Genomic DNA, 72,089 nt, shown 5'->3' on the forward strand with positions numbered 1-72,089 from the left:
CAAGCGACCTTGGATAAATTTTTTTCCACCAAATCCTTAATAAAATTACATTTCGGGATCAGGGAGGAAGACCTAGGGGGGGGGGCTGTCTGCTAGGGCGTCCCTTGTTAACCCACTGGATCTATCAAATGCAATTGGTACGGTCGAGGGGTTGCCAGCGATAGAGGCACAAGAGCTACCTGCTGTCTCTGCCAATGGGGGCGACCCGAACCATGGGCTGGCAACAGAAAATACCACCAAATACACTGATGTTCCAAGGGCTTCAATTATCGATTCTAAATAGCCCGCACGTTCTGAGGCTATTGGCAAAAAGGGCGCTGTCAACTTTAGAAACTCGGGAACCAGCAAGGCTCCTGAGCTAGCTCCATCTAGAAGAACTAGCTCCATTCCTCCCCCTATTATCCTCACTGATGCACCCCCCCCAAAGAGGCCTCTAGAATACCATCCATGAATTTGCCCCCTGATTGCCACCCTTACGTTGCTGTTCTTACCAACGTACCACCCTTGTTGGCTGGGCAGCCAGAATCCTACCAGATGTTAAAAAACAAAACTATGCACTGGCTAAGGATAAATAGACCACTGCCCCAGGAAATAGACGGGTTGATTCTGGGTGTTAAAAGGGTAGGGTGGGTGGGGCACAGGTATAAGCGATTTGATGGGGACTGTGTGGTGGTAAACTTCAAGGATGATAGGGTTGCCCAGCTAATTTGTAATCAGAACCTAGGGATTGGTGGTGCCGGCATTGGAGTGGTAGACTTGTCCTACTTTTACCCGAGACCAGTAGGCAATCATTATAGTATAAACCCGGTTGGTTGAGGGAAGTGCAATTTTACCCCCTCCGGGAATGCTTTTTTCCCCATGGCCTACCAGCCAGTTGCATGGCAGGGATCATATGGGAGGTTGCCAGGATACTGATATGAAACTCCCCACGGGTTGGTTCACCTGTCCCCGGATTCGGGCCCTTTGACGGAGTCTTACGTTTTGGAGACTACTAATACCAGCCTGATATCCCCCCTAGTTGTCTGTAGTCCTCACGTACGGGATATTAATCAGGGTGCTGGGTCTATGCAAGGAGCAAGTTCATCGCATTCGGGCCCTTTGACGGAGTCTTACGTTTTGGAGACTACTAATACCAGCCTGATATCACCCCTAGTTGTCTGTAGTCCCCAAGTACGGGATATTAATCAGGGTGCTGGGTCTACGCAAGGAGCAAGTTCATCGGATTCGGGCCCTTTGACGGAGTCTTACGCTTTGGTCACTACTAATACCAGTCTGTTATCCCCCCAAGTTGTCTGTAGTCCCCAAGTATGGGATATTAATCAGGGTGTTGGGTCTAAGCAAGGAGCAAGTTCATCTTGGATAACCCTCGATGGGGAGTGGGTCCCCAACCTTGCACTTTACAGCGAGCCAGCTGTGGCGGATCCAGTTTTAAGGATTCTCAGCTGGAACGTTGCGGGCATTTCGAGGAACCTGGCTGTACCAGAATGGAATACCTTTGTGGAGGGCTACCATATTTGTATTTTTCAAGAAACTTGGAGTAGGGAGCCTTGCCCCAAGGTAGGCTATTTGTCTTTTTTCTTACCAGCACTACCATCTCCTTTCGGGAAGGGCCGCCTCTCAGGAGGCCACCTCATATGGGTCGCCATCTCACTTGGCTGTCAAGCTACTCAGTTAGTGTCAAACTCTTTTGACCTTCTGAGTATATCACTTAAGGGACCCAGGAGAGGGCTGAACTTAGATATTCATAACATCTATGCTAGAAGTACGAAGGGAGGTTCGTGCTCGTCCACAGTTACAGACTTGGAATCCTTGCTTTGGCAGGGTACTGGTAGTTCTTGTCGGGTGCCCCACAAGTCTTACCTTTACTTGTGACGCAATTCCGCAGAGACGACAAGAGCACCCGTCCCTGCACCCACCTGACCCTCGTGGAAGGCAATACCCAGCAGGGATGAGATGGACGCAGGGATGGGAGCCAGGGTGTAGGGCTAAATGATAGCGTGGAGCTGGCGGGGCGACCCGGTGTCAACTAGAAACCAATAAAGAGCTAGATCAGAAAAGGAGTCAGACCAGAAAAAGAACCACCCCACACATGCACACACAGACCTAGTAACCCTCTGAGGACTCACCAATGCTTCCGGAAATAAGGTCCCCAGACAGGTTCAGCTCCGGATACGAATAGCTAAGGTAAGGCACTCCTGCGCGTTTCACCCAAGCCCAAACCAAAAGAAGCGCTCCTGCGTAGGGGAAAAACGAACTTAGTCAAAACAGGTAAGCAAGCGCTCCGGCGCGTGTAGCAGGATATAGTGCGTAGTCACTCAACCTGTGGCATCCCCAATAAGCAACACAAGCCAGTTGGCTGAGCTGTTTCCCTAGTAGCGCTCCTGCGCGGTGGGAAACCGAAATGTACAAAACCAAAACAAAACACTCCTGTGCAAGGTCTACAAACACCCTCAAGGCGCTCCTGTGCGGCAAGGGTTAAGGAAACAAAAACAGGCACATCCCTGGATCACCCAGGAGGAAGAACAAGCAAGCGCTCCTGAGCAGCGCAGACGTGAAGGCAGAACAGCGCTCCAGCGCGGCGTGACTCTATGGTGACAGGCGAGCCTCAGCAAGCGCTCCTGCGCGTGTAGCTGACGTGACAGCAGAGCAGCGCTCCAGCGCGGCTTGACTCTGTAAGAAACTGGCAGGTCTCGGCAAAGGCGAAAGAAGTCCGCCTCACAGGAATCTCCAGCAAGGAATTCGAAGCATAGAGCCGGCGGGAAACGCGCTGTTTAAGCGATTCCCCCAGAAGTGCTTCTGTGCTCCCAGGTTGCTGCCCGGGACTAGACCGGGACTCAACTTCCGGCCGGAAGTGAGTATTCCGGCGTTCTGTCTGTGAATGCAGGGATGGCCGGCCGCGGCATCGCCGCGAACTGTGACAGTTCTCATGTCCCCTAGAACAGAACCTTCCCAAAGCCCCCGGAAATCAGAAAAGAGAGACAGGGCGAGGGCTCAGGGGATAACTCAGATGGAAAGCACGAACCAGAACAGGAGCGTGGCGCACATGGGACAAGGGTTCCCAGGACCGCTCATCGGGACCGTACCCTTTCCGGTCAACCAGGTAGAAGAGCTTGCCCCTGGTACGACGGGACCCCAAGATAGCCCTGACCTCATACTCAACATGGCACTCCACCACCACCGGAGAAGGGAGAGACGGAATAGAGCCGCCAGACTGGACTGCACGCAGAAGGGAGACATGGAAGACCGGATGGATTTTCATGTGCGGAGGAAGCGACAGCCTCATGGCCACAGGGTTGACCACCTTCTCGATAACAAAGGGACCCACAAAACGAGGCAACAGCTTTTGGGCCCGTGCACGTTCAGGTGATGAATGGAAAGCCACACCCTATCACCCGTGCGATAAGCGGGTTCCTTTTGTCTGTGAGCGTCAGCATGCGCCTTGTAGGAGTCCTTCGCCTTGGCCAGCTCGAATCGTGCCTGTTGCCAGAGTCCACGCAGTGACTCATGATAAGACCGCACTGTGGGCAGTTGGCTATCCAGAGGCACCTCCCAGGCAGATGTGCGGGGATGACGTCCTTGGACTCAAAAGAACGGCGACATGCCAATGGCTGAATGCTTGCTGTTATTGTACGCATACTCCGCCATCCATAGCACTTCGGACCATTCCTTCTCCACCGTAAGCAGCAAAAAGCGGAGGAACTGCTCCATTGTGTGGTTTGTTCATTCGGCTTGACCATCGGTCTGGGGGTGGTACGATGAGGAGAGGCGTACGTCCATCTCTAGTATCCTGCATACCTCCTTCCAGAAGCGGGACACGAATTGCGATCCCCGATCCGTTATGACCACAGACGGGATGCCATGGAGGCGAACCACCTCTTGTACGAAGATCAAGGCCAGTTCGGCCGCCGTGGGCAATTTCGTCAAGGGTACGAAATGCGCCATCTTGGTGAGGTGGTCCACTATGGTGAGAACAGTGGTGTGACCAGTCTTGGTGAGCGGGAGCTCAACCACGAAATCCATGGAGATGGTATGCCATGGAAACGGCGGTACAGGAATGGAACGCAAAAGGCCAACCGATGGTTCAGATCTGTTCTTGCCTAGCAGGCAAACGGCGCAGTTCGTCACATGGTTTTTTGTGTCGTTCACCATCGTTGGCCACCAAAACCGCCTTCGCACGAGATCGAGCGTTTTGTGGTAACCAGGATGGCCGGAGAGGACATGATCGTGACACGAGTAAAGGGCCTTCTTCTGTTCAGGCACCCCTGGGAGGTGTTCCTGGTCTCCAATATGCCGTGAACCGTTCACACATGTCCCGCCTTCTTCATCTTCTGTCGGGACCACTGGATCGGACCGTTTCCTGTCTGGTTCCGCCTGGCAGACGGGATCCATAGAAGCGACTATGCCCTGGAAGTGTTTCTCCGGTAAGATGGAGACAGGCTCGTGGTCTTCGGCGTCTTCGGCGGATTCGGCCAGTCGCGAAAGCGCATCTGCTTTGGCGTTGTCTTTCCCTGGCCGGAACCTGATCACAAAGTCGTACTCATTGAAGAACAGGGTCCACCGAAGCTGTCGGGCTGTGAGGGCACGTGCTGATCGTAGGAACTGTAGGTTTCTGTCGTCTGTGTAGATGGTTACTGTGTGTTTTGAGTCTTTCAGGAAGTGGCGCCATTCCTCGAACGCGGTCTTGATGGCTAGGAGCTCCCGATCAGACACGGTGTAGTTGCGTTCAGCGGGTTGGAGCTTCTTGGAGTAAAAGGCCACAGGATGCAGCTGTCCTGTTCTGATGCTTCTTTGTGATAGCACTCCGCCTATGGCGTCCCTAGAGTCGTCTGCCTCCACTATTAAGGGTTGCTCGGTGTCGGGGTGCACCAGGACCGGGGCTACGGTAAACCGTCTCTTTAGTTCCTGGAAGGCGTTGTCAGCTTTTTGGTCCCAACCAAAACGTACCCCCTTGCGCACCAAGCGTGTGATGGGGGCCACCATCTCGGAGAATCCTGTGATGAATCGACGGCAATAGTTGGAAAAACCGAGGAACCTTTGGACCCCTTTCACGGACTCCGGGGTAGGCCAAGACAGGATGGCTTCTACTTTTTTGTTGTCCATTTGGATGCCTGCCGGAGTGATGATGTGCCCCAGGAACTCAAAAGATGTGACGTGAAACACGCTCTTCTCCAACTTCACGTACAGACGGTGTTTTTCCAACTGTTGTAGGACGGAGCGCACGTGTTGAACGTCCGGTGGTCTGAGAGTAAATCAAGATGTCGTCTATGTAGACGATACAAAAGACGTCGATGAAGTCCCTCAACACTTCATCAATGAAGAACCGGAACGCGGCGGGGGCGTTGCAGAGTCCGAAAGGCATGACCTGGTATTCGAACAGGCCGAATTTCGTCCGGAAGGCGGTCTTCCATTCGTCTCCCTTCCCCACTCTGACAAGATGGTAAGCACCCCGTAGGTCCAGTTTCGTGTAGATGGAGGCGTTTTTGACCTTGTCCAAGAGATTGGAGATCAACGGTAGCGGGTACCGGTTTTTCACGGTGATGGTGTTCATTGCACGAAAGTCTATGCAGGTCCTCAGATCCCCTTCCTTCTTCGACACGAAGAAAAGAGGAGAGGAAACCAGAGATCTGGAGTGACGAATAAACCCGTTGTCTAGGTATTCGTCTAGATAGGAGCGGAGGTGGATGTTCTCCTTTTCCGTGAGTGAGTAAATCCTGCTGCATGGCAACGTGGAGCCGGGGATCAGATCAATTCGGCAGTCGAATGACCGATGGGGTGGCAGAGTGTTGGCTCCCTTCTTGTCGAACACTTCTGCTAGGTCCAGATATTCCTTCGGTATGGTTCCTTGGAGAACCATTCCCATGCCTACTACTGGCAACGAGTGTGCTTGTATGAAACGAGTGCCTGGCAGGTCGTCCTTTGCGTAACAGGTGCTGCAGCATTGTTCCGACTCAAGGTGGATGGTTCTGGTCACCCAATCGATGCGGGGATTGTGCTTCACCAACCACGGCAAACCTAAAATCACCTTAAACTGAGGGGCGTCGATGACGTCGAAACTAATGGACTCGGTGTGGTTGTTAGAGAAGGACATCGTCATGTTCTCTGTTCGGGGTCTGATAGGGCCGGAAGTCAGGTCCGTTCCATCAACGGCCTTGACGGGTTCTGGTTGGGCCTTCGTCACTGTGTCAATGCCCAAGGCACCGGAAAACGCTGTATCAATAAAGCAGCCTGTCGCCCCGGAATCCAACATGGCGATCATCACCCAAGTTCTGCCCGCCAGATTCTGTAAGGACACGTCCATGCCGACGTGATGACTACCGTCGTATACTGCAGGGATCGCTGATGTTCAAGACGAAGAACCCAGAGGACGGATCCCCATGTCTACTGGGTTGTCTCGTTTCCCGTCTTGTCGCCCTTGCTGATGGGCAACGCATACGGCCTTCTGCCTCGCGGTTTAGATGGTTTCGCAGGGCATTCCCTCACGAAGTGTCCGCTTTTGCCACAATATAGGCACAGGTTCTGCTTCCTCCTTTTTTCCCTTTCTTGACTGGTCAAGGGTCCTCTTATGCCGCCGATCTGCATGGGTTCGGACGCTTCACCCTGGGGAGCTGATTCCTCTTTGGCTTTCTCGACGCCCTTGTCCCCAAAGGGCAAGAGACGGTTGTCGCTGCCTTTTCCCCTGTCGGTCTTTCTTTCTTGTAGTCGGAAATTCATTTTCACCACCATGTCTATGAAAGGACCTATAGCATCTGGCGGATCGGGATACTGCGAGATAAGATCCTTCAGGTCATCCCGTAACCCCCGATAGAACACCGATACCTTCTTATCCTCTGGCCAGTGGGCCTCGATGACAAGCCTGCTGAACATGGTGATGTAATGGAGCAAGTCCTGGTTGCCTTGTCTGAGGCTGAGCAACTCGTTGTCTGAGCTTGCACGAAGGTATGGCGAGCGAACATACGCCGCATGGCTTCCTTAAACGTTGGCAGGTGGTTAAGCATGGGATCATCGTTCTCTACCAAGGAAATGGATCACTGAGTGGCATCCCCGCCCATGTAAGACAGTATCTAGGCGACCTTGGAAGCATCATCGGGAAAGGCCGCGATCCTAGCCATGAAATGCAGTTGACATTGATGGATGAATATTCCATACTTAGTGCTATCACCGTAGAAGCGTTCGGGTGGTGCCAACTGCACAGGTTGGGGAGTGACGACCTGGATGGCTGTGTCTTGGTTGGTAGCGGCAGAGGGCCCCCCAAAGGTAAACGTAGGTTGTCTCAACAGGCCGTCTTGTCTGACTTTAGGGCTGGGAGTAGTACCCCAAGGACTGGTGACCCCGGCTGCCATTTGGCCCTGTAGGGCCGTTATGTCATGGCGCAAAGCAAGGTTCTCTGACTGCATGGCAGCCAGCATGACTGCGATATCTTGCAGAGTGACCTCGGGTCGCCCATGTCGTCTGGGCGGAATGGTTACCGTGGGCTTCGAATTCTGTTGGGTGCCCCACAAGTCTTACCTTTGCTTGTGACGCAATTCCGCAGAGACGACAAGAGCACCCGTCCCTGTACCCACATGACCCTCGTGGAAGGCAATTCCCAGCAGGGATGAGATGGACACAGGGATGGGAGCCAGGGTGTAGGGCTAAATGATAGCGCGGATCTGGCGGGGTGTCCCGGTGTCAACTAGAAACCAATTAAGAGCTAGATCAGAAAAGGAGTCAGACCAGAAAAAGAACCACCCCACACATGCACACACAGACCTAGTAACCCTCTGAAGACTCACCAATGCTTCCGGAAATAAGGTCCCCAGACAGGTTCAGCTCGGATACGAATAGCTAAGGTAAGGCGCTCCTGCGCGTTTCACCCAAGCCCAAACCAAAAGAAGCGCTCCTGCGCAGGGGAAAAACTAACTTAGTCAAAACAGGTAAGCAAGTGCTCCGGCGTGTGTAGCAGGAAATAGTGCGTAGTCACTCAACCTGTGGCATCCCCAATAAGCAACACAAGCCAGTTGGCTGAGCTGTTTCCCTAGTAGCGCTCCTGCGCGGTGGGAAACCGAAATGTACAAAACCAAAACAAAACACTCCTGTACAAGGTCTACAAACACCCTCAAGGCGCTCCTGCGCGGCAAGGGTTAAAGAAACAAAAACAGGCACATCCCTGGATCACCCAGGAGGAAGAACAAGCAAGCGCTCCTGAGCAGCGCAGACGTGAAGGCAGAACAGCGCTCCAGCGCGGCGTGACTCTATGGTGACAGGCGAGCCTCAGCAAACGCTCCTGCGCGTGTAGCTGACGTGACAGCAGAGCAGCGCTCCAGTGCGGCTTGACTCTGTAAGAAACTGGCAGGTCTCGGCAAAGGCGAAAGAAGTCCCCCTCACAGGAATCTCCAGCAAGGAATTCGAAGCACAGAGCCGGCGGGAAACGCGCTGTTTAAGCGATTCCCCCGGAAGTGCTTCTGTGCTCCCAGGTTTCTGCCCAGGACTAGACCGGGACTCAACTTCCGGCCGGAAGTGAGTATTCCGGCGTTCTGTGTGTGAATACGGGGATGGCCGGCCGCGGCATCGCCGCAAACCGTGACATTTCTCATGTCCTGGTGGCAGGGGATTTCCATTGTACGTTTGAACCCCTGGGATTGGAGGACACCGTGGGGACTGTCGATGAAGATATTAGGAGAGGAATACCTGCTCTAACCTTACCCCCTATTAGAAGGTGGTCTCAAGTGGCTGTCCAAATATACTCCCTAAATATAGAATTTGGTCTTAGGGCGGTGAATGGAAGGACGACCTCGGATGTATCTGGAGTGCATACTTACAATAGGGTGGATCACACATCCAGGATAGAATACATCCTACTTGACGTTAAACTTTGGGGTTATCTACAGGATATGGAGGTACTCCCCTCGGTCGAGAGCGACCATAATCCTTTATCTCTTGCCCTCCGCCCCTTGTGGAGGGGGTGTTTGGGGATGCCTAGGTCCCATTTGGCGCCTGCCCACCACGAAGTTTATCCTTCCAATTGTGGTAGACGACTAAAGTGGAGTAAGCTCAGTATGGATGAAAAGAAAGTGTCAGCTATTGCGGCTCTCTTAGACACTGCACTGACCCAACTGGACTTAATGATACCCCAGTCCGAGGGAGTCTCAGCGCTATTTTGTGACACCACCAAGGCTCTGAGTGAGTTTTTCTTCTCCCAAGTAAGGCATCTCGAGCCGATAAGTGTGAGAATATGCCGAATGCATATGGCTGGTACACTAAAAAATGGAGGGAGAAGAAGCACTCCTTGATAGGTGCTGTTAAAAGGAAATCCTTGGCTGCCATTAGATTGACAAGCAAAGAGTACTCGCAGATCACCTCTGCAGCCAAGAGAGAATGGGAGGATAGGTTTTGGTCGGATCTTAGGAAAGCAAGCTTAGACAGAGATGCTAGAACCTTCTGGAACCTTATAAGATCTAGAGATAGGCCTGATAGCACCTTGATGACGTGCAACATCCCTGCCCAGAGCTGGTTTAACCACTTCTCGTCTCTCTACACATCCACTGAGTCAATTACTCTCTCCACACTCTCTCTGGCTGTTTGCCCATTGGGCTCGGAGTTTGTTCCCTTCACGGCTAGAGAGGTGGAGGATGTATTCAAGACTTTGGTGCCCTTGAAAGCAGCTGGGCCCGATGGGATACCGGGTGACCTATTACGGGCAAATCCTAAGGTTTGGGGGAAGATTGTTTCTTCATTGCTAAATGCCATTAGCGAAGGTGCGCCAGTACCGGAATCATGGAAGGGGGCAGAGGTTGTCCCGATATTCAAAAAAGGGTGTCGGGACAACCCTGCCAACTACAGGCCTATAAGTCTGATTGACTCTTCCCAAAAAGTGGCAGGGAAGGTTATTTTGGGAAGGGTACTCCAGTGGGTGGACGACAACCACATTTTGTCGGACCTCCAAGACGGATTTAGTTCTGGCACCGGGACCATCGAGCAGGCCTACAGATTGGCTCTCTTACACTGGAAGGTGGTGGTGCTGGGCGGGGGCAGTCTTTATTTGGCCTTTATAGACCTTAAGACTGCCTTCGACCTGGTTCCCAGAGAGAAACTATGGAGGGTCCTGCTAGATTTGGGGTTGCCCGTGTATATTCTCTCCCTCTTGGTAAAATTACATTCCGGTAATTTTGAGCAGGTTCGTTGGGGTACGAAGGGCGAAAAAACGAATAGGATCCCTGTGGGTAGGGGCGTCCGTCAGGGATGTGTGTTAGCCCCCACTCTGTTTTCTCTTTATGTAAACGGCGTGGTTGAGCACTTGTTAAGAATTCCCTCGGACGCTCCATCCCTGGCGGGCAAACGGATTCCTACACTGCTTTTCGCAGATGACACTCTTCTTATCTCAAAGTCCCCTATGGGGCTTCAGAGCCTGCTGAACATTTTTCAGGAGTTTTGCATGCTGAGGGGGCTGGTAATCAATGCTGACAAAACTACGTTCTTGGTTATGAATCCCCCAAAGAAACTCGGACATCCCCTGGCTTTGAATTCCGATCCATTGGAGAGGGTGTCCGAATTCGACTACCTGGGCATTCGCCTCAATGATTCCTTTACTTGGAATCCGCACATTCAAAAAATGCTTCTGGGCCACAAAAGGGTGGGAGGCACCTTACTTAAGGAACAACGATCCTCCACAAGTAAACCCATAGCCCCTGTAGTGGAAATCTATAGAGCTAGAGGGGTTAGTGCTGCACTTTATGGGGCGGAGCTGTGGGGCACCTGCAACCTGGATGTACTAGCAAGATCGGAGAGCAAATTCTTGAAAGATCTGATGGCTCTCCCTTGGAGTACACCTACTGTACCAGTGTTACTGGATCTAGGTTGCAGATCCATTAAAGACCAAGCACAGCTCCGCCCTTTGCTCCTTTGGGCCCGGCTGTGGCGAGTGCCCGAACTAGCCTCCTACGCGGAAGCACTATCAGAGGTTATGGCCATGATAGGTTGGTCCAGGATTAAATGGTTGAGAGATGTTAAATGGTTATTAGCGGAGATAGGGTTAGCAGACGCTTGGGCAGCGAGATCCGCCCCACCCAAAGTTATGATCAAAAATCTGTACTGGAATTGGGTCTCATCTAAACTACATTCAGACCCACGACAGTGTAATTCCACTGTAGCTTTTGTGAGGATAAAAGACGTGGTGGCCTAGGAACCCTACCTAGATATTATCTCCATTCCTCTTGACCGCACTTTGTACTTTAAGTTCAGAGTAGGGACTCTCCCAGTAGGCGAAGTAGTTGCCCGCTGGAAACTGCCCTATCAATCCTCTCCTTTCTGTGCGTTTTGTCCCTCCCGTGTAGAGTCGGTAGCCCACATTCTTTTTGAATGTCCGGACTACCGTGCTCCGAGGAGCCGGTGGCTCAAACCTCTATGCAGACTCCTAGGCACCCGCCAGCATTTAGTGACGTTGCGTATTTTAATGTCTGACACTTCTACTGTGATTGTATGTGCTGTGTCAAAATTTTTAAAATGGTCTTGGTTGATCCGTGCAAGAAGGCTTTCTTTATCAATTTAATCCTGTGTTAACTGTTTTTTACACTTTTTAGGTTTTTAATTCTCTGTATGTAATTAGAATGTGATTGCTTTTCATGTTGTATTTTGTATTCCCTGTACACGCTTTTATGGTATTTTTCATATCGAAATAAAGCCTATCAATCAATCAATATAACATAGCATGTAAATGTAGTAGTCCCCGAATCGACCCCCGAAGGGCGCTATACAACTTGTACGCATACCACTGTGGAACCCTTTCGGGCTTTTCCATGTGAAGTGCCCACTCCTGGGCACGCACAAGGTGAAGCCAGGCACCCTAGCATTGTTGGGGCCGTTGTGGCGATTAAGCAAGCTATTGCCCAGAGTTGCATGATTAGATAGGCACCGAGGCGATAAATATCAGGTATTGAGCCCAAGACACAGCCGAGGCGGGAATTGACCCCTGGTCCCGGGCTAGACCTCTGCATCAGGGTCTGCCGCTCTAACCATTGAGCCACACTTCCCCACAGCATGTTACCTTTATCCTCTCACTGCATCTTGAAGCATCTTAATGGTGGCACTTGTGATCACATTCATTAAATAGATAAATAAGTAACTGAAAAGTATCATGAATAAATATATTGTGTCTAGACTTTGCATGTTTTACGTTGGCCTGACGAATCCGGTTTCTTTTTTGACCTTGTGCATGCTCAAGAGAAATGGCATTATTGAATCATGCTGTTAATTAATTAAGCAACGTAACCTTAGACAAACTTTCTGATATTTAGCAGGTAGGTTTGAGCCCTATCGGCTTCCGTAGGCAATTAGCTCGACAAGCATGATCTGCTTTGAAGAACCCATTGTTATGGAATTCAAAACTATTCGTCGTGTGTGTTTTTTATTGCCACGATGCGAAAGCAGCCGTTTTGTTTGCATTCTGTTAAGTTTTTGAGCTTCTTTAGAGCGCTGGCATCGGAATCACTGCTTATATGACACCTTCGTGGAGAGTAAAACAAACAGTAGGTCGGTAATAACTTAGAGGGCAGCTATACTTTGCGGTTTTCCCGCCCAGTCGGAGGTAAACCTTCAGCGCTGAAACCTCAAGTGTCCGAGCTCCAGAGGTGGTGGGCCGAGGGGGCCTGGGCCTACCTGAGAGCGCGAGGGGGCGGCGGCCGCAGCACGGGTGACATCCCTCTGGAAGACAAACAGGCCCGCTCTCAGGGGACAGGGGGGTCATTTTTCATGGCTGTCTCCGCCTCGGCGTCGCCCTCACCCAGGTATGAGGGGCAATCCTTCTTACCGTGCTTCCGTCAGAAGCTTCAGGCTTTTTAAATGGTGTGAGGCCTATCCCTCTACCCCATTAATCATCCGGCTACAAGGCAACGCTCACTGCTTGGCTGCATTTAATTCCATCTTTCTACCATTTTTTCTGTCTATTTCAGTTTTTTTTGCGGTGTTGTCATGCCATGGGACCTTCCTGCGCGAAAAGTAGCTTCAACATTCCTTTCCCTCACATGTGGCGGATGAAACATTCGACTCCGTTGTTCCTGTGATCCCCAGCGCAGACCCTTGCCTTTCTGTTGTCTCCTCGCCGCAGGGGCTCAAATGTGGTTTTGTAAAGTAATTAAATTAATGATTTTCCCTCCGAGCGCAGTGGAGTTCAATGATGGACTTCAAGGTGGCCGGAGCTAATAGGAAACATGCGCTGCTGGAGGCAAACTCTCGCTGATGTCTTTGGTGCAAAGGGAACCGACAGCAAAGGCTCCGGTGTTTGGTGCAGAGGGCTCGGGTAATTACTGCGCCAGGCTAAAAAAGGCGGCTCTCTGTCCTAGTCTGACACGGATTGTCTGGACGTGCCTTGGGTCGGCAACGGAGGAGCAAAAGGGCTTCAAACGCTTTTTGTTTTTTTGTGGAGTTTTATATAGGGTGAACTAGACCCGAAGGTATCACAGCGCTTTACACGAGCACCAGTTACGTTACAGACGGACACATTTATTTTTTGGTAGGCAATGGCATGAGAGATTAAGTTATTCGTCCAGGATCAGAATGATGAGGTCCCTGCCGCGACTCTAACCCGGTTCCCCAGCTACGAGGTCGAGCGCCCTAGCCGTTAGGCCACATTCTCTCCGACTTTCTTTCGATAGGAAACTCGCAAATATTTTAATTTCTTTGCTGGAGAGGATTTTCAGGCAGAACTAGGTACATGGTGCGAAAATAAGAAAGATTGGCAAAGTCAATGGGTTTGACCTTGGTGTTGTGTGGGGGTCAAGCATGCACACACTGTACAAACGCAAAACCTAATCTACTGGAGAGAAGACAAAAGCATCAGAGAATTGGATGCTGCAGGAAGGGTTACTTTCTTTTTTGTAGTATTATAGTGCGAAAGTTCTGAATCTGTTGCTTTCTCTTTTCTTAGGTCAGTGAACCTTTTGTTAGTTGCTAGATAGGTAATAGTTGCTAGAGAGGTAAGAGGGAGTTATTATCACTTCAATTACCATAACACATGAACAAAGTTAGTCATACAATAAAGCCAGGACTACTGGATGAAGTTAAAGGGTTGTATTACAATCTCAGACACAAACTGATATAGATGAGTCTCAGAAGCATATTATAAAAATATAGTATCACAAGAATAAATCCGAATCTCCTGATGAGATTCAGCCTAAACAATTAAAAAGCACACCAGAAACTTGGTGGCAGCTATGCCAAAGATGAGGAAGAGGATCAGAAGATTAAAGTGCAAGAGCAGATCCTTCTGCCTAGTCTAAAGAAATCCAAATTATCCTAATGGATAATAAAATAGGAAAATCCTGATTAATCTAGGGTAAACTAGGAACAGGTTCCAGTATAAATGAGACTTTCGTAAAGAACCCCAAATATATAGAATGTACAGCATGAAGCCACACAATTAGAGGAATAGCAAAAGAGTTCTGCACCACATGAAATCCTAAGAGTCTCTGCTCTCTATCAGTACAACACCTATTAACACACAAAGTGTTCAAGGTAACCGGTGTCATCATCTCCAGTACATTTCCTTGCTCCTTGTAAGAATTGGCAACATTCAGCTCTTCTCCCACACCTTTAATTGCGTACATTTGATCAACCCTGAGCATCCTTTCTGCGACATCAGAACTCGTCTCCAACTTAATTAGCGCGCCTTCTTCTTGCCAAAAATGTCCTTCCGTACCTTAGTATCGCTGAAAATAAACAATGCCTTTCACTAAACTAATGAAACCGTGTATTTGTGCCAGCAGAGGAGAGAACATGCAAACAAAATGATTCATGAGAAAGTTAAACATTGAAACTCATAAAAATAAGGCCTCTAATTATACCAAGTTAGCACAGCAATAATAGTGCACTTGACATTTGAATATAGGTGCACGCCCCTTCACAGTTATCTCATATAATGAATGTTATGTGGAATAAAAGCATGATTACAAATAACTGTGTGTTACATCTTAAAACAGCTTAGGTACAAGCAAGAACTACATGTTTATGAGAAATCTTCAACATTAGTATGCACACATTAAATAATTGCATTATGGGTATATCATGGCATATTTCAATAATTCATTTGAAACGTCATTGTTTATTAAAATGTTAGACCATGCAAAATATAGAAAGTGCCAATCTACACAAATCAACGTAAATATGTGACATGTAAGGGTTGAGCCAAAATTAATCTGCTCCAATAGTTCAGATGTTTTGCGCTGCACTTTCGCCCCAGTGCTGCCTGGACAATTGCAGAATGATTTTAAATGTCCAGTAGTCACTCATGCATTTCAATGGAGGGGGAAGAACACACCAATACAATTAAAATGTCCCTGCTGTCTCATCTAAAAGGCAATTCATAATGTCTCAAGTCAATGGCTGAAGGTTCTAGAGAACACGGAACAAATGGCTGAAGATGGCTGATCTAAAGCCACTCAATGTGAATGTAGCCTACGTTATGTTTGCCATGAAGGGTGCAAGCCTCTTGTATATCAAACCTAAATAAAGAGACTAATAGGGTACCTGAAATGGGAGTTCAAATTAGCAGAAATTTACATAGATAAAATGTATTAAGATTACTGTGTTTTGTGCCATTACACAACGTGAAAAATAGGAATACAGTGTACAGCAAAGTCAAGCTTAGTAGAAAACGTGCCTATCGTTTGTATAGTACTTATTGCTAAAATTTGTCCTGCTTCATTGTGCACCCAACCTTAGCAGACAAGAAAAGGTTAACATAGGGAAGCCAGCTGAGCCTACAAGGGTCATACAAATTGATCTTGGGTGAAAGGGGACGACTTACACATCTAGCCTGTTGATTTCACAGTCAATATTTAACCCACTAGGATAAAATGTGCCTACATAAACAAAGCTAAAAGAATTTGTAACAATATTGACAAGTTTTGCCCTTAGTTTCAGACTCACTCTTGTCTCAGAAAACAGAGCACAGAAGTAAATGATCATTTTTAGTAAGGGTACCACATTCGATAAACAGAAAATAATGCTATGATAATGTTTACAATAACCATTACAAGTCTAAGAGTAATTTGCCTCACACTTATAATGTAAAGAGATCCATACCCAACAACACACGGAACTTCTGCATTGATCTATACTTCAAGCCTTGTCAGAAATATTCCAAAAATCAAAAAAGTGTTGCACAAATAAACCCTTCAAAATTTTTAAAATAGGCACTAAAAGATGAAACCGGGTCTTGTTTGAACCATGGATAAACTGAGGCTTGGTGGTATTCTTCTATAATGTATATAGAGCCCAGCATTAACTTAGTTAAAAAAAGAAAATATCTATAAATCAGGAAAGAACCCAATAATCATCTTCTTCCTAATAGAGAATCATACATTTCACATCTCTTTTGGATGTGCAACTGCCCATCATCACATCTGCCTCTAACAGTGCACTACTGCTGTTGCCTCATGGTTCACCATCAATTAGCACGTCTTTGACATTATCTCCATAGTCAACCATTTCTGGCTCGCTACCTCCTTTTGCTTTTTGTGGAACCAATGCTGATGGGTTGCTCATCTGCACCTAATCGGATGCCTTGCTTAATGTAAGCATATTCAATTACAAGCCTCGGTCATCATTTGCCAAATTCAGTGCTTATTGCATAGTCTACTCCACAGACTGCCAGATCCTTCCATGAGGATTCTTGCCTCTCACCATCATTCCTTATAACTGAATCTACACTTGATGCTTTAGACATGGAAGTTCTAGTAATATTCATATCACAGAACTCAGTTGGAAAAAGACAAGAGTGTCCATCTACTGCTGCTGTTCCCCTTGCCCCCAGCCTTGCATCAATTTTTTTATTGAATTTTCGAACCTTGCTACTTCGTCGAACCAAATATGAGCATAATGACATACAACCAGTTTAAATTTGCTTATATATGAGCAACATTTCTACTCTCGATATCAGAACCCCATCTGGAAAAACCTCACTTGAGATTTTGATGCAATATCCTCAATGTAAAATAAATTTAAATAATATATTCGACATATGGCGTATATTAAAGTTAGATGCCACTAGGACTCCCATACAAAAATCTCTGTCAGAAGCCACCTTCATGGAAGAAGCCCTGCCACAAAAGATGTGAGTTTCCTCCACCACACCATCAGTCTAGAGCAAAGGTCTTCAAACTTTTGGATGCCGAGACCCCCCTGTCAACATTTTGAGGTGTAAGGACCCCCTCCTGACAAAAATGTCCAAACCTGTAGTCAGGGCTAGTGGAATTATGAGGCAGGTGAGGACCAAATTAGGCGACAGGCTTAACTAAATTGTGTGGGAAGAAAATGTAAAAGATGTTATGTGATGCCGCCTATCTTAGGATAGCATTGCTTCATTATTTTGACATTTTTTACACACAGTAACACCGAGGAAAGCTTTCACCCCATCAGTACCAGTTTATAACCAAAATACAACAATTACCATCAGAAAGATTTCTAGTCAACCTTTGTGAAGGGCCTTCCACTCCGTAGGAATACGTGCTGCCACATTAGAAGCTCACCTGGTCCTGGCCGGAAGAAGCAGGGGTCCCTTAAAACCCTGGCGGTTTTGTGCAGAATTAAACAGTTTACCCATGCAGCTTTCCTCTCACCACCTCCCTTCCATCCCTCTCTCCTCTCCTAACCCCGGATCCCTCTCTCACTTTGCAGGTCATTTTCTTTCACCCCTTTTTACAACTTCTGAACTCTCCCCATTCAACCTCTCACTTCACCTTAATCACCTCTTGCCATTCTGTCTTTTCATTGCCCTCATTTCTAACAGTCTCTCGAATTTATCTCATGGCCTCTCTGGCTTGTCACCTCCTGTGCTCCTCAGCACTTTGCATTCACCTCGTCTCTCCATTCAAAATTTTGTCTATTTGTATCTTACACCCCTCCAGTCCTCCCATTCATCTTTCACATCTCCCCTTTGGGACCTCCAGGGTATCTCTGCCTGACTCTTGCAGATCTCTACCTCCAGTGCAGCAGACCGGCTGAGACACAGGACGGGGGAAGAGGGAGGGCTGAAGTCCTTGGGCCTGGGCAGAAGTGTGACTGGGAAGGCGCGACCTCCTTTGCATCGCTTCACGGCCCCCCTGGGGGCCGTGCCCCACAGTTTGAAGAACCCTGCTTTAGTGCCTCATTTGAAAATCGTGGTTAACATTGATAGCTATACATTTCTATAAGCTAGACCTAATGGGCAAATTCAGTTAGCATTCAAGCTTTTGTTACTGTCATAATTCATTCTGTAATGGGGGTACATAATACGAAATGCAATCAATAAGGGCAATTAACAATTTTAAGTATGATTAAATGGGAATGTTCCATCATCAAAGGTGGAAGATGTAGAGAACGTAATCTATACAGAGTATGTTGCTATTCACAGGGCCCATGAACAAATGCAGGAGACATGCTTTTATTTATTTAGAAGTTTTCTATATGTATGGATAAGCACTAGAGAATGATCAGGGTCATCCAAATGATCAATTACTGGAGAATAGGGGGAACGAGGAAGGGAAGAAGCATTTCTTCAAGAGAACATATTTTAAAAATGTGCTGGAGGAGAAAGGCTTTAAAGAATTTCCTTAACAGGGTGAGAGGAGTTGCCAGACTAGGCTAGGTCAGGACAGATTTCCAGATGGTGGAGAGGTCTTCATAAAACATAGAAATAGTGTCTGTGTATTTTTGGATTTCGAGTATTATACTGTCCTGACTCCTTAGAACTCTGGTGTCGCTGAGAATTTTTGCCTTTATGTACCAACTTATTTCCCTATAGACAAAAAATATGCAAACCCCTTACATACATCATTCCCTTTCTTCTAATCTGTAAAATGCAATGTGTAAATTGACGGGTTAGTAAGTTTGTCAGTAGTGGACCTGGGAAGAACCAACCAGATATTGGGTGAATTGAGCACAAGGTTGGTACCTGTTAATAACAAAGCCCTGGCAAATGATGAAAACACAGTAACAAATACATATGCAGTTATGTGGCCCAAGTTTAGATGAAATGATTAATTTGGGGATTTGAAAAAAAGATGTCAAAATATTCCTAAAACTCCATCTTGCTTGTGAAATGAGGTAGTTATTTTGTCTTGTGGAACTCAATCCTATATTTGTAGATTGCTGTTAGCTCTGTTGGGTGGCTTCTTTCTTTCTGGGAGGTTCTAGGCCTAGCTTGGCACCAGACATTATGTGATTAAACTTAATAAACAGAAAAAAGACAAGAGGACTTTAGGAAAAACTACCAGGAGAGCGGCTTTGGCCACCAGCCACATATTGGTAGCTAGGAGTATGATTAGGAAGAAGTTTTGCTTCCACATTAAAGTGCTTATTTTGCTTATTTATTCAGCTCCCTAAACTGTGAACTTGAACTTTTAGTGGGGCACACATGACACTGTAATGTTTAAGTGTCTCAGATAACTAGATAAATTATGGTGTTTGTTTTTCGCTGACAGATGCACAAATCGGAGAAAAGAAGTCATGAACTTCAGAGAGTAGAGTTCTGTGTTTGAGGCCCAAGGCTACACTAATCTACATGGCTTTAGGGGCGGTGGGGTGTCCTGTTCAGCCTGAGGAGGTGGGGAGGGGTTAAGTGTCATCATTTTTGTCAGGATGGGGAAGCAGTACGTGCGGACTTGCACCTCGCCCAGTACTCAGCCACCTCGAGGCGCACCGGCATTAGCATGAGAATGCAGCCGTTTTGGGTTTCTGGTGGCCGAGCATTCACTGGACTGTGCTGAGGGGGCCCCCTGGAACCTGCTCCCCCCCTCACAACGCGGGGGCTGCGGGAGGCCTGCGTTACGCCACTGGCTGAGCCCCCAGCAGCTCGAGTTACACTGCAGCAGCCTGGGCTGAGACACAGGGCGGGGGAAGAGGGAAGACTGAAGCCCTTGGGCCTGGGCAGAAGTGTGACTGGGGAGGTGCGACCCCCTTTGCATCGCTCCACGGCTCCCCTGGGGGTCGCACCCCACAGTTTGAAGACCCCTGGTCTAGAGAGTTCTTTATTTAATATAATGGTTTTATTTGCTGAGCACACTCCACAAAGTCACTTGTCTTCAGGCACAAAGTTATGCCACCCAAAGTGGAAGGTTTTTTATTGCCTTATATTTTCTGGCAATGAGTTCCAAATTTGACACGCCAAACAGAAAATCTGTGGTCCCCTCTTCCAGAGAATTTGGCTCTATGGACCTTAAACAACAATTAAATAACTAACTGAAATGCTTGTGTGGGAAGAAATCATGATAGATTTTCCTGAAGGCACAGATAGAAAATTCCTTTGAGGCATTTATATACCAGACAAGCCTATTCAAAATGGATCCATTTGAAAACTAGAAGCTAATGGAGGGACACAAAGGCTTTCCTTATATTTTAAAACCTGAGAGCTACATATGATTCAAATTGGAACAGCCAAACCCAGTACTTTGGAGGGCCAATATGGACTTGGCATAATCAAGTTTTGAATTACAAGAGAGTCAGATACATTTCTGATTGCCCCTTATGGGCTTCTATGGGCTAGAGCTGTACCTGCCGGGCAAAGCCACACCCCAAACATGCCCATACACGCACGCAGCGTGGACACACTTCAGGGCAGACAATGACGAGGAACCACCCGATTGATGGTTCCCTGATCGTACGCAATGCGGAATCCCGGCGGCCATCTTAGGGCCACGCTTTGCGTGACTATCAGCTGTGGCATCTGAATAGGCAGAATCCACTTTCCTCAAGTCCCACTTCACAGCAGAACTTCCTTCCAGTACGCATCACCACAGCATCGGCCTCCTTCCTGATGAACAGCCGCTCATCGGTGCTGAATACTATCCTGCAAAAACAAATGAAATGCTATGTAGAACTTATAACCAAGCGTGCATGGGGGGCATAAATTAACATGAAAGACTTGCATTTAAAGTGCAGCTACATGACTTTTAAGTGACAAAGCTAGCACTTGGGAACTCCTTATACCATTCAGCTCTGCATTGGGTGTCGCTTACCAGCACTGATGTTGGTGTTTGGGAGAAAGAGCCTTATTACCAAGAGTCTTTATAGTTTAGCAATATTTTTCCTGAGTATATCAGACCGCAAGAGTCTATAAGGCCATACTATACTGAGCAGTGAATCATTCTGCAATGTGGCCTTGCATTTATTTAAATATTGGATGTGTGCAGTAGCGTGTGTGGCAAAGGCTATAGTGTGAGTGAGTGAAAGTTCCCCCCTTCCCAGAAACCTACTTATCCTGTGCTGGGCTCTGACTTAAGGAGTTTCAGCCTTCTCTCATACACTCTGATTTTAAGAGCTTCTGCTGTGTCCTGAGCTCTACTTATCTGCCTACACCTTTGATTACGCTGGGTCTTGTCTGGGATTCCTCAACAAGGCATCACAAAGCAGCCATTTCCACTAAGTTCCAGAACATTGAATTATTTACATTGTTCCAGATATAGAATATACTTACTATAGGTTATTATACAGAACACCAATACTAGTATTGTGCATGTTTTCACGTATCTCTCTTTTCCAGGACCACATGAATTCCAGAACTATTGATCCTTCCATTTCTATAAGACACAGCATTCAGAGAACCAGCATTTCAGAGGGCAGACAGTGGAAGATCCAGGGGGACACCAGAGCAGGTTTTCTTCCCCACTTACCTGGTTTTCTTCCCCCTTTCCCTTCAGTGCTTTCTCCTGGTGGGTCATTCGTTCATTCGTACATTCATCAGGGTTATTGCAGTTGCACATTGGAGTATTGTACATTGGAACATCACTCTTGCTGGGAACGACATATGTGCTGTTTTAATTTCCTATATAGCACTGAGCTGTCGGTCATATTAGTAGGGGAAGATGGTGCGAAAGTATTTACATGATAAAGCATTGATTTTTATTTTAAAATAGTTTTAATGATAATTAAAAATTTCATTGGTGATTAGTTAATTATGTCCAGTATTTAATTGATTAATTGCTATTTTATATCTGTTAGTGTATTTTGTGATTTGTAATATATAATTTAATTTTCGTATAGTTTATTACCGATTTATTGTATAGTAGTGGGCTGTCGGGTTTGTTGAGGAATTGGGAGGGAAGTTATTTAAATGATAAATTATTGTTTTTTAATAATTATTATGGCAATTAAATATTTAATTGAAAATAAATTATGTAAATTATTTAACTGATTGATTGTTAGTTGAATTATTTGTTTCATTTTAATTAATTGCTAATTCATTGATAAGTGCATTTAATAATAAACATTTTAAATTATTTTTTTATTTTCTATTTGTTTTAATTTTATGTGTTTCAATGCATTACTATTTTAAAGTTATTATTATTTAATTCATAATTAATGTATTTTGTTTGTTTTTTGTTTTGCGGGATTGATGTGCATTTATTTCAAATGTATTAATTTTATTCTACATATGTTAAATTATGTTTGTATTATTAAATTTATTATGTTGTAATATTTGTATGTTGTTAAGTACCTAAATGCTAAATAAAATCTTAGGAAATGCAATGGTGTTGGAACTGGCATGTTCTGGGTGGATGAGGTGGGGCCCTAGCAAGGCAGAACCTACCTCTCATGATAGAGGTGGGTGATTACACTCACTGAATAACCTGCGCTCACCCTTGGGTAGCTTGGCACTGAGCAGTCAGACTTATCACAGAGGCAATGTGTAAAGCATTGGCACAACACTCTCACACAATACATACACTGAGCTTCACAAAAGAGACTTCACAGGTGGTGGCTGTAAATAAGGTTTGTATTCAACACAAACATTAGATAACACAACATGAACAACATGTATTTCTGTGCATAACTCGTGTTTGGAAATATCACTAGCAGTAATATGCACACTTGCGAAAGATCCTTTATTACCCCCCCAGTATCCTTATGCGTTGTGAAACATTGTCAGAATGTAGCCCACCCTGGCAAATAATACAATTCAATATCACACAGTTATAGGATGCACCCCAGATCACGATTACAGAAATGTGTACACACAGATAATGCCAATACCTTTAAGCAGCACTGTGAGTCAAAGCAGCACAGATAAAAACAGTGTCGAATGTAGTATTCTTTTGACAAATAATCAATGTGTAAAGCAACACGGCTGTGTGTTGTAATTATTCACAGGCAGTCACTCCCACACACTGGCTCAGCACTATACGCTGTGCCACGGATATCAGGCAGGTCCATATGGAGCGCACTTTCACACACTCACACACAGCACCGTAATGCGGTGCAAGTGATATCTGGCAGGTCAGTTTATAATTGACATGCAGATCCCATGGCCCCAAACCCTCCTCCACCCTCCAGCTAACACCTTCTACCCTATACCCATGGGCTAGAGGTAAAGAAAACCTTCCCTCTGATACTAGGCTGAATACGGTCGCAGTCACACTTAGTCAAGGTCCCAGGGAAGAAGGTGGGAGTAGGCAGTAGGACTAATTAGGCGGCAGTCGACAAAGGGGTTTGGCCACCCTTGTTAAGTTCGCCCACGGTATGCAGCGCAAAAGCAGGCTGAGGTCAATAGTCGTTCAACCAAAGGATTCCACATTGTGCCTACCGGCACCTGCCCGCTTCTGTGTAGTACTGGGGAGATTATGCAGTTTCTTAACCTGCTTCCGATCTCTCTCAGAAGTGTTCCTTAGCCCAATCAATTACTCTTACCACCCAGGCCAGATACAGACTGTACTACCTAGCAACACAAAGTCATCAGGCCAGGTGAGGAGAGGGCAGTTGGCTTGCCACACTGAGGGCACAAAAAGGAGCATTCAGTGAATAGGGGATGAAGCAGGGGAGCCTCTCAAAAGAAGGGGGCACTCCGTAAGACGTACATTGATCAAAGTAGCACCCAAGCAATCCGGGCACCCTGGAACATGAATCTGCTCCTCCATTCCTCCCTGGAAATGAGGCACAATGTGTAGTGCTCATTGGTATGAGTCACACCAGACAGATCCGGATACATACAATGCAGGGGCACAAACTCAGTACTTCCCTATAAAAGAGGCACCATGTCTGGTGTGATACCACACACACTCCGGTTTTGGCTTAGACCTTGCCTGCACACAGTTTATCCCTATTGTTACAGAATGTGCTCATCTCTTTGGGTCAACCGAAAAAACCCAAGCTTTAAACATACATAAACAAAGGTCTGAGGAGCACAATAGGATCTCTACATTAATTAAAGGATTACTTTTTCTATTTTACAACTTCTAAAAGGACAGGAGAAGACACCATACATCACAAAAGTCAATCTCTGAAACATATTATTTTTCATCTTCTTTTAATTTTTAATTTCATAGAAATATAGATGGACAATTCCAAAAATGTGCAACAGCCAAATGTTCAACAGCCTACGCGTTTCGTCCCTTTTTATTTTCTGATGGGACTTCTCCAGGGCAACATTTGCTCTTGTGGGAGTTTGTCTCTTCAACAACACTTAAAATAATTCTTCATGGCCCTTTCTTTTCAGAAGCTTGACATCATCTCTTCCAGTGATCAGGTGATTCCAGCGTACCTCCGCACCTCAGTTTCCCACTCCTTTTCTTACTCTCTCCGCAACCTTCTTAATAAATAATCTCAAATTCAGGGTATTCTTGTACGTGTTCTCTCCAATCCTCTTTCACCATTATACACCAGTTATTGACAATCTCCTTCCATTTCTATTTTGAACCACCTGGGCGTGTAGTACCCTCTAGTTACCGGTGCAGTCTGCTGTCACCCGATTCCACGAACTGACCATGTCTGGTGTGGGTTGAGCTGAGTTGCACAAGACAATTCCGGTCACACACAGCGAAGAGTTACAAATTCCTTAATACCCTGGAAATGAGGCACACCGTCTGGTGTGTGTTGAGTGGAGTCGTACCAGACAATTCCAGTATTCAGTATTCCCTGGAAATGGGACACGTCTGGTGCTCCTTGAGTGGATTTGCACCAGAAAATTCTGGTTACACACAAACAAAGAGTTGCACATTCCGCACCTCCCTGGAAATTAACCCTGGGCGGAGTACGCAGAGTGCCACTGCGCATAGTTCCACAGAGTTTAAAAAAAACTTTGTGGAAGTCTGCTCAACTCCACCAACCCACACTTAAAAATAGTTTTAAAGAAACACTTATCTGCTCTGGCGTCTCCAGGCTGCTCTCCTCTTGGCCGTGATCTCTCTTCCTCGCTGTCCTCGTCCTCGCCGATCGCAAACCTGACTTTGTACGTCTTGCAAGGACTGCGCAGTCCTTGCAAGACATACAATGTAGTGGGTTTGCGACTGGCGAGGATGAGGACAACAAAGAGGAGAGACCACGGCCAGGAGGAGGGCAGCCAGAGATGCCAGAGCAGGTAAGTGGTGGGTTTGTTTTACCCTTTTTTGTGCATGGGCATGGGCAGGGGCTAACTCCGCTCCACTGCGAAGTCGGAGTTTTGCCTGAACTCTGTGTTTTCAACGGAACACGGAGTTGGCAAAACTCTGCAAACTCCTGGTGGAGCGGAGTTCGCCACCCGAGCTTATTGGGAATGAGGCACAACATCTGGTGTGTGATGATCTGAGTCACACCAGAAAATTGCGGTCACACATAATGAAAACCTGCAAATTTCGTGCCTCCCTGAAAATGAGTGCTACGCAAACATATGATGGACGGAATGCTAAATAAATTATACATTCACCCCCAGTCAAAAGATCTGGGTTAAATCCATAATTCTTTGCTCACAATGCCACCCCAGTTTAGACCCAGCCATATGCAAATGAGTCTTGACCCTATAACTTATGGGAATAGTCCACCCCGAACTGCCAAGCCAGGTCCTCCCCTATGCATAGGGCTGGGTCTGAACTGGAAAGGCATGGGGAGCAAAAAAACAATAGTTTTAGGCCCAGATCTCTGTATTGAGAAGAATGTTTGACATTATGCAGCACTGTATCCATCAATTGTTCTTTTTGCATTTGTCACCCTGAGTGGGTCGGATATGCCCAGACGTGGGTCCCATGCTCTCCAAGCCGCTGTAGTCAGGTTAGCCTGGCTGATGAGGGGTGATGCCCCCAAACCGGTTCCAGGATGCTTGTTTCCAGTCTGGGAGGACCTGGTCTGGCAGTTTGGGCTGGACTGTTCCCATGAAGTACAGCGTCAAGACTGATTTCCATATGGCTGGGTCTGAACTGGAAAGGCATGGGGAGCAAAAAAACAAGGGATTTAGGCCCAGGTCTCTGTACTGGGTGAATGTTTGACATTGTGCAGAATTCTGTCCATCAATTGTTCTTTTTGTATTTGTCACCCTGAGTGGGATGGGTATGCCCAGACGTGGGTCCCATGCTCTCCATCCCACTGGAGTCAAGATAGCCTGGTTGATGAAGGGTGATGACCCGAAACCAGTCCCAGAATGCTTGTTTCCAGCTTGGGAAGGACCTGACCTGGCAGTTAGGGCTGGACTGTTACCATGAGGAAAAGGGTCAAGACTGATTTGCATATTGCTGGTTCTGAACTGGAAAGGAATGGAGGCAAAATAACAATGGATTTAGGCCCAGATCTCTGTACTGAGCTGAATGTTTGACATTGTGCAGCATTCTGTCCATCAATTGTTCTTTTTGCATTTTCCTGGAAACGAGGCACAACATCTGGAATGCATTGATCTGATTCACACCAGACAATTCCAGTCACACACACAGGCGCAAGTTCAGCAGTGCCACACGAGGTAGAATGAGGCACTACTACGGGTCCGCCCACAATTTCGATGGCCGAAACCTGTGACTCGGACACTGCATGCAATGAGCATGCAGTTGCCGTGCTGCACAAGAGAGATGCTGGACCATCGATGAAGCGGACCCCACAACCAGGGAATCCGCTCACCCCCAAGATGCTTATACGTATCGGGCCCCACAATGCAGGGACCAAACTCCTGAGATGTGGGCAGTACTTTTGGGGCTCCACATCAGGCAATCCGGTCCTTAGGCACAATACTTAAGTTTCACGCTCACACTGCACTACCAGTTGGGATCCAGTAGATGATGTGGGTACTTAAAAGGGCACTGCTCTCCAGGTGTCACAGATAGATGTTGTGGGTCACTCTTTGATGTCCATGAGATCTCCAGAAGAGAAGAGGGGGCAAGCCAACAAACCCTTGAAGAGCAAACTTCAGGGTGCCACCCAGCAGCAGGTGGTCAGCCCAGGCCAGCCACTATTCAGGAAAGGTGCATGGTCCCTTCCAATAGCAGAACTCCTACTTGTGCACAACATATTCCTCTGGTAGTGTGCACCATGCAGTTCCAGGATTTACGGTCCCACATGCCCACAAATATATCTCTCCCCTGCTGAGGTATGGCCCCAGCAGTTATACTGTAGTGTGCCTTTGAAGTTGGGAGTGGTTCAGAGTGTTTCCCTTTGAACCACAGATGTTTCCCCTACATTTCAGTCCTCTCTGCCATGGGGCTCTGGAATGCTGATCCTAATCTTAAGTAGGGCCTTGATTTGTCTTCTAGAGGTCAAGTGTCAAAACCTTACCTCCAGTCTATCCAGCCAGGCTCTCAAATGGCAGAGGTCTATCGTTCCAATTGCATGCCCAATAATAATAATCTTTATTTAGATATAACACAGAGATCTTTAAAAGAGAATTGCAAAATTCACGTTGTATACAAACTGTTAAAATAAAAAAAAGAAAACAAGGCGATCAATTAGACAACCGTAATAAAAATAGAGATCTTCCGCATCCTGGACCTCCTAATTCCATCACATATTAAAAAAAAAAAATAATAATAATAATAATTTATTTATTTTTTTGTATATATTTTTATTGATTATAACACAAGAGTAAAAATGTACATACCGGGCGTCATTTGGTGGTACATAGTACAGCGGTGAACGGGCGAATGAATTGAGGAAATACAGTACAATTATAGGCATCCGAAAAATATCAATACCAGCTTAGAGCTGAGGCAAAACAATACGATACAGATAACCATAAGCAAACCTCATCGGAACCCGCCCACCAGGGATAAAGGATATGCAGATTGGACATTCGACACCCGGATATGAGAGGCAAAAAGATCAGGAGAAGATGCCGCATCTCTTGCGAAGAAGGGAAAAGGGAAATAGAAAGGTCATAGAACACAATAAAGGAAAAAAAAAAAAAAAAACTCAACCCCCCCACCCTGCACCCCTGCGGATGGCTACGACCTAACCCCACTAGCAGCGTGCCTGTCGCCCCCTAAACTACACCCCAGGGAAGGGAAAAGGTGGAGGAGGAGATGTATTACAAAACGATACGGGCTCCTGGACTCCCCTCCCCCCTGCCAAAAGCAGACATCCCCTACCGCGGTATTAAGCAAGGTATAACAGACTAATAAGCAAACCAATAGGGGAGACACCGACAGAGAAAAGACCGTCCCGCCCAGCCCCCGGCACCACAGAGACAGCAAATCCCTTTTCGATCATAGCAGTCATACCAAACCCAGACAATAAGAATTCCATCTGGCCCTCACTCCCACAGAAACAACCCAGCTGAGCCAAAAAAAAGGCATCGTACCGAATTCAAGTCAAATTCAGCCCTGGCCCTTACGATCCATCGCACAAACCCCATCCAGTAGAACCAATATAGTAGCAAAAGAGTCAAAGTGGTGTTGAAAAAGGAGATCAATATAGCCAAAAAGAGTCAAAAAGTCCATCAGATACACGAAAGTCAATCCAAAAAATAGAAGTGGTGGTCTGCAGAAGAGAAGGAAGAAGTGAGTCCCGTGCGGGCGACGACTTTGCCGATCTTGCTAGGTGTTCAGGGGCTCCAGTAACGTAGCGCTGTAATCGTGCGGGCACAATCGGCACCAGGTTCAGGTCATAGTCGGGGTTCTCCTCTCGAGGTAGATCAAGCGTCGCGGGGGAAAGCGTATGTTTCAGGTCTAACACAAGGCCGGGGTCCGGTCTCAAACAAACAGTCTCGAGGCGTGCAGTCAAATTGTGGAGAGCAGCCTCCATTTGCAGGTGAAGAGCTCCGATGGCGGCCATTACGGTCCCCAGGTTCGGTCCACACATCGTCCGATCCACCTCCGCGTGGGCGATAGAAAAGCAGATCTTCAGCCCCGGATGCCGGCTACTCCGGGGAAACCAACAGGCGCGGAGCGGACGGAAGCGACTGGCGACTCACAGGCGTGGTGACCTTTACACCACTGCCGAGAGCGGGGGCCCCACCCGCGGACCCCGCGGGTGCAGCAGGGTCCCGGGACCTGGCCCCCACCCACCGCGGCAACCACGTCTCGTCGCTGTTCGTCCAGTATTCGCAGGGACCGAAAACCACCACCGGGATAGAGAATATGTTCCACTCCGATGAGACGGGACTCTGCCGGGCACCCGCGGCCGATGTTGTTCAACTGAAACCCGGCTGGGTCAGTACTCGAGGTCCCAGCTTACACACTGGAGGAGGCCCAAAAATGAAAGACGGTGTAACCTCGTCAATAAAGGCGATAAAAACTCCGGGATTGCCCCTCTGGGCTCAGCAACGATTCAGACACCCGGGAGTCTGGCGGGAGGTCAGGATGGAGTTCAGGATAAGTCCGCCAGCGAGGGAGGTCGACGGAGCCGGGAGCTTATGCGGCCATCTTGGATGCTTGCATAGCTCCTCCCCCCAATAATAATAATTTAAAACGTAATGAACAAAATTACTCACCCCATTTTTTGTTACACTGACAGTCAGTCGTATCGTACATGTGAAAGACAGACCAGTGTTTTTAGAAGTACCACTCGATGTGTTGGCCAGTCAAATTAAAAAACATGATGTTCTTTTCGTTGCATCTTCCCTTTTTTTCTTTTGGGGATGTGGAGGAAATATATTAGATGATTTAAACAATAAAATAAGGGGAAAGCATTAGCAGGACCTCCTTTGCATAAAGTTACGATATGCTTGCTGAATAAAGATTATTAATCCTATGTTTAAATCTGTATTTTCGGGGTTCAGAGCCGCAATGATGGCTTGCCTACAGGTCCGAACACCCAGCCTGTTCCATTCAGCTTTGAGTTTGCACCTGCGTTGGGAATTAAGGGCTGGGCAAAGGCAGACCACGTGCAACAGAGTTTCAGCTGTTTTGCCGCACCCTCTACAGGTTAGGTTTTCCACCGTACGTCACCAAGGGAGAAGATCTTGCAAAAATCGCCAGTCACCCATTCTAATGGCCATAAGGCTGCGTTTTAAATACAGTGAGTATGTGCAAGACAGGTAGGTGGCGGGGGCTAACCGTCTGTAAGAATTTACAAGAGCCCAAGCATGACTGCGTTTGGAAAGGAGGGCTTTGTCCGTAATGAGTGAACTCATTCTCACACATTTTTTAATACCGGTTTTAAATGCTGTCTGGCTGGGGTTAAGGGCCCATAAATCACTCGCCGACATTTGATGAATAGAGTCCTTAAAAAGGCGCCCAAACGCACCTCCTGGATTTTTATGGGTGATTTCTAGCCAGACTAGGGATTCTAGTGTGCCTAAGTCCGCTTGTCTCAGTTTATGACAGAGGTTTAAGTATGCGCCGATGTTAGAGGCCTCATAATTTAATAAGCCCAGCTGTAATCTTATCTGGGCTGCAGAAGCGGAATTTGGCAGATGGAGGACTGTTTTGTAGATTTTAGTCGTGTGTTGATTTAAGACAGTGTTCAGTTTGCCCCTACATATCTCTATGCCGTATGATAGGGTAGGGCCAATTTTTGCTCTCAGGACTTCCAAAAGTGGCGAGAGAGTTGGGCCAGAGAGATTTTTCGTGAGCTTGGCTAGTGACACCCCAAGGGTCATAGCTTTAACTGCGATCTCGTTGCGCTGTTTAATTGAGATTACCCCTAGAGTCCAGGTGAACACCTAGATATTTGTACGAGTGACCTGTAACAAGGCTTGTGTTGTTATATGACCACCCACCACCGACATGACGTTTCCTTCCAAAGGGGACAACTTGGGTTTTCTTTAAATTAACCTCTACTTGGTTCGTGATCGTGTAACTAAGTAGTTTGTCAAGGAGCCTTGGCAGCCCGACCCTTGTGAGGCTAAAAAGAAGCAGGTCATCGGCATATAATAATAATAATAATAATAGGGGTATTTATAGAGCGCTGAGTTATGCACACCGGCGTGTCCCCGCGCTAGGGTGAGAGAGGCAGAGGCCGAAAGTTTAGCTGGAGGGCAGGCCGTCTATCTGACATAAAGGTGTGTTTTTAATTTAGCACGGAACCTACTTTCTGTTGGTTCTAAACGTAGCTCCGTCGGAAGTTTATTTCAATGTTTTGCCGCTAGGTGCCTGAACGATCTGCCTCCCATGCGGGCTTTCTTCACCTTGGGGATTCTCAGCAGTCCCCCACCCGCAGATCTTAACGCACGGGTGGGTTCGTAGGATTCAATCAAGCTCTGCAGTGGTCGCGGTGCTCTGCCATTCAAAATCCGATGGCAAATGCAGAGAGCCTTGTACTCTACTCTGCTCCTCACTGGGAGCCAGTGCAGCTTCTGCAAGGCCTCCCTCGAGGACGCCCTTTTGGGCAGCCTGAGAATCAGACGAGCTGCCGCATTCTGCAGCACTTGAAGGCGACCAAAACTCTTCCCAGGTGCCCCCAGGTACAGCAGGTTCGCATAATCTAGTCTTGCGGTCACCAATGCATGTACCAGGGTTTTTCGAGCCCCCATGGGCAATAGTTCCAGGACTTTCCTCAGTTTTTTCAAAACTCCGAAGCACAGGCCCACCACACGGTTGATTTGGGGGCCGAAGGTAAGGCCCGCATCGAACCACACCCCCAGGCTTTTTACCTCCTGACAGGGAGCGGGGGTCGGCCCTAAACAGGATGGCCACCAAGCCGACGACCAAGCAGACTGGTCTCTCCCCACCACAAGCACCTCTGTCTTGCTGCCGTTCAATTTTAGACAATTCATAGCCATCCAGTCGGCCAGATCTTTCATGCACGACCGGAAGTCATCTGCAGCAAGACAGGGCGCATGCGACAGGGAGATGACCAGCTGCGTATCATCGGCATATGATACCATTTGGAGGCCATAGCTCTCAACAATGGAGGCAACGGGCGCTACGTACAAATTAAAAAGGGTCGGGCTCAGAGATGAGCCCTGAGGCACGCCCTGGCCCAGAAGTACCCCTTTGGAGTAGCAATCTCCTTGCCTCACTTGGAAGCTTCTGCCCGTTAAGAAGGCCTGGATCCACCTCAGCATCGTGTTAGCGATGCCGCTTCTGCTCAGACACTGTAGCAAGGTGGAATGTGCTACAGTGTCGAACGCCGCGCTGAGGTCCAACAGGATCAAGGCCATCGTATGCCCCTCATCTACACCCTGTCGCAGATGTTCTGATGCCATCAATAGGGCAGACTCTGTCGAATGGCGAGGTCTAAAACCGAACTGCGTAGTGTGGAGCAACCCTGTCTCCTCCACATATTCCATGATTTGGATGTTTACCACCTTCTCAGCCACTTTGGACATAAAAGGTAGGAGAGAAATGGGCCTCAGATTTTCTAACACGTCAAAACTAATGTTAGATTTCTTCCGGAGGGGGAGCACCACTGCCTGTTTCCACCCCCTGGGCAGCATGCCCGACTCAAAAGAGACATCCAGGACATGCCTTATATAAGGCTCCAGGACCTCCAGGCTGTCCCCCAAACGTTTAGGGGACACCGGGTCCAAAGGGGAGCCGGATTTTACAGAAAGACATATCCTGACCAACTCCTCAGGAGGGGGGGTGGAAAACATTGTAAGTAACCCCAGGTTCTTCGTGCCCTCGGATGATGCGCCAGGCTCAAACCCTGTGGAGAGAGGATTGGGGAAAGTCGAATAGATCTTTGCAATCTTGGCAGAAAAATAGTCCGCAATACGATCGCATGTTTCCGTCGAACAATTCTCCGGGTCTGCAGAGGAGTCTATAATAGTCAAGGACTTATAGATGCAAAAGAGCTCCTTGGCCGAGTTCTTTGCCCCCAGAATTTTATCTGCGTAATAGGCCGCCTTCGATTTCTTTATCAGCCTATGATGTATCCTCCTTTTTTCTAAAAACAATTCCCTGGCCTGACTGTCATAAGCTGCCCTCCATGATCGTTCCGCTCGCTTGCACTCTGCCTTGGTCCGCCGTAGTTCTCCATTGAACCAAGGGGCTGTTCTCTTCATGCGGCTACCCGTAGATGTGCGGCTAAGTGGAGCAGTAAGATCTAGCGCCTCTTTAATGCGCATATTCAGATTATAATCAGCCGATTCTATGTCTTCTCCTCCTGGTTGACCTTCCCACGTCAATGCTTCATTAAAATCTTCCAAGGAGAATTTAGCCCACTTCCTCCTCAAATAGTTCAGGGGTGCCTGAGTATGTTTTATGGCCTCTATGATGTTTATGGAAAATACCACCAAGAAATGGTCTCTCCAGGGAATCGGCTCAACTGTAGAGACCTCGACCCCTCCCCAGTTTGCAAAAATTGGGTCTAGAAGATGGCCCTGGCGATGAGTGGGGCTAGAGCTCTTAAGTTCCAACTGAAGGGCTTGAATGTCCCTACAGAACTCCTCCACTCCTTTATCTACTGTGTTTATAAAAGGTTACTTTGTGCCGTGCCTCCCACCTTTGGGGGATGACTATTTCTTTCATCCAGTGTCATCGACAAATCCGCTATAAACAGGTTAAAAAGGAGGGGGGCCAGCACGCATCCCTGCTTCACACCTCTAGTTGCCTTGATTTTCCGCAAGAGATGCGTGCCGGACCCCAACTTCACCCTGACCCAGGTACAAGAGTGAAGTTGAATGATTGCCTCCAGTAGTTTATCAGGGATCCCCCATTTTCTTAGCTTTTCCCATAAAGCCGTCCTTGGGACCCGGTCAAACGCGGCTTTGAAGTCGACAAAGCAGCAAAGCACTGACCTAGATGTTGAAAGTGCTTTGTCGACAATAGTTGACAATGCTAATAGGTTGGTCCTAGTCCCGGTGTTGGCAATAAAACCTGTTTGGTTCATCGGTATCAGTTTGTGTACCTTTGCCCATAGCCTCAACTCCTCCAAGAGGAGACCTGCATAATGATTAGCCTCAATGTCCAAAAGAGCAATGAGTCTATAATTGTTGGGGTAGGCGTGGGAACCTGATTTATAGATTGGGGGATTATTGCGCCCCGCCATGAGTCCGGTATTGTTGCAGTTCTTAAAGCATAATTAAAAAGATTTGTTAGCGGCCCTGACCAGAGAGCTATGTCAGATTTAGACAGGCTCTGTGGCAAGCCATTTGGGCCCGGTGCTCCATCTGATCTTGCTTTTGACACAGCTGAGGCAACCCTTTCTTGCGGCATCTGAAGATCCTCGCTGACGGAGTGTAAGCACTCAGTGGATATGCTCCGCATGTTGCCAAAATCAGTCTCAATCTCTCTTGGGGGGCTGTTTCCTGTGGCTCCTGTATTTTCTGGTGACCCAAAGTGGTCAGTGAGGAAAGTTGCCCAGTCTGATTCTTGGATGTTTGCCGATCCGAAGCTCGATGTGCTCGGATGGAGTGGTTAATTAGGGCCCAGAATTTTCTTGAATTTGGGCTCTTGCTCTCCCACACTAATTTACACCAGAATTGATTTTCGTGCGTCTGTTAGTCTTTGGTAATCGCCAGCCTGAATGACTTTTGGGCTGCTTGATAAAGTTTTAGGAGCTCACTATTCCCCGGAGATTTTGCAAGTAGCCGCAGGGCATTGTTTCTGGCTATCTTAAGTGACTTTGACTGTTTTGAAAGTGTGAACTGGCGGGGCAGGATTGCCCTTTGGACCTGCTGTTTTGCTGGGAAAAGATTGATCAGGTGTGAGCAAAGCATCGTCCATGCCGCAATCGGAGAGGCATCCTGATCGATTCCACCTCTTATAAGGTCCATGCTTACATGTAGAATATTCGGACTAATATCCTCACTCCATCTGAGGCGCTTTATATTTTCAGCGTATGTTCCCCTGCATGTTAGAGGCGCAGGTTTATGGTTCATTGGGTTTGTATTGAGGGATATGAACTGGGGCCGAAGGCCGCTTTCTGTTCGCGGGTGGATACCAAAACTGACAAGACAGTGGAGCAGGGCTGAATTACAGATGGTGTAATCCAAATAGGATTGTTTATTGCCATTTGTCCAGGACCAGTTTGGAGGGGTATCGCCCACCGACCTTCCATTCATTACCAGATAGCCTGCACTATAAAATCGCATAACACAGAGTTCACCCAGACCGCAGTGGGCTTGGTTGGGCGGTTTGGTTTGTATCGCGGCCTCAGTCAAAGAAAATAAGAAAGGCCCTTCAGTTTCCGGTGGTTTTCCTTGGAATAGGTTGGTGTTGAAATCCTCCGTGACAATACAATATGAATTGGGTTGTTCCGCGGCTGGTCACTCATAATTTCCATTAGACGTACCAGGTGATCTTTTTTTGTACGTGTGCTTGGATTGATGTACACGTTTAGGAGAAAAAGTGAACGATGTTTCCTCCATGAATTGATTTTGACCCCAAGTAGCCAGTCTTCATCAAGATTTAGTCGTGTGATTCGGCCTTTTAAGTTGTTTGATATGTATATTGACAGGCCACCTTTAGGATGACCATAACGGCTGTCCCTGAGTGCTGGTTTCCATAGTACAATAAAGCCGATGACAGGGCAGCCTTGTGTGGCCCATGTTTCCTGCAGGGCTATTACTGCATGCTCGCATATAAAGGAATGGGTGTCTGGATTCCTAATTTTCTGCTGTAGGCCGCTGATGTTCCAAGAACACATTAAAAAGGTAGGATCTGCTTGTGGATTAAGCACAGTTGCTGATGAGGCTACTTGAGGGCTTATCTTTGCCAGTGATTTGCGGTTTTGGTCCGCAAACTCTACTCCGTGTGGTCATTCTGATCTTTTGGTTGACAGGATTGCTGGGAGCCAACCCCAGCCTTGACTTATGTCGGCATTAGAGACCACTATTGGAGAGATTACATTCTGTTCTTCAGATCCTGACACATTTTTTAAAATTGAGTACGGTCTAGTGTAGGGCAGGGGTCTGAAAGTTCCGGCTTTTGTGGGTGGTGTTGGCTGGTTTAGTAATGCTGTGGGATAGCCTGGGGTGGAATATGGGTAAACTCGAATGCCCCAATCCCGCAGAGTAGCCTTGTGATCCAAAAATACTCCTGCCCAATAGGCCGACTTGAATGACACCAGGGTTACCTCAGATGGTTGTGTGCCTCTTGGTGGGAGGAATACGATAGATTCTATATCGTCCGATGCCAGACCTGCAAACCCCGGGGTACCGTCCACTAGTTTTATTATATTCGATCTGTTGAGGATATCATGCCGACCTTTAGATTTGTAAACAGGTGCTAGTAGAATATAGGAGTATTGCAAATCGCTTTTGATCTCTTTGCTACGTAAACTTGGAACAGTCTTATGGGTGTTGTTGGGTGACAGGCCTGCATCGGGTTCCTGCTCCTGTTGTGGCGGATGTTGGGGGGCTTCCACAAAGACTGACTATTTTTAGGCAAGGTTGTTTTATGATTGTAAATTGTTTTTGTGAGGTTTGTTCTAGTTATTGGGATGTCCGACCGAGGTGAAGTTGAAACTAAGGCTGGTTTGGGTTTTACTGAAGTCGCTGTGGACCCTAATAGGCTTGGTTCGTTAGTTTTGATCCTTGGCTTTTCTATGACAGTGCTGGGCTTTTCTATCGCTATTCCCGCAACTGGCTCAGTTGGATCTTGGTTACTGCCCGGGGTCAGTTGAATGACAGTTGCGGATGAGTCCCCTTTTGAGTGGATGGCACTGGGGTTTACTAAGGGCGATGGTGCATCAGTCTCACTTAAGGCTTTTTTGTTAGTTGCCATTGCAAAGAGGGGGAAGAATTTCGGGGGGACAGCTGATGCTTTTGCCCTTGTTTTGTTTCTTTGTTTGCGCTGACGTTTGCGCTCTCTCTTGCTACGAGGTGGTAAAGGAACTGACAGAACTTCCAAGTTAGAGGGTGCCAAGGCCACTGAACTAGCCAACGGCCCTGCCTCGATGTGGTCAGTACAAATTGTGCGCCCACTTGGAGACCGGACATTTTTTTGTGGTAGTCCAGGGGTTAGCTGGGTCTTGGGTCAAGTTTGGAGATTTTTGCGGTTGCGGATGGAGAATTGTAAGTGAGTTGCCTCCCTTCAGCAACTTGACTTCATTTATAATGTTGGATAGAAAATCTGGAAGCAAAGAAAGTGAGTCGATGATAGGGGAGCAGCAGCAAACCTACTGTATGAGCTTTGCGGAGTATTGCGCTCCTAGTATTAAGTTGTTCAGTTTGTCCAGTTTGTTGTCGATCCCTGATGTAAACAACGCTAAGGTGTTCAAAAGGTCAACCTGCGCATCCAGTTTGTCCGAGTGGTAATTTAAAGCGTTAACTGTTTGTTGAAAGGTTTGAAGAAGTTAAGGCCAAACGCCAGTTGCTATGGGCTCTTCTTGGTTAGACTTTGCGTTTGACATATGGTTAGGAGAATTTTGAGTGTTTTTGAAGAAATACGACAAGTCCGCTAAAAGCTGGGCATTTGGGTCTGGTTTTTTGGGCGATTTTTGTGATGATGTCGTTATTACTGCTGGTGGTGAAAATGCGATATGCTGGAGACTTGACGCATCCAAATGATCCTTGGGTGTACTTATGGTTTGAGATGAAAGAGAAGTATGTGAGATATTGTTGCCAAAGTAAGTATTTTGCACGTGGATTTGTGGAAAGGTTAGTTGACGATGGGGGACCGTTGTAGACTCCTTTGGCATAGCGAGATCTTGTCGTAACAATGTTGCTGGTGTTTCTAATTTCTGAGTTTGCTCTGTGAAGGAGCTTGAGTTATGCGAAGGACTCACCGGAAAGGTTTGCATCAAACATGCTTCTTGCTTGTACGCAGCTGTGGGTGAAAAGTGCTGACCTGATTGCGGCTGTGGTTGATGGTTAAATAAAGGGTTTTGTTGGAAGCTTACGCCCCCGACCGGGTTGGGGTCGGGTCGTTGAGTGCAGATCCAAAAATGTAAACTTCCGGGAGTTGAGCCAAGTTTTTAGTTTTCGTTGACAACTGTTGTGGAGATAGCGGTTGTGGAGGAAGCATACTTGTTTCGGCTAGTTGGTCAGAGGAGCCAAGCCTGGTTGCCTCTGGGGGCTGAGAATGTGGGAGAGTGTTAGTCATAGTTGGGACTTTTTTGAAGTAGTCCAACAGATTCGAGGGTTTTAGGGTATTTGACGTATCCATGCTCTTGCCATTGTAGCTGGGATTGCGATAACCATTTAGCGTCGATTTTGCCGCATTCGCTGTGCCCTGGCAGGCCCGGGGACTCCTATAGCTACCCAGATGGAACTCCTCGTCGGGTGCCAACTGTTTTAATTTCCCCCGTTTTGGTACCGCTGTGGTTTTTCTTACTTTCCCGGATCTCATGGCTTCTATTAATTGGAGTAATTGTTCGGGCCAGCTGGTACGGACGCCCTCTACAGGGGCTGCGCTGGGGTAGCTCTACCAGATCTGGTATTAAGTCTGGGAAGGATTGCAATAGGCCTTGGAACTCTGATGGTTCTGATGATTCTAATGATTCTGATGTCTCTGGCTGGCTAATATTGTGCAGGTTTTATGTTCTGCGCTGTCTTGGGATTTTGGTTTATCTTCGCGAAGCTGCCAGGTCTGTTGATGGGTGGCGTTTTGAGTGGCTCTTTGGCACTTCGGTAACTTTGTGCTGGTGCTTTATCGGTATCTTAAGTGATGGCACCCCCCGCTCTTTTGCTTTTCCAACCCCAATCCTCCTGCTCGCGCCCGCCCGCTCGCCGCACCGCTCGAGCCAGAGGCTGGGAGTCAAGATCTCACCTCTGTGTCACCCCCCCTAAGGTGTGGTGCCCCCACCAGGAGTCACACGAGTACTGGGGTGGTGGGGTGATGGGGTGAAATCGCCTCAACCAGTCAGCAGCCCGAGCAGGCAGCGAGGCCAGCAGTCGCTAAACAGATTCGGGGGGGCGGGGGGAGCAGCCCCAAAGCTGGGTAGAGTGGCCGGGTGCCCCACGTGGCCGACCAGTTATGCAGGTAGCTGGAAACCAGCGGGGGAGAGTGGACGAGCCTCGGGAACCGGAGCAAAGGAGAGCAAGCCCTGGTATGAAACAGAACTCTATCCTGCATAAGCAGTAAGAGTCCTTTTTTTTTTTTTAGGGCCCTGCCAGGCTTATGAGGGAAAACGCCGGGAGTACAGGAGGGTTTAGGCAAGCAGCATCATGCGACACCGTGCGACTCAGGGGGAGGGGGCTGGGCAGGAGGGCAAGACCTTGCACGTTTTCTCCCAGCCAACCGAATGCGCCAGCCCACTACCACTACCAACAGTGGCAGAGACGGCCCCTTACGCCGCCCCTCACGCCTCACACCTCTCCTCACCCTCGCACCCGTTTGCCGACTCACCGGTACGCCGCTACTGCCGCCGCCGAGGTCCCGATCCTGGTCCCAAATGGCGACAATGCCCGGGGGAGGAAACCGGCTCTAATGCTCTCCCGTCACGGCTCCAAGCCCCCTGCTCCCAGATACTCTGTCCATCACCACCCCCTTTTTGAAATATTTTGGCCACCACAAGTGTGGAAGGGTATGCTCAGACATGATTCCCTTGCTCACTGCACCATCAGGATTCAAGCAAGCCGGGCCGAAGACGGCTGTAATGCCAGAAACCGGTCCCCGGAAGCTTGTTTCCTTTCCAGTGAAGAATTGGCTTGGTAGTTTGGTCTGCCCTGTTCCCATGATGCACTGGGCCAGGGACAGACTAATTTGCATATAGCCAGGTTCTGAACTGGGATGGTGCAGTGAGCTAAAAAATGGTGATGGATCAAGCCCTGATCTGTTGACTGGGTAGGAGTGTTCTGATTAACTCAGATACTCTGTCCATCACCACCCCCTTTTTGAAATATTTTGGCGACCACAGGTGTGGAAGGGTATGCTCAGACATGAGTCCCTTGCTCACTGCACCATCAGGATTCAAGCAAGCCGGGCCGAAGACGGCTGTAATGCCAGAAACCGGTCCCCGGAAGCTTGTTTCCTTTCCAGTGAAGAATTGGCTTGGTAGTTTGGTCTGCCCTGTTCCCATGATGCACTGGGCCAGGGACAGACTAATTTGCATATAGCCAGGTTCTGAACTGGGATGGTGCAGTGAGCTAAAAAACGGTGATGGATCAAGCCCTGATCTGTTGACTGGGTAGGAGTGTTCTAATTAACTCAGATACTCTGTCCATCACCACCCCCTTTTTGAAATATTTTGGCCACCACAAGTGTGGAAGGGTATGCTCAGACATGAGTCCCTTGCTCACTGCACCATCAGGATTCAAGCAAGCCGGGCCGAAGACGGCTGTAATGCCAGAAACCGGTCCCAGGAAGCTTGTTTCCTTTCCAGTGAAGAATTGGCTTGGTAGTTTGGTCTGCCCTGTTCCCATGATGCACTGGGCCAGGGACATACTAATTTGCATATAGCCAGGTTCTGAACTGGGATGGTGCAGTGAGCTAAAAAACGGTGATGGATCAAGCCCTGATCTGTTGACTGGGTAGGAGTGTTCTGATTAACTCAGATACTCTGTCCATCACCACCCCCTTTTTTAAATATTTTGGCCACCACAAGTGTGGAAGGGTATGCTCAGACATGAGTCCCTTGCTCACTGCACCATCAGGATTCAAGCAAGCCGGGCCGAAGACGGCTGTAATGCCAGAAACCGGTCCCCGGAAGCTTGTTTCCTTTCCAGTGAAGAATTGGCTTGGTAGTTTGGTCTGCCCTGTTCCCATGATGCACTGGGCCAGGGACAGACTAATTTGCATATAGCCAGGTTCTGAACTGGGATGGTGCAGTGAGCTAAAAAACGGTGATGGATCAAGCCCTGATATGTTGACTGGGTAGGAGTGTTCTGATTAACTCAGATACTCTGTCCATCACCACCCCCTTTTTGAAATATCCTGCTCCCTGCACGGCTCGGCTCAACCCTGCCGCGTGGCCTCCGTCCAACTCCGCCCACCTCTCCAAACCACACCTCGCCTCACCTGTCGGCACGTCCGGACGCACAGCGACTCTTCCGTCGGGCGCGGCCAAAAGGAAAATGTTTATAGCTGTCTCTGGGGCATGCACAGATGTGCTCCCAAGCCTCAAGTGTAGACTGGAGTCAAAGTAAAAGGCACAGACAGAGTTTTAGAGTAGAGAAAGATCCACTTTCTAGAAGTTGCATTTCTAAGCTATTGAGGACAAATCCCTCTTTACTACAGGGGAGGGTTTGCCATTGTGAATCAAATAATAGGAAACATTAGGAGGCTGCTCCACTCTAAGCCACTATGCAGCTTGCAGTAGTTCCAACCCTTCCCCCGTGTTAACCCATGGGAAGTGCAAACATCATTGGTAGTGAACACACATGGGTATTCTTAACTACCTGTGTACCTGCCCTCCCTTACACCTACCACTTGCTTCACGCCGTATGTCTTCTACCAGGGTGCCCTAGTTGTAGTGAAAGGTCCCCTCAGGATTGGCCAGTATTTTTGAAAGGCCAACCTGAGCATAAAGTGTGATTGCACACATACAGGTATGCAATGGCAGGCTTGACATATGTTTTAAAACCTCAAAGATGCAAGTGTGCACCAACATGCCTGCAATGGCAGGCTTGAGGAATGTTTAAAAACATCAGGTAAGTACCACTTCCTAATGTGTGTAGGAAGGGCGCACCTCTTTTACACTGCATTTGCAGTGGGGAGGGCACAGGGCCCTAAGGCCATTAAGAGAGAATCAGCAAAAGCCTATTAGAAAAAGGCAAAAGGTTTAGGGAAACACAACCAAAAGTTTTCAGGTCTAACAAATGGTATATCTAACCCTTCCAAAGTGCAGCTCTTTGCCTACTTTTGCTTATGTTGTAGTGAGAATAGTAAATCTAACCCCTCCAAAGTCCAACATTTCCTCTTCTGTTGCTTAGATTGGAGTGGGAATAGCAAATCTAACACCTCCAAAGTCCACACTTTCCCTGAGTTCACTTTCGTTGGAGTATAGTAAATTGAACCCATCCAAAGTCCAACACCTTTCCTGATTTTGCGTAAATTGGAGTGAGAATAGTAAATTAACGCTCTCCAAAATGTAACGCTGTCACAACTTTAATATTTACCTATAAGAAATATGTTTGTAACTGTATTATGATGTTATGGGTTATTTTTCTAAAAGAATGTGTCCCTATTTTCAAAGACAATATGTTTTTTAAATTACATTATATTTTATTAAAGTCTATTCATTGGTAGGTAGTGTTTTTCTGCACAATATTGTTGATTTTCCAATGTTTCTTTAAATATTGTTTCTGTTGTTGATATTTTGAGTATTACATAGTGAACATACAAAAACAATAGTTTTGTATGCAATATTTAGGGAATGATAAATCTGTACAATATCGACAGCAATGATAAAACACCACAGCGCCACAAGCCATTTTGCTGCCTCGATCTGCGTCATTTTAAAAGCATAGGGATGCATCATATTCACAACAATATGACGCATCCCTGTGCTTTCCCCTGCACTGACACACAATTGACTGCCATGCACCAATTCAGTCACCCTTGCACTATGGTGCAAGGGAGCCTGCGCTGTGGGGATGATTGTTTTTGTGCAGAAAGGGAAATCTTCCTGCACAAAAGCAATAATTGATGGTGCTTACCACTTTCTATGAGTGCTGCAGAATGCAGCACGTATTGCAAGAGGAAAACACAAGGAGAAATAAAAGTACTTCTCCTTGTCGCGCCTCCTTACACCTCCACTGGGGAGGCTCAAGATTCTGACGAATTTCCAGGTTTAAGAGATTTTGTAAATCTGGGAATGCATCAGGTTAAGTGGATGTTACGTGTGAACACCCACAGCAACACCCATGGTACGCCCCTTTCACACAAAGTGATGCATGAAAGAGGGACATATTTACAAGGCCATGAAAAGTCATGCCGGGTGGCTTTCCATGGCCTAGTAAATATGGGTCAGCACACTGCCCCACCGGTGTGTAAAAAAAGTGAAGCACCGGTGGCGCAAGGGGCTTGTAAATAAGCTCCTACCTGTTTTAGGATCAGTGACTATATGTTCTCTGAATAAGCAGAGGAGACATTGGCCCTCGCTAACCTGATGATGTCCTGAAGTTTGGTCTTATGGCAATAATCTTAAAGGCGCATGGTTAATTTGAGGGATTTGATGTCTGCAAAACTATCTAAAGATGACCCAATATCACCAGTTGTAAGGCAGTACTGCGCAATTACTTTGAGGTACCTTCTGCTTCAGAGAAGTGTGGCTCAGGGGTTAGAGGAGAAGTGTGGCTCAGGGGTTAGAGGCAGCAGACCTGGAAGCTGAGATCGGTCCTGGACCAGGGTTCAATTCCCCGCCTCGGCGGGTCTTGGGCTAAAAATTCCACGGACTCGATAATTCTCGCCCCGGTGCCTCCTCGACTCTCGGGTTCACACTCTGCGACTCTGGGCAATAGCTTGCTTAATCTCCACAACGGCCCCTCGCGGCGGGATGCCTGACTTTCACCTTGTGGATACCCTGATATCTCACAGGGGAATACCAGGACGGGTTCCCTAAGCAAGCGCTGGGAAACCCACTGCGGGTAGCTGTGCGCTATATAAGCTCAACTACATTTACATTTACAACCTGTTTGGAAAAGACACAACCTTTCCAGCTTTTTAATCCTCTTGATATATCTTCATTTCCACATGGCTTCTTCAACTTTAATTCCCATGTTGCCCATTCTACTACATTCTACTCATGAATTCACATTTGAGCCTCAATTCTGAGAAACTCATGAAAACACTGAGGGCCAGATGTACCACCCGTTTTTGCATGTGCAAACGGGTTTGCGAACCCGTTTGCGCATGCAAAAACATATAGGGCCATGTACATAGCCTATTTAGCGAGTCGCAATTTTTTTGTGGCTTGCTAAATAGATTCTTTGACTCGCTATTTGGAAGGGGTGTTCCATTCCAAATTGCGAGTCTCAAAACACTCGCAAATTACCACTTACTTCAAGTAGGTGGTAATGCATTTGAAAAGGGGAAGGGGTCAGGGCCGGACTGGCTACCGGGCAGTTTGGAATGCTGCTGAGCTGGGGGCTGATTTTGTTAATGGGGACCTGCGTGAGCTAAACGAAATTCGTTTTGCTTTCAGTATTTAGATGGACACGCAGGTCTCCATGGACGAAATCAGCCCCCACTGCAGTAAAATCAGGCAGCAGCTCGGCAGCATTCCAAACTGCCCGGTAGCCAGTCCGGCCCTGGAAGGGGTCCCCATGGGACCCCTTCCCCTTTGCAAATGCATGCAAAATATTTTTTTAAGGGCAGGCAGTGGTCCTAGGGACCAGTGCCTGCCCTTAAAATTTTTTAACAAAACGTTTCATTTTTCTTTTTTTATATGCATCCCGTGTATCTTTAATGAAAACGGTCTGCACTTAAAAAAAAAAAGCTGCTTCATTAAAAAGCAGTCCCAGACATGGTGGTCTGCTGAGCTCAGCAGGCCACCATCCCTGGGAGGGCTGGCATTCACAATAGGCTCGCAAATTGTAAAAGGCTCATTAATATTAATGAGCCAAGCAATTTGCATCCCCATTGGGAATCGCAAAACAGTGTAAACACACTGTTGTACATTTCATTTAGCGCCTCGCAACTTGCGACTGTCAATGTGTCGCAAATTGCGAGGTGCTAAATGAAAGGGTCGTACATCTGGCCCATAGCCACTTATCTGAATGCTTCATCATTTCTCATAGGATAACATCAGGTTCCAAAAACGTTCCTGTTAATGGGCACTTTTTCATTGATTTGCATAGAAATTGTTAAAATAATATTCTGCGGTTTCACCTTTAATTGTTTTCTTCAATGTCTTTTGGTAGTTCACTACAACATTCGTATTTTTTATGAACATAGTTTGGGCCTTTTTTATTCTTTTAATTCTATAGTTTTTGTAGTTGTTGAGTAGTTATTTATCCGATAATGTACTGTATGGTACGCGAGTATTACAAGTCACAGAAGAGTTGATTACATTTTAGATGAACCTCGCAAATGGCTGAGTGTCTTTATAAGATCGCTGATCTACTAGGCGACTTGCAATATCTTTTTTACATTTGGAGGGTGTGTTGATTTGTTTTATAATACATAGCCATACACTATCACACTTCCAGTCCTGTATGGTTACTTTAAATTGATTGGTTCGTGCTCCTTGTAATGACAAATTTCAAATCAGTAGTGTGAACATAATTCACCAATGAGCAGTTTGTAATTTTTTGCAAACTCTTAGGTTGAGCAGTTTAATGTAAATCAGTCAAAACCGACAGAGCGTTAAGATGTATGGTAACCTGTAGATACATTGATGTTCTTAAAAGTGAGAGCCAGCAGTGTAATAAATAAACATGCTACCATAAAAAGCTTCTTCTCCGCGGATGAAGGGGAATTTTCAGGGAAAAAAGTTCAGTAGAAAGCAAGGGAAAAATCTAATTTTCTCTTTATTTCTTTAAGCAGCATATGTAATTCAGCTGAACGTCCTACTTTTCATATTATCTAAAGCCTCAGGTAAAAGCACTGTGATGTGACAACTCTGTAATAACCTATCATATTAAGAGTTGTGATGCCACGCTATTATGAAAGTCTTGCTGTCACATATGGACTGTAATATGAATATTAAAGTCAGTTTTTTTATATCTGCATCACGTGCTTCCATGTAGCATACCACGATCACCTCACCCAGAATAAGTCTCTTGCTTGACCAAACTACTTACAGTGAGGCAAGGAGTTTAGTAGGTGAGGCAAGTGCTTTCTGATGAGCGTGTCCTGGATTCTTGTAATAGTATGTAAAAAAGTCTTAGGCTAGTCTCCCCCCTCCAAGCCTACCTGTGGATTTCAAACATCGGGTGCCCTCGTGAGGAAGCGCCGGCGCTGTGTGTGCACCAGTGCTTTCAGTATTACAGAAGGAAACACACAAGTGTCTGTGACCCCTTCTGTAATATCAAAGTACACCGGGGACGTGCAAAGCGGGCGCAAATGCCTGTTGCACCCTGGGCCACATCTATAATACGGTCCGGGGTGTGTTTGAACTTACAGACTAACAATATCTGCTCATTGCTTTTCCATTTGTACACCCCACTTTGTTGAACAGTGCCTGGGTTCTACATCTTCTCACCCAGACCCACCTCATCTGTTGGTGGCCCCGGTACCCCTCACTTTATAGCTGTATTGTGTACCTCACATGTAGTACCATAATCCTACAAACTTTGTCAAGTTTTGACTAAATGTCTCCCATCCTTGTGTAATCAATAGGCTTTGCTCCTAAAAGCCGTGCTTGACGGTTGTCTTCATCTGGATGTGTCCAACACCTTGATAGTTGTATTTGGCATGGAGGAGACACCAGCCCCGGTAGGAATGATCTCAATTTGTCATTGATAAACAGCAAGGATGCTTAATTTTTAAGTTAATTCTTGTCATTCGTGCCTCTTTGCCTAAGAGTGCAAAGCCTCCCACAATGGTACTGCCAGATGTGCTCTACCAGACTCATGTACTTGTTATTGGAGGTGTTGCACACATCAGCTATGGAGTTTTGTTGTAATTTCTTTGGCACTGTATGGACAGCCATTCATGAGTCCCATAGTATGCATCCATGCAATATGCACAATTGTGAAATCGTGTGGAGTTGCCACTGTCATGCATGTGCAGTGATCAACATGCCAACTATATTCATTGATGTACTAGAGGGACCATACTGTGCTCGGTGGTATAATATTGTGAAAGAGTGTGTGATTTTGTGCTTACATGCTCAGTTCCTGCATACTATAACAGTGTATTGTCCCTGTAAACATGGTAAACAACTATTTCACAGTGCCAAGTACACTGTGGATCCTCAGATATTATGGGTGCTGCAGAATGCGGCACACATAGAAAGAGGAAAAAATTCTGAGAAATAGAAATATTTCTCCTCTTTACACCTCTCCTAGGAAAGTGTACGTTTTTGGCACATCCCAATGTATACAAGTTCTTGTAAATCTGGGGAAGCATCAAAATACATGGGAGTTTTTTCTGCACGTTACCATGTAAACTATTGTGATTCTGGTGACAGTATAGTGTGGCAGCCCTTCACCTGTGACAATGTGAAATGTATTCTCTCTTCTATTATTGTGCCTCCTGGACCACCTCTCTGCTTTTGTACTCTGCCAGGTGTGTTTCTTGCAAGGCTAGGATTTAACATCTAGCCAATTAATAGCCCAAATGGTTTGGGAAAACTCACCCTGACTCCAGCAATATGGGCGCCCCACAAACAGGCGTGATGAGAATGTACAGGGAAAGGAATAATAAATACTGAGACATTTTCTAAAAAAAACAAACAAAGTGCACTGAATTTATTCTCAAATATGCGAAGACAGGAAACAGGACAGATTATAGAAAATCAATGAAAGGCATAAAGAGAACGGACAAAAACAGGAAGTCGATGGTAATGTCTTTTTTTATGTGAGTAATGATTTGAGGCCTCCATGTAAAGTGTCTACCATAAATGGCGACAGAACTATCTGGTGGAAATCTTCCATTAGTGTAAATGGTAAACAACTCTGTAACATAGATGGTCATACAGCTGATTATAATGACATGCCATGCCTATTAATCACATCAAGCTCTGCTAGACGATGCCCTGAGTGTGCATAATATATACATTTTAGTGAAATTTTTATGTATATTATCCACATACATAATGGTGATATTTACCATATATTTCCATTTAGCAATTGCCACTTACCCTGACCTGCTGTTCTGCATGTCGTCTAATGCTCTATCAAGGCCGGCTCACGCAAATGGCTATAGTGATAAGTGAACTGCTTTCGCTCCCTTGATAGACTACTTACATTACTACTTACATTAATAAGAATATCATTCTTATATGCCTCTCCATGACTCCCTAATGGCCCCTTAGTTTCATTACATCTGATTATCTCTTCTCACTTACAAAAAATTCTCAAGTAGGTCACCATATGTGTGTGTGTGTGTATCTTTGCGTGTGTGTCTATTTCTCCGTGTGTCTGTATGTGCACGTGTGTATGTTATGTGTGTATTTCTGTGTGCATGTGCATCTGTGTGTGTGCGTCTGTGTATGCAGTGCTTAATTTGAGTCAATGGTGGGCAGTGGGGTCATAGGGCACTAATTTTTGGACATCAGCACTCATTTTTATCTCATTAGACTTTCACCCAGCACAAGGGAGTAAAAAATACAAAAGAGGAAATGAAAGAGAAAGAGAGACTGAAAAACAGCAACACAGGCAGAAAGCAAGAACCAGCAAGAGTGATATCAATGGGCAGGGAGTGTCTGGTGGTGAGTGAAACAGGCTTGAGGTGGAATCAAGAATACACACCTTTGGGATTTGGCACTTTGCCAGATGCTTCTAAGTAAAGCTTTGGGCCCGGGACACAGGCCATATTTATCAAGGGGTTGCGTTGCTTTTGCGACACACAACGGGATGCAAAAGCGATGCAACCCTTAAGATGCGATTCATCAAGCCACACAAAGCCCACTTTTAATTTTATTAAAGTTGTAGATTTATATAGCACGGCTTATCACCCATGAGAGTATCAGGTGCTGTCCATCGGCACAGGGAGATCAAGTGAATAGCCCAGAATCACAGTACGCTGAGTTTAGACTCGAACCCAGATCCCTGCTCTCATGTTGGCAGCTCTGACTGCTGTGCCACATCTTTGCATGGCCCAGAGTGTCTCGTAAATCTAGAGCAACGCAATGCTGTGCGTTACTCTGCCCCAGGGAGGCATGCCATGGGTGGTATGTGGTTGTTCCCTTGCAAAACCCATGGATTTTGATGCAATCCCTGATTTGCCATCAGTGGTAGACCTCAGAAAAGTGCCAAAACTGCAATGCCTCACCAGGTGAGGCGTGCCAAGGAGATATATGTTTATTTCTCCATGTTATTTCCTCTCTCTATGTGTGATGCATTCTGCAACATACACAGAAAGAGTAAAATGCTTCAGGGAATTATTTTTGTGCAGGAAGGTGTCCCTTCCTGCACAAAAACAATTCTGCCTACAACGCAGGCACCCTTGCACCATGGTGCAAGAGTGCCCGCATTGGAGGTAGGCAGCACATTGTGCACCAGAACTGGGAAAAGGCAGGAGTGCGCATTCTTGCCCTATCCTTATCGGGCCGCCCAGTAAGGTGAGGTTGCGCTGCGTGGTATAGTGAGAAATATGTCCCTGCTTGTTTTACAATTTAAGCACTGTATAACTTATTCTAACGGTACCGGACCAGTCCCCAGAATGCTGGCAACCGCTTACTGAACCTGACAAACGTACCCAGTATGAGGACCACAACACTATAGGACAGGTCCCTGCAGCGCGTTTCTGTATTTTAGAAGTAGTATAAAGGCACAGAAACATTTACTTAGGTGCGCAGAACAAAGTATCCAAGTATCAAAGTGTGGCTGGAGTAAATAGTAAATAACCACGTCATTAAAGTTAACGGAGGACTTCTTTTCATGCATCTCAATAAATCTGTTGGTGTAAACCTTTCATCCTGCTGTGTAGGTCAACAAAGATCCCAGACCATTGAATATAATAACAGATGTCAATAAAGCGCGAGTCTGCATATGCTCTCATGTGTGATGCTGAAAAGGGCACTATAGATATATTATCCAGCGCGAACACACATCTTTGTCTCTTAAACCGCATGGTTGTCTGAAGAATGACGTAGGGAGGCAGGATTGTCCTAAAGAAAAGCCCTCTAACCCCAAAAAGCGTTTTAGGAAACAGGCGGTTTGGAGACAAATGAGCAAGCACTTCTGAGTCGTGAATTTCAAATTTGTGGAATGAGATTTTAAAATCCAGGAATATCTCTTAGAGAATTCGATCAGGCTCTCTCATTTTCCAGTATTCAGCTTCAACCGCCTCAAGAATTAATGGTCTGAGTGCTGGAACCAATACTTTTGGTTAATAGGAAATAATATGATCCCCATGTGTCAGATTGCCCTCAAAGGTGCAAAACTTGAGATCTCTTATTTTTGCAGTTTTATGTAGCACAAATATGGCCCTGAGGCATCACAAGACTTTGCATGAGCACCAGATTACATTACAAAAATGTCAGATAAAAAAAATAGGCATGGAGAGATTAGTGCTTTGCCCAGAATAACAGGAGGTTGAGGTGACGCCGGGACTTACTCTTGGCTTCCTAGTTCCAAAGTCGGTTGCTCAGGCCTTTAGGCCATACTCCTACACCCTTCCTCCGTGCCCAGCCCATGCATGCCTTTTGTGCTTCTTTGAGTGGTCCCACGTGAGATACTTTTATGTTTCTCCCCCTTTGCCTAACTTTGAGAGTTGTGCAAAGTTTGAAGCACGCATTAGAAGCACATGTAGTGGTATGGACTTTCTCCTTGGCCACTCAGATCACGTATCCAATGGAGGAGCACTATTTTTTTTATCCTGTGATTTTCTTTTTTGATTGTCCTGAACTTCGTTGTGCCTTTGCACAATCCAGAATAACACATTGGTGCTCGATCTAGAACTGTTTGCTTGTGAAGAGCTGTAGACATTAGCTCTGATCACAGTGATTGGTGAAAACACAAAACTCAAGCCAGTTCTGTTTGTTTAATCTTCACAAGTGGTTGGAATTAGAGCACCAGGCTTGACAATGGAATGTTTGTTTATATGGTTGTCGGTGGACTTCGAAAAAGACACATGAATATCAAATTTAGAAACTAAAACATTATCGAAATCCACTGTAAAAATATTTGCAGAGGAAGAATTGAAGGATCATCTCAAATTGCTATTGCTGACGACACATACAAATGAGGGAAACACGATTAGGGAAACAAACAGGTGAAATGTTTGGGGGCACAGTTCAACGCCCAGGTTGGGCTTGAACAACGTACATTTGTGCTTAACGGCTACATACTCCTGGAATCCTACTCGTTTTAGTGATGAAGATCGAACTGAGTCAATCCATTTAGGAGCGAGGTATGACCACTGCGACAGGGACATGATCCTATCTGAGTCCCTCTCGATTTGGCTACAGCATTTGACAATGTTGAACATCCCACACAACAAGACCAGTTGAAAATTGTGGTTCATGCACAATAATTCACCCTGTAGTGATGTAAAAGCTTCCACCACAATCACTCTCATCAAGTTAAATTGGGTGACATTCATCTTTAACTAGTGCAGCAAACATATGTACGCAAGGACGAGTATATTCCTGTGTGACTGACACACAACTCTGCATCAAACATGCAATTATTTAAGACCTTTGATCATCTGCCAGGCTTTCGGGAATGATGGACATTCGCCTTATGACACTTCAGTTGAAGATTAGACCTGAATTGCCTTATAGACTGCGTTACTTTGAGTTTAGCTTTAATGGGACTGGCCTTCATTTGAAAAGTGTATCTCAGTGTCCCCTGTATGAACTAGACTGTTACCTATATGGCCATTGGTGTTATCAGACTATGCAAACACTAATCAAAGCACTTGTTCGATACTGCATTTAATGGCTCAAGCAACCAAAAGGCAAGGACATTTTAAAAAATGGTACATCATGAGATAATACATGGGACTAAACTAGAACCTTTACTATCTGACATTTTATCTTAAAAAATTAAATATTTCTAGACATAGAGCCATCTGCAGCATACTGCCTGTTAGACTTGGCACCATAGGCGTGGGTCTCCCTTCCATTTTTTTGCTGTTGCCTCCTGTGTTTTTGCTGGTCTAGATGCTTTGGGCACTTTGCCACTGCTTTTCAGGGCCGAAGTGCAAGTGCTCCCTTTTGTAAATTGTTGTATGGCTTAGTGATTCCATGATTGGTTATTTGATTTACTTGTCAGACCCTAGTACAGTGCACCATGTGTGCCCAGGGCCTGGAAATGCTGCTGGTGGGCTCGCATCACTGATTGTGCCACCCTCAGAAAGCAGCTTGTAAAATGTGGTTCAGGCCTGCCATTGCAGGGCCTATGTGCAGTCTGGGACTGCCATGTCGACTTGGCAAGTGCACACACTTTCCAGTCCCCAAACCTTCCCTTTTCTGCATGTTAGTCACCCCTAAGGTAGGCCCAAGGTACCCCTGTTGGCAGGGTGCATTGTATATTAAAGGTAGGATATTCCCTGGTGTGTGTGGCATGTCCTGATAGTGAAATACTGCAGATTTCGTTTTTCACTATTGCAAGGCTATCTGTTTCCATTGGCCAGTATGGGCAGTTTGCTTATAACATTTTATAAACATAACTGACCTTGGGAACAAGATAGGAAAATAAAGTTTAGCATGCCTGAATTCAGAATGTTAAAGTGCATCTTTTAGTGAGGGTGATTTTTACATTCTGTGTTTGAAAATACCACTTTTAGAAAGTAGGTATTTTCTTGCCTACCCATCCAGTGTGCATCTGCTAGGTTTGTGTATTGCATGTCTGGCTTGTGAGTGACAGGGGCTGAAGGAGGGCAGCGGTTCCGGCAGTCTGAGGAGTCAGGGCTGGGCTGAATGGACCTGGGATGAATTTAGAGTTGGGGGAGGAGATTTCCTTTCACCTGCCTGGGCCAGGTCTGCTCTCAACAATCCTGTCTCCACCTTCTGCCAGGAAGCTGCACCAGAGAGGACAAAACTGATTTTGGCTGGATACAGACCCTCTATGCCTTCAAGGACAAAGGATTAGTGTGTATAAAAAGTGGGACCCAGACCCCAGAACTTTAGATCACTTCTTGGAAATCAAGAGAAACCTTTGCCAAGAAGAAGAACCGGAGAAGCTGAGGAAGATTACTGCCCCTGTGCTGTTTGCTGTTTGGGGGTTTGCCTGCAGTAGTTACTTGTTGCCAAGGAAAGGAGAAAAAGGACTTTGCTGTTTGCTTTGTCCCTGCTTGAAGAAAAGATCTCTAAGGGCTTGAAACTGAGCTTGCCTCCTGTTCTGAAGTCTCAGAGACACAAAGACTTCACCACCAGCTCCCCTGCTTTTCCTTGCTGGGAATTCCAACCTGCAAAAGAGGTGCCTGCTGCTGTTTAGAACCTCTAGAGACTGTTTGCTGGTGAGAGCTGGAAGATTGACGCAAAGAGGAAGAAGCGTGTTGCATCCGCACAGATTCCTGATGCATCGCCGAGTCACGGAGAAGAAGCGTGCCGCATTCGCACTTGGTTCCGATGCATCGTTGAGTCACGGACAGGAAGCCCGCCTCATCCACACTGGGTCCTGATGCATCGCTGAGAAAACTGTCGCAGCACCTGCTGTGCGGCTGCAAACATTCACACATCATACCGTATCATGGCATTGCATCGAGTACCATTTTGTCGCATCGCACCGGATCATCGCCGCACATCGAGGCACCATCTTGTCGCATCGTAACCGGAATGCAGTAATAAACAGATGCATCCCCTCCCCTCCGGTAAGGAACAGGCGCATCGCCTCCCCTTCGCTGCAGTAAGGAACAGTATAAGTAACAATGGGAAACCCAATAGAGCCTTGGAGGCTTGGGCGATATAGTATAGTCAAGTAGATGTGCCTACAAGGGATTTATTTAATATAGACTATTTGGAGTTGAATTATTGTTCTGAGTTCGAGACAAGTTTTAAATATTTTACTTGCAGAATAATTTCTTATAAATATTTATAGAATCAACAGTTAATGCATGAATTAAACAAGAAAAAATGCTTGTTCATCCACTTTGAGATATGAAGATATATCAAAGACACAGGTGTATATATTCAATTAATGGAATTTATCTCATTTCAAAAGAAAACATAAAAAGGGTACACAATCATAGTATACACAATGCAGCAGGAAATTACAGTTGTATGTACATTTCATATATTTCTGAGTTGTAATTGTGGACACCTTTTTCTCAAAAACATACAAAGAAGGCAAACTGATTAGTTTATATAAATCAAAGTCGCCTAAGCTATCATTTGAGCAGGAGATAGGTGTCGTGGTCGACGTTTCGGTCTATCAAGCTGTCGTCCACTAGACCATCTTCAGGACTGAGTAAATTAGAAATCTAAGGCAATATTTGGGAAAAGAGTCGTATTTACAACTTGCATTGAACTGAACTATTTCTATCATTTAAGAGCCATTTTTTGTCATTTGGCCTTGTGTTAGTTTAGATAAAGATTACTTATTTTTCTAAACTGGTGTGGTGTCCATTTGTAGTGTTTTCACTGTATTACTGTGTGTGTTCACAAATGCTTTTCTCACTGCCTCTGAGATAAGCCTGTCTGCTTGTGCCAAGCTACCAAGGGGGTGAGCAGGGGTTGTTTTAGGAATGTATCCCCCTTACCCTGACTAAAAGAAAGGGCCCCTATTTGGACAAAGGTACCTACCGCTGCCAACTAGAGCCCCCCATTTCTCACAGAGCTGTTAGACACAGCCAGTTACGGGATAGATTTACGAATAACTGGTCTCAACTGCGACCAGTTTTTTGCAAACAGTAAGGAATTTTACTAATCGACCTATCAATCAATCAATCACATATTTGTAGAGTATGGCAATTCACCCATGAGGGTCAGGAGGCACAGGAAATGTTGGCTGCTGCAAGGTGGTTTGATAATATAAACAGCCAGGTCTTTAGTTCTTTTCTGAATTGCTGGAGCAAATGTGCAGTCCTGAGGTGAAGGGGCAGGTCATTCCATACATTGGCTACCAGGTGCGAAAAGGAGAATCCGCTGCAGTTGGTTCAGCGGATCCATGGCATGTCAGCGAGGGAGATGGATCAAAGGTGTCTGGTCAGTTGGTCGAAGGTCAGGCGTTTATTGGTGTATGCTGGTCTTTCATTGTGCAAGGCATTGTAGGTGTGTGTTATCATCTTGAATGGCATCTCTTTTGGATTGGGGGCCAGTGTAGTCTCTTGAGATGGGGTGTGATGTGGGCCCTTCTGGGCAGGTCGAGGATGGGCCCTATATACTTACCATGTCTATGACTGCATTTAAATAAAACAATAATGTAGCCCATTCCTTACATGAAACAGGCTGCATTTAAAAAGAAGTTTTAAAAAAAACTTTGTAGTTGTCCTGCTGTTTGCTTTCCATTCCCCCAAAGCCTTCTTTTCTAATTCACAAACGGGAAGATGTCCCAAGGCGATCCTCCCCTTTTGTGAATGGGTTACCAACTACTTTGAGCAATTGGTAACCTATCATTGGTTTGAGACCGAAAGTACAGTCGCAAGTAATTGATACATAGCATTCCAAAATGTAATTTGGAGGGGACACCCTAAACACACTCTTCCAAACTGCGATTTGGTATGTATTTCCAAACCCATTTTGGGAATCAGAAAGTACATGCAAGTATGAGAAGTGTATAAAGGAGACAGCTGGAAAAACATACACTCTCATAGAGTGATTAACCCAAATGAAAGAAGTGATGCTTGAAAAGCAAGCAGTGCATGGTAAATAGGCTATTCCTCATGTGAGGGCCAATCACAAGATTGACAAGCTGGGATATGAATTAGGAGCCGGAAAATAAGAGTGACAGGAAAGCTAACCAATGGTAAGTAAGGGGCAGGCTCTAGGCCCTTCTATGACCTTGGTAAGCCCACATTATGTCTTTTGCAACCAAGCTGTGCTGTCTGGTACATGTGACCTAAATATTGAAGAAGTTTGGTATGAGGTGGTAAATAAAAAACAATATGTGTGCAATATGGTGTAGGCAATAACATAGAATAGGGAAAAGTATACATTAAGAGAACTGAAAAGAAAGACGGTGGTGAGGAAATGAACAGTCAGCATATGACAAAACCAGATAGAACAAGAGGCAAGTAAAATGATCATATATTAAGACACATTGGGGGGATTACATCAGCTGGGGGTAGATGAGATGATGAGCCAGCAGAAGTACTGAGCTAACATAACAGAAAAATTGTTGGTGTACAGTGAACTATATCCATGGGGAAAGCAGTGGGTGGGATTAATTCACAGTACATTTCCTCCATCTTGCTAATATACTCTATGTCTTTCAACCCCTTCTTATTGGTCTTATTGGTCAGTGCAGGCCCCTCATCCTTGCCATATCTTTCCACCATTTGGCAAGATAAATAGCTGGGCCAGGTAATATCAACAATCTATCCAAGTAAATGTACAATAGGAGGATAGAAAAGTTGAGAACCCACCATCTTACCAAAGACGCTAACAACAAAACCTCAGAAATAAAGAATACTCTTGTCCCAAATGTATAGATTAGAAGATGGCTACCCCCTAATATGGGAGAAACTTCCAACCTGACAATTTTCCCCATTCTTAATTTAACAGTAAAAACCTGGTAAAGTCATAAGAGTGAAACCCACTTGGAAAGAGTTAAAGCTCAGTAGTAATTGTGCAAAATGTCAACTTGAGAAGTTATGTCTCACTCTGAGCAAAAACACTTGTAATAGGGTCCTTACCAGTATTAACCTGGGGAGTTATTACCTCCCAAGAATTGAGGGTTTTCGAATGAGATCCTAATTGTTCATCCAGCAACCTGGGATGCAATTAAAACATAATCATCATTTCAGGAAGCATAAATGATAGAAGAGTGATATGCAAATGTTCTATTGTAAGCAAGAGAAAAATAATGTGAGAGTTCTAGAATTGTACAAGCAGACCGGTAAATATTGTGTCTGGAAAATTTAAAGCAGCATTTAAATGCTACATTCAGATCTCAAGATTCCTTGGCTTTGCGATTAAAAAGTTTCAAGAGTTAGGTCTAGGTCACTTCTTTGAAAATCCTGAAAGAATCCCTCCAAATGCTTAGGCCATTATTAAAGAGGCGTTGTTGTACCCGACAAGGTGCTAGGGGAGTGTTTCATTTGCCTTCTGCCCCCTAAAATGTTTTGTAATCTTTTTCTACTAATTTCCAGATTAAATTTTACCTACCTTGGGGGCATATTTACAAGGACTTTGGGGCATATTACCAACGATTAGCAATATTTATCGCTAACGATGCTTAGCAACAAATTTTTTAACGCTAAGCATCGCCGGAAATTATCGCAGAGATAACTTGCTATTAGCAAGGTTTATCTCAGAAGTGATAAAAATCCTTGCGCTAACTGCCAAATGAGAGATTATCGCTGGAAAACCAATGATAATCTCTCGAAGTTTGGCGTTAGCTTGATGATAGGGGCTCACAAACTTAGACATGATATCCACCTTCCGTAGGATATCATGGCTAAGTCAGGAAAATACCAGGTGTGAAAAAAGCAGTGCTAACCGTGGTTAGCGCTGCTTTTTTTTGTCACTAACAGGGTTAGCGAAATCCTTGATAATAGGAGAAATGCTGCTTAACAACATTTCTCCTATTATTTTTCTCTGGAACGCCCCCTTTGCATCTCATTAGAGATGCAAGGGGAAGCGTAGAGGAAAAGGGTGCTAACATGCGAATTTGCGTTTTAGCACCCTTTTGCTGATAGGGAGATAATTTTATCTCCGCTTTCTTGGCTTTTAAAGCCAAAAAAGCGGAGATAAATCCCTTGATAATATGCCCCCTTATATCTGCTTTTTTGGCTTACAAAGCCAAAAAAGCGGAGATAAAACCAGCGCCCTATTTACAATAGGGTGCTAACATGCATAATCGCATATTAGCACCCTTTTCCCCAATGCCTCTCTTTGCATCTCCAATGAGATGCAAAATGGGCGTTGGTGGGCGTACCCCAGGTGGACTACCTTGTAAATATCGCTGATGTTTACATTGCTATATTTACAAGGCAGCCCACATGATTTTAGCACACATTAAATTTTAGCGAAAACTGACGTTTTTGCCAAAATCTAACATCTGCTAAGATCCTAACTTAGCCATCCCTTACATAGGGGGTGGAATATGCTGATACAACCCTGTGGGTTGTATCAGCAAGGTTATCGCCCTTTTGCAGGGAACATCACTGGAAAACCAGCGATGTTCCCTGCAAAAGGGTGATGACCTCCCTATCTCTGGAATTTTTATCGCCCTGGAGTAACATGTTGTTAATTACGCGCTACCAGGGTGATAAAAACCAGAGATGGACGGCGATAATAAAACTATCGCTCAGCACGGCCAGCGATGATTATTGCTGGCCGTTGTTAATATGCCCCTTGGTTATGACTATGCACTGTGCACTTTTTGTTGGTGATTCCTCATCAAGGAGGATGGGCGAACAAGCTTATGCCTTGCCCATGTGAAAATCTTTCTATGCAAAGCCCGTTGCACTTTTTATTATTTTCCACATTATATAAGTTGGTGAGAATCAGATTTCTGCTTCCATTATTAAGGAATATTCGTCTTTGTTCATATAATGATGATTTTAATTAGTTGCACACATTGGTCCCCTCCGATATCTACATCGCCGTAGCAAACTTTATTAGGGGCTCTATCGTGATTAGAAAGCGTTATGTGTGAAATTGGTATAGGTTTATCAGGATATGACTTGTATTGCTGTTTTTAATTTTTCTTCATTGATCCTTTATGAATTGTACATATTTTTATTGTGATGATTCTCTGAACCGAAATAAAGTTATACTTGGCTTGATTCATGTAAGTAAATCTTAGATTTAATTAAAACCTAGATTGCCATCGGCAGCTGCATAGCAAGTGACACTGAGCTCCAATATAGGTTCTTGGTCATAGGCAACATAAGGCTGACAATGATGATTAAGCACACATAAATGAGCAAATGTAGGGGGTTAGCCTGAGACGCTGGGTTTCAAATCATGGCCTGAAGAGCAATTTTTACCATTAAAACCAATCAACACTAACTTGCATGGTAGGTATCCCCTTGACATCACATTTTTATTTGAATCCATTGGACTCTCTGAGTAAGTGTAGAAGAAGGATTGTCATGTGAATGGTTGTTAGATGAGTCATCGAGAATATGGTTGTCAGATGAGTCATTGAAAATAGAATTTAAAAACCCCTTCTTGGGCAATATATTATTAATTGCAAAAATCTCTTTTTTATCACTCTGGATTACTGTGATAAAATCTTGCTAAATTAAGGTGTGAGAACCTTTGTGCTGCTAATAATTTTCCCCTTAACTCGTTGTAAGATTGTATCTTTGTCACACTATTTGGTGATCAACAGTCTAGAAGGTCAACTAGAATAGGAGGAAGTCAATCTGTTACTTGCCACCATTCACACTTTTTATATGTTCTGAAATAGACTATAAAACATTGACAACTTGATCATTCTGTTGTGCAGACCTCTGTTGGAGAATTGACCTATCAGAGGGCTTGATGCAACTTTTTGTCACTCCCTGGTAATAGATAGGGCCGGTTCTAATAGATTGGAGGTGAGTAGGGCTGCCAGCATGGGTAAAAGTAACTAATTTAGCACACTTTATGTGATTGGCCATCCTAAGTACCACCGCAACTTGAAATCAAGGAAAATATTTTCACACATTTGGTTTCACGAACAGGGTTTCCTTAATCCCATGAGCAGAGACTCATCCTTGGTTTGCAGATGCCACCGTTCACCATTTCCCGTGAATCTCTGGTTCCTCACAGTATAGTTCTCCAATAGATTTGAGATGCAATATTGCCATGCCTTACAAACCCAACAACAAACTAACTGAGACCACAATATAGAATGATCCAATCAGCTCATGTTGTTGAGTGAAGGCCATTATGTGCCCACATAGACTCGTTTTTTGCACAGTTTCTTGGAGGCAATAAACAAATAATCCGCTCAGTGGAATATGAGAGAAGCAGCCTTGAAAAAAACGTTTGCTAAATACTTTAAAAAACACGATGCACATCAGAAAACAAATCAGAGAATGACAATTTTATATTTTAATCAAGGAACTTCTAAATGTAATATTAAAGTAGATTTGGTCCACAGGGCAGTGTTTTGCGTCACTTCCTGGACACAGGAAGCACATGATATGGTGCGCGCTAAAATTGCGCAGCTTATCATGATTGGTTCCAAACACTTAGCTCGTGCTACCATCAAAAACAAACAGCTGTTTATGGTTTTTTTTATTCACATGTTTGAAAACTGCCTCATTTCTTTATAGTGCGTGTAGTTATGCTCTGCTTGAGTACATATTAGCAAGGTCGATATTTGGAGTCTGTTGTAAACAGCTATCGATTGAACGGTCGTTTTCACAGATTGGAGAAAGGTGGGCAGTTAAATGAGCCATATATTTTATCGCCAAGGACATTCAGTAAACAGTTATACATTTATAAATGCACATTTTATGATACAAACTACTTACGAGTATAATTTAAAGTTTCACACAACATTTAGCCATGCATTATATGAATTCACCCCCCTCTTTTCCACCGACATATATCTGATCCTGGGCAGTATCAGACCTTGCCCTTCTGCTGTGTCTCAATTGTAAATTGTGGAAGCATGTGGTTGCCTCGGGTGTCCTACAGATAGAATAATGTATTCAAAATATGAATCTAACTGGAAGAGGCAGATATGCGGCGCCATTCATGGCGTTCCTGTCACTGTTGAGTTCACATAGAGCGGCGCCGGGCACGTTCCATCCTACTTGGTTTGACGTATTTCCACGTTGCCAGGGCCCTGGCAAAGCATCAAGCTATTTCCTCAGCAGGTTGAAAACAGCATGTTCTGTTTAAGAGCTAACCGCAGGGTAATGTTCCCAGAACTCGGCCTCAAAATGGCTGCCTGCTGGAGCAACAGCGCTGCTCCCTGCATGGGGGAACTGCAGGAAATGCACCTGGCCATCGCAGCCCCTCACCCCAGCAAAACTGATGTCTATGGACTATTCTATCGAGAAGACGAATTAAAGGCTATTTCTGATCAGGTCTGATTTAGCAGTGTGTTTACAGGCACTGCATGGACACGATAAGCCATTCTTATAGATGCGTAAGCCTTCACAGGCACACTGGAGATATCTGGCACACAAAAGATCACAAGGACGAAAAAGAGGGCAGGCACCCTGAATATCGAATCCAGAATTTCGAGGCATGCAAATACTGAGGATAAAATATTGAATCCCAAATATCGAAGAGTAAATAAGTAGAGCTTTTCTATACCTAAATACACGTAGTTCTACACTATGTATATATATATATATATTCACTGAAAAAACCATAGGTTATAGACCATATATAGTTAGGAATTAGCATTTAAAAAACCTTATTTTACTCACACAAAACCATTGAAATTCCATATATAGTTAGTTGCACTAACTATATATCGCGCACCCGCAATCCACTGCTGATCATGTCACATATTACATCATTCATGACATGGTCAGTGACATCACTGATGACATCACTGATGACATCTCAAATGACATCACTGATGACATCACTGATGACAACATCCAGTGACTGTATGTTTCTGTAAAGTTAAAATATGTCTTACATATTGAAGAATGAGTGGATGTATAAGTGTCTGGATGAAGGATTTAGTAAGTGCGTGACTGACTGTATGAGTGAGTGATTAAATGTGTCTCACTGAATGCATGGGTTAGTGACTAAACTGTCTTAATTTGTGCATCATTATGTCTGTTGTGATGTAAAATGCTGCATGTGTTGATCATTAGCTATACGAGAGGCTATATGTGTTATTAATTGGTTGCCCAAGTATTTCTATGGGAGATTGAGTTTGTGTGGGGGTGGCTGGAAGGTGTGTGACTCTGTGCATAGATGTGTGAGCAGTTTATTCACTAGGTGTATGAGTTCAAGAGTGCATGTGGAAACAGCTACATGGGCAGTTGACTGTGTGCATGAGTGTATTGATGAGTAAATGGATATCTCAATGCTACATGTCATAGTAAGTACATATGTAAAACACAGTACATGTGAGAGTTGGCATATATAAATAACTGTGCATGAGAGCCACTGAATGAGTGAGTGGTTGTATCGATCATTGTGAACTTGTATCAGGGATTGTATAAGAGAGTAAATATGTGTTAGTATATGTTTCAATAAGTAAGGTGTGTATAACTGTATAGTTGAAGAAATGGAGGTGAGATTGTTTCTTTGCATGACTGACTGGGTGTGTGAGTAACTCCATGGATGAGTGGCAGTGTGTGAGTGTCTGTATACACTGAGTGTATCTAAGGTTATATTAGAGTCTGAAGAGGTTTATCGTATTAGCACAAGAATGATGTCAAATGAGACGTCATCAGTGATGTCATCAGTGATGTCATTTGAGATGTCATCAGTGATGTCATCAGTGATGTCACTGACCATGTCATGAATGATGTAATATGTGACATGATCAGCAGTGGATTGCGGGTGCGCGATATATAGTTAGTGCAACTAACTATATATGGAATTTCAATGGTTTTGTGTGAGTAAAATAAGGTTTTTTAAATGCTAATTCCTAACTATATATGGTCTATAACCTATGGTTTTTTCAGTGAATTTCCAAGGTTTTGTAAATGCTAATTCCTAACTATATATGGTCTATGACCTATGGTTTTTTCAGTGAATTTCAATGGTTTTTTAATAGCAAATATCATAAGCTGTCGAATGTCAAGTACGTGGTAAGTAAAAACATTTTCGTGTTTATGCACACTGATCTGCTTTGAATGCTGCCCCCCACCCCTCATTTCTATTAGGAGTACTCTCTCTTTGCAGATAGTGAAGGGTAGTTAACGCAGGCCTTTGCCCCCGTTGTAATCCGTCGTGCCTGCTTCTCTCTCCCTTTGATTGATTGTTCTCTTTGGTTCATTCTCTATTTACAAACAAGCACAGAGTCGCAATACTCTGTTTAGTCTTTGCAGATAGCGAAAAATCGTGTAAAAAAACAAAAGGAATCAAGCAAAATCAGTAGGCCACTAATGGGATCTCTTTTTGACCTCCCTAAAATAGAAACATTAGGAACAACCTGTTGATAATACCAATGTGTATGTACATAAGCGGCGTTCATTTGTGTTCACAGTACCCCTTGTTGATTGTTTGAATCGACCATTGAATTGTTCGAAGTTGGTTCTCTTAAGAATCTTCTCTGCCTGCAAACGAGGAAGAATAGGAATATTCTCTCTCCCTTTGCAGATAGTGAAGGGTAGGTAACGCAAACCTTTAACACGTCGTGCCTATTTCGTTCCTCATTGATTGATTGTTTCCCCAAACATTGACTGTTTGGGAATTGGTTCTTTTTGGAGGTATTCCCTGTTTGCAAATATACGTAGGAAAATCTTTGCAAATAGTGAAAGGGTACGTAATGCGGACCTTTCTCCCCCGTTGTAATCTGTCATGCCTATCTACTCCCCACTGATTGATGCACCTGTTTCACCCGGACCATTTACTAGAGATACGTCATCTGGCCCGACCAGAGAGCACCCCTAGTGAAAAGGACATATGCAATAATAATGAAGTGATCACTGTATCCTGTTAACAGAAACTTTAGCATGAAACAACCTGGAAAGAAAGGAATAGGAAAACGAAAATCAGTAGGCCACTGATGAACATGAACTTTTATTAAACAACGAACAAAGAAACGATAACATAACGTAATGATAAAACCTATTAATGTCCTAGAAACAAGAAAACGTTAGAAATATGCCAGTGGTGAGAGACCAGAAAAACAGTAAGAGAAACCAAATCACCCCTCGCTGTCCCACCGCCTGCCACGCCAAAAAAATCGATAGACTAGGGAAAATGCAAGTCAGTAGAACATCCGCCCCCACTCTGGAAACTTCCAAGGTGGGGCAGGGTTGCGGCTACGCCCAGCCGGGAGCAGCCCATATAAGGCGGGTCCTGCTGCCACGCCTCGGCCAGGAGATCCTAACGTAGGGTGTAGCCGGAGGAGAGGCCGAGGCCAGCGGGACCCGGCCAGGGGATTGCCTTTACAACGCTGAAGAGTTGCAGGGGGGGGAATGTCTCCTCGACCCTCCCCTCTCTCTCCCAGTCCGGCCGCGGTGGCCCTTGAGAGTTTCAGGTAGTCCCGCCACATGCTCTTCCGGTCCGGCCACCAACGGTCGGGGGGCCGACGGGATCCGGCTGCAGCCGATAAACCAAGGAACCCGTTCATGGGGCCAGAGCCAGGGGCGTCCGGCCGGCATCCACCGGAAGCCCGGCCCAAAGACGGACGGGACACTTCTTCTTTCTTGAATAATGGCTTTGACAACACTGGGGGGGATGTCTTGCACATGCATCCGACCCCCCCCCCCGTCCTCATCGCCACCGGCCATAACAAATGTCAAGCGGGGCGCCGTGGGGTGCACTGGGAGGGAGAGACGGTGCGAACAGGCCTCTCCCGCCTCCTCAGGTGAAGGCTTCCCAGCTGCACCCTCAGCGCTCCAGGCGCCCCGAAAAGGGTTCGTCCACTGTGGCGATGCTGCAACGTCTCGCCCGGCAGGGTGGACCCCGTCCGCTCATATGACCCCGCGATCGCCGGTAGCTGCCGAACTCTCAAAATGGCGATCGAACTGGCAAGAGCGGGCCCAGCATGAAGAAATGGCCCGGTCACTGGTTGACTCCACCACCGTAGTCCTCCACGACCTTGAAGATTCTACAGGAGCCGCGGGAGTCTCCGACCCCCGATGGGGAATGACTGCCATGATCGCCCGTGGAGTGACGAAACTGTATCCGCGGGACGTCGGCGCTCCCATGCTGGCGCCAGCCTCACTTTCAATTACTAGAATCCTGCAGACCTCAGTTCCGGTGAAAGCACAGTGTGACCCGGTAGGAAAAATTGTTGCACCCCCTCCCCTTTTGCAGTGATAGTTCAAACCACCGATCCTTTCCTTTGCCCTTTTAACGGAACTTTGGACTGCCTCCCCCTCTTTTACATTTTCTAGAGAAAACAAAACATTAACCACTACATTACCATAGCAGTTGACACCAGAACTGTTTTCAAATTGAAAACCAACAACATCTTCAACAGAATCCTTTTTGTTTCTGCTGTGACCCTGCTACAGCACAGGCATTGTCCCCAGCAGTAATTCTGCAATGCCGGTAAGAATAGCTGTGGTGCCTACTGGACTCACTCACCCCCGCGGCGCCCCACGCCGTTATTTGCTGGGCGGCAACTTACTAGACATCACTTTCGTGCCATCTAGATTTCAGCGCGTTCTGCTGCCTTGGAACTATTCGCACAACAGACTGCTACTGACGACCCACCCCCAGGCAACATCTTCTGAATTTTCATAATTTGAAAGAACTAGTAACATGTCCTCATCAGGAATTCAAAAGAAATTGCCACGGTCTCTTCGTTGTTTAAATGTTTTTACTGTTTTTGTTTTGTTGTATATATTTATATGTTATTAAAGTTTTATATTCCTACTACTTTGTTGGAGTGCTATATATTTTTAATGTGACACATAATTGTAAAAACTTTGATGTACAAAGAGTCATTCCTAGAATCTTCCGCTTCAGGCTCGGTCCCCTCCCCAATCACAATACAGGATGGTTTTCAGATAGTAGGAACACGTGTGGTGTGACGGATCTCATCGGGTGTGGGCCTTGATCTACTATAACTCCTTTGAAGAGGGGTGATTCTTTACAGCTGGAGCCATAAACTACATCTGCAGGGCTAGCTGATAGCCTGGACAATCGGACACAGAGGAAGAGGAGTGTCAGAGGGTGCGGTAGTGAATAGGGCGAAAGGGAGGTGTCGGGCGGGCACAGAGTGTGATTCTCAGGGAAGAGCAGCGCAGATGGAAGGAGGTTTATTGCCCATGCATAAGACAGAGAGCGGGGGTGACCAGTGCCTGGGGAAGATGCTTGCGAGGGTGGGGAGCCATGCTACGAATCGACAGTGTGCAGAGAGTGGGTCTGGTCAAGGCATCTAAAATGGCTGCCGTGCACGACAAAAGTGTGGCATTTCAAAAAAGGCAAGATGGCGCAAACAATGTTTTTCAACACTTCCTCATTTCCTTCGAATCGAACGTTAACAGACGTTGGTGCATATTACCAAAGTTAAGCGATATTTATCGCTAACGATGCTTACCAACGAATTTTTTACCGCTAAGCATCGTCAGAAATTATCGAAGATAAACCTTGCTATTATCAAGGTTTATCGCAAATGCGATAAAAAACGGCCGCAATGCATGAATATCGCTAAAAAGTCAGCGATATTCATGCATTACCGAGCTAATGCTCTTAGCCATGTTATCCACCTCCCATTGGATAACATGGCTAAGAACTGCTCAGGGCAGGTGTTACTTTTTGGAGATATTCGCGCTTAGCGCGAATATCTCCAAAAGTTGGTAATAGGAGATATATATCTTGCATGTTGTAATGCAAATTATTGTGGTATATGGAACTCATACCATAATCTCTCAGGAAAGCAGAAACTGTACTTTTGGGACCGCCTGAGAAGGCCTAGGGGGTGAGGGGTACTCTACTTTGCCCCCTTTTCACGTTCCGAACTATTTTATTTTACTCTCTTCTGTAATTACACAAAATAGCAGCGATAAGATGCATCAGAGACACACAGTGAGAGAAAGGAGGCCGGAGATGAAGAAGAGATGTCAAATACACATTGGAGATAATATAGTGGGAGAAGGGAAGTAAATATGAGTAAACTTACCATGTAACATAAAAATGTTGCACTCTATACTATAAGTCTCATTTTATACTACAATCACTTCGCTACAACCTCATAAATTAAAAATAAAAATGAATAATGTCTCAAACAATTTTTGATTTCTAAATATAAATTTATTCTTCAGAATTTTCTAAATTTGAAAGAACTACTAACATGTCCTCATCAGCAATTTCCTCTTCAATCATCTCATCTGGAATCTCTTCATTAAAAGTCTGCAATGATGATTCTTGTAACTCTATGGTCTCCAAACATTCGATAAATTCGCCATCAACAGATTGATCAAAAAATCATTCAAGTCATCTCCTCCTTGTGACAATATTTCATTATTGGTGCTGTCAATTTCAATCAATGTAGTGGAATCATTCAAGTCATCTCCTCCTTGTGACAATATTTCATTATTGGTGCTGTCAATTTCAATCAATGTAGTGGAATCATTCAAGTCATCTCCTCGTGACAATATTTCATTATTGGTGCTCTCAATTTCAATCAATGTAGTGGAATCATTCAAGTCATCTCCTTGTGACAATATTTCATTATTGGTGCTGTCAATTTCAATCAATCTAATGAAATCATACAAGTCATCTCCTCCTTGTGACAATATTTCATTATTGGTGCTCTCAATTTCAATCAATGTAGTGGAATCATTCAAGTCATCTCCTCCTTGTGACAATATTTCATTATTGGTGCTCTCAATTTCAATCAATGTAGTGGACAATGCAAAAGAAATTGCCACGGTCTCTTCATTGTGAGCCATTTTATTTTGAAATTGCTTGCTGTAAATTGCAGAAAAAAATAATCACTTTCATTTATCGTTTTTAGTAATACATAATATAAAACGAACTTTATCAAGTATTTAGTATAACAGAAGGACTGCAAATAAATAACAGAAAACATTTTTCAAATTATCTTCAAGTGTACAACATAGTTCCCCTTACAAATTAACAACTCACCTTTTTAAAAGTAGGAGAAGTGTTAGTACTGTGTAAATCAAACACCAGAAATTCACCACCAAAAATTCCTCACAAATGTACCTCAGACAGTAGTATCACAAAATGGCTGTGGTTTCCTCTCATTTGAGATATATACATAACCAATTAACTTTCATCACACACAAATACAAAACCAAAGTAACATTTTAATTGGTTCTAAATTTCAACACTTTCAAATGTGTTTTCCCCATGCAATTTCCCATAGGACATTTACATACGTCTACATCCTGAATGGCTGAACGGAATTACACCAAACTTGGCAAAATGGTACATCAAACCTAAGAGGTCAGGAAGGATCTACTATGCCCCCTTATGGTCATTTGCCCCTTCGCTTTGGCCTCCTCTTGTCTCTCGATCCTACCGAGAGACAAGATGGCGGCCGCTACGGACTGTTTGTAATGTTGACAGACGCCGGAGAACCAATCAGCTTCGCAAAGCTCCATACCGGAGAACCAATCAGCTTCGCAAAGCTCCGTAACGCGAAAAGTACGCGAAGCGGAGCGCTGTTACAGATATATATCTTTTTTTGAACGTTAATTTCTCAAAATCCACTGGAGCACATATATTGAGACCTAGCAAAGGCACATCGGGCTACCAGTCCCTAATATTTTGCCAAGTTTCGTGCAAATCCATTCAGCCGTTCGATTATTGACATTTAGATACGTCTACAGCCTGAATGGCTGAACGGAATTACACCAAACTTGGCAAAATGGTACATCAAACCTAAGAGGTCAGGGAGGATCTACTATGCCCCCTTATGGTCATTTGCCCCTTCGCTTTGGCCTCCTCTTGTCTCTCGATCCTACCGAGAGACAAGATGGCGGCCGCTACGGACTGTTTGGAATGTTTACAGACGCCGGAGAACCAATCAGCTTCGCTTCACAAAGCTCCGTTGCGCGAAAAGTACGCGAACTGGAGCGCTGCCCGGTCCGCTGTTACAGATATATATCTTTTTTTAAACGTTAATTTCTCAAAATCCACTGTAGCACATATATTGAGACCTACAAAAGGCACATCGGGCTACCAGTCCCTACAATTTTGCCAAGTTTCGTGCAAATCCATTCAGCCGTTCGGGCTAAAAGTGAGGCCAACCGCCCTATGGAAAACTCAATGTTAAAAACACGTTTTGGGACCCCCCTTTTTTCTCGACCCCCCCTGGACGAACCCCCCCCTAATTTTCAGGGGCTGCTCAGAAACAAAATGTGCCATTTTCCTGAAAATGTCAGCCAATTCCGTCCAGAAACGCCAAAGTTATTAGACATAGAATTTTCAAAAATCCCATAGAGAAAAAATCCTAACTATATATACCTACTGGCGACCGCCAGTAGGTAATATATATATATATATATATATTTCTCACAAGTTGTCCCTTCACTCTCGGAACATAATAGGAGCACACACAGGCTTGACTCTTAAAACATTTATTTCATCTCGCATGACGCGTTTCAGCCGCCAGGCCTTTTTCAAATGCTATGTGATGAAAGCCGATCGTTAATGTTCCAAGATTTAAATAGCTCATGACGCTCGCCTTCTTTGTCATGGCAAGCAAGAGAGGACTGCACTTACACCATGGTCCTGTTTGTTATTTTTTCGGCGCCATCATTAAATATCGATAAATTCGTTTCAGTCCCATTGTAATGTTTACTCATTTCGCTGTTGACTTTGGAAATAAGTTTCCTCCTTCATGATGGGTTTGAATGTTAATGCCTTACACAATTGTCCGATATTTTAGGCCACTGTTAGTCTCTCTCCAGATGCAGTTGTTTTCTGACGCTATTTCTGTAACATGCCTTACGTCAGCCACTCAGTGCACTTCAGAGTTTCTGTACCTGAAATTGCTGATATAAGTAATCAGCGCTTCAACATGTCGTCATGTCCCAACTCGAAGGTCAGCAGGCACATCCTTCTTTTTGCTCGGGTGGTTCAGGCAGTTTCAAATTTAATTTTCACACAAACGCCAAACAAACTGTCGAACTCCTTACGTGACGGGTGCCTCCTTCGTGCATTTGGCTTGCATGTAATTAATTTCTCACAAGTTGTCCCTTCACTCTCGGAACATAATAGGAGCACACACAGGCTTGACTCTTAAAACATTTATTTCATCTCGCATGACGCGTTTCAGCCGCCAGGCCTTTTTCAAATGCTATGTGATGAAAGCGGATCGTTAATGTTCCAAGATTTAAATAGCTCATGACGCTCGCCTTCTTTGTCATGGCAAGCAAGAGAGGACTGCACTTACACCACGGTCCTGTTTGTTATTTTTTCGGCGCCATCATTAAATATCGATAAATTCGTTTCAGTCCCATTGTAATGTTTACTCATTTCGCTGTTGACTTTGGAAATAAGTTTCCTCCTTCATGATGGGTTTGAATGTTAATGCCTTACACAATTGTCCGATATTTTAGGCCACTGTTAGTCTCTCTCCAGATGCAGTTGTTTTCTGACGCTATTTCTTGAACATGCCTTACGTCAGCCACTCAGTGCACTTCAGAGTTTCTGTACCTGAAATTGCTGATATAAGTAATCAGCGCTTCAACATGCCGTCATGTCCCAACTCGAAGGTCAGCAGGCACATCCTTCTTTTTGCTCGGGTGGTTCAGGCAGTTTCAAATTTAATTTTCACACAAACGCCAAACAAACTGTCGAACTCCTTACGTGACGGGTGCCTCCTTCGTGCATTTGGCTTGCACGTAATTAATTTCTCACAAGTTGTCCCTTCACTCTCGGAACATAATAGGAGCACACACAGGCTTGACTCTTAAAACATTTATTTCATCTCGCATGACGCGTTTCAGCCGCCAGGCCTTTTTCAAATGCTATGTGATGAAAGCCGATCGTTAATGTTCCAAGATTTAAATAGCTCATGACGCTCGCCTTCTTTGTCATGGCAAGCAAGAGAGGACTGCACTTACATCACGGTCCTGTTTGTTATTTTTTCGGCGCCATCATTAAATATCGATACATTCGTTTCAGTCCCATTGTAATGTTTACTCATTTCGCTGTTGACTTTGGAAATAAGTTTCCTCCTTCATGATGGGTCTGAATGTTAATGCCTTACACAATTGTCCGATATTTTAGGCCACTGTTAGTCTCTCTCCAGATGCAGTTGTTTTCTGACGCTATTTCTGTAACATGCCTTACGTCAGCCACTCAGTGCACTTCAGAGTTTCTGTACCTGAAATTGCTGATATAAGTAATCAGCGCTTCAACATGTCGTCATGTCCCAACTCGAAGGTCAGCAGGCACATCCTTCTTTTTGCTCGGGTGGTTCAGGCAGTTTCAAATTTAATTTTCACACAAACGCCAAACAAACTGTCGAACTCCTTACGTGACGGGTGCCTCCTTCGTGCATTTGGCTTGCACGTAATTAATTTCTCACAAGTTGTCCCTTCACTCTCGGAACATAATAGGAGCACACACAGGCTTGACTCTTAAAACATTTATTTCATCTCGCATGACGCGTTTCAGCCGCCAGGCCTTTTTCAAATGCTATGTGATGAAAGCCGATCGTTAATGTTCCAAGATTTAAATAGCTCATGACGCTCGCCTTCTTTGTCATGGCAAGCAAGAGAGGACTGCACTTACACCACGGTCCTGTTTGTTATTTTTTCGGCGCCCTCATTAAATATCGATAAATTCGTTTCAGTCCCATTGTAATGTTTACTCATTTCGCTGTTGACTTTGGAAATAAGTTTCCTCCTTCATGATGGGTTTGAATGTTAATGCCTTACACAATTGTCCGATATTTTAGGCCACTGTTAGTCTCTCTCCAGATGCAGTTGTTTTCTGACGCTATTTCTGTAACATGCCTTACGTCAGCCACTCAGTGCACTTCAGAGTTTCTGTACCTGAAATTGCTGATATAAGTAATCAGCGCTTCAACATGTCGTCATGTCCCAACTCGAAGGTCAGCAGGCACATCCTTCTTTTTGCTCGGGTGGTTCAGGCAGTTTCAAATTTAATTTTCACACAAACGCCAAACAAACTGTCGAACTCCTTACGTGACGGGTGCCTCCTTCATGCATTTGGCTTGCACGTAATTAATTTCTCACAAGTTGTCCCTTCACTCTCGGAACATAATAGGAGCACACACAGGCTTGACTCTTACAACATTTATTTCATCTCGCATGACGCGTTTCAGCCGCCAGGCCTTTTTCAAATGCTATGTGATGAAAGCCGATCGTTAATGTTCCAAGATTTAAATAGCTCATGACGCTCGCCTTCTTTGTCATGGCAAGCAAGAGAGGACTGCACTTACACCACGGTCCTGTTTGTTATTTTTTCGGCGCCATCATTAAATATCGATAAATTCGTTTCAGTCCCATTGTAATGTTTACTCATTTCGCTGTTGACTTTGGAAATAAGTTTCCTCCTTCATGATGGGTTTGAATGTTAATGCCTTACACAATTGTCCGATATTTTAGGCCACTGTTAGTCTCTCTCCAGATGCAGTTGTTTTCTGACGCTATTTCTGTAACATGCCTTACGTCAGCCACTCAGTGCACTTCAGAGTTTCTGTACCTGAAATTGCTGATATAAGTAATCAGCGCTTCAACATGTCGTCATGTCCCAACTCGAAGGTCAGCAGGCACATCCTTCTTTTTGCTCGGGTGGTTCAGGCAGTTTCAAATTTAATTTTCACACAAACGCCAAACAAACTGTCGAACTCCTTACGTGACGGGTGCCTCCTTCATGCATTTGGCTTGCACGTAATTAATTTCTCACAAGTTGTCCCTTCACTCTCGGAACATAATAGGAGCACACACAGGCTTGACTCTTACAACATTTATTTCATCTCGCATGACGCGTTTCAGCCGCCAGGC

Source organism: Lissotriton helveticus, chromosome 11 (assembly GCF_964261635.1).
Source record: "Lissotriton helveticus chromosome 11, aLisHel1.1, whole genome shotgun sequence".
Classification (NCBI taxonomy): Eukaryota; Metazoa; Chordata; class Amphibia; order Caudata; family Salamandridae; genus Lissotriton; species Lissotriton helveticus.